The sequence below is a fragment of the Natator depressus genome, chromosome 15 (assembly GCF_965152275.1).
Source record: "Natator depressus isolate rNatDep1 chromosome 15, rNatDep2.hap1, whole genome shotgun sequence".
Lineage (NCBI taxonomy): Eukaryota > Metazoa > Chordata > Testudines > Cheloniidae > Natator > Natator depressus.
The window spans coordinates 470,811-541,699 of NC_134248.1; the positions used below are offsets into that span (position 1 = coordinate 470,811).

A 70,889-nucleotide genomic window follows, 5' to 3' on the forward strand; every position below is an offset into this window, starting at 1 on the left:
TGGGCGCAGACCCGCCCCCCACCTCGGAGGCCTGGAGCCACCGTCCCTCCCACAGGCGGGCTGCGTAGAGCACCACAATCTATAGGGACAGCCCTGCAGGTGCCCCTTTTAGGCCAAAAGGTAGGACCAGGAACTCATATAGTCCCAGAGGGATGATAAAAGTAGATTTCAGCCTGGCATCCGGATCCAAAGGTACTTGTCAGTAGCCCTTGGTGAGATCCATAATAGTGAGATAACAAGCCCCCCCTAACTTGTCTAGGAGCTCGTTAGGCCTAGGCATGGGGTAGGCATCAAACTTGGTGATGGCATTAAGCTTTTGGTAGGCCACACGAAACCGGATTGACCCGTCCTTCTTGGGGACCAACACCAAGAGAGAGGCCCAAGGACTGGAGGATGTCTGGACCACCCCTAAAGCCAGCATGTCCTTGACCTCTCTCTCCAGTTCCTGGGCTGTTTTCAGGACATTTCTGTCCTACCTTAATCTAGATGAGATGACTGTGCTGACTTCATTTTGGTCACCTAGGAATAAAACTCGGGTTCTATTTTCCTGCTGCTTGGAAACCCTGCTTATTAAACTGGATAACGCCATTGATCTAGTTACAGTGTAAAAGTGATATAGAGTTAAAACTAACATTAAGACTGATGCCCACTATACATGTAAAACTAAAAAGTGACTTTGTAAAAATGACATGGGTTTCCAACTCTACTGTTTCTCCATCAGGGTGGAGCACCTTGTGAGGAGTCTTCACACTAGCTCAAGGTCACAGACTCACGGCTATCCTATATTAGTTATTTTAAATAATATTTTTGATAATCTGACAATTTAAACAGTTATTTCTTTAAAAAACTCCCTTGTAAGTTATGTCATATCGAAAACAACTTTCTGGGTCACAAAAAAGAAAACGGAAAGATGAAATAGGATTAGCTGTACAAGCACAGAAGGGTTCTATACTTAAGTTTGTACATCATGAAAACAACGAAGTTGATCAAGATCATCAAGTAACTGCCGAAGAAAATTTTTATGCAGACGAAGCTCAAGAAATGCAACAACACATGAAACAATCATTTGAAACAGATGCAGATACAAAACAAGAAATTACAACAGTTGAAATTGTACTAGCATGGGATATGGATGCATGGCCGCAATCTTTAAACAACGAATTACGTGCCATTATACTTGAGAAAGGCCCTGTGAAAAGAAAAGGTCTTGAATATCCTAAAGACATTAGAGGTAGGAAATTCACAGAAAACAATTACTACAAAAGACTTTCTAATGGTGAAATTGTCAACAGATGGGGGCTTGTGTACTCTAAATGCAAGGATGCTGTATTTTATTTCCCATGCAAGATTTTCAACAGTTGCAATTTTAAGATAGCAGCCATGGGTATTAATAATTGGCAAAATCTTAGTCACACATTACTGCAACATGAAAAGGCACAACACCACATTGAAAGTATGCACAAATGGTGTAAGCTGAGTATAAGGTTAAAAAATCAGACAACTCTTGATGCCCAACACCAAAGATTGCTAGGGTCAGAGAAGCAGCATTGGTGTCGTGTTCTTGAATGTCTATTATCTATTGTTGAATAGCTATCAACAAACAATCTTGCTTTTAGAGGAAGCATTGAGAAATTATTCCAGCCCAAAAATGGCAATTTTGGGGGCCTTGTACAACTACTGGGAAAATTTGACAGAGTGATGAGTGAACATCTCCCAAGAGTAACTGAAAATGAAATACATGACCACTATTTAGAACCAAGAATTCAAAATGAACTCTGTCACGGAGTCACTGGGCAATGCTCCGGAACTACTCCATACGAAGCCAGGCAGGACTCTGGGGGAGCCTCATTTCTATGAGCAGACTGTCTCCAGGGCAAGAAGCTTACACAGCTTCGACTTTCCTGGGTCTGACCTCGAAGCATTCAGCATCCCCTTCTCACACTGTGCGCTTCCCATAGCAAGTCCGCACAGGCGAGGCTCCTGGGGAAGCCAGAGGGCCCTGCACCCCAATGCCACAGTCAGATGTGACTCTCAGCCAGCCAGTAAAACAGAAGGTTTATTAGATGACAGGAACACAGTCTAAAACAGAGCTTGTAGGTACAGGAAACAGGACCCCTCAGTCAGGTCCATCTTGGGGGCCAAGGAGCCCAGAGCCCCATCTGGGCCTCCCTCCATTTCCCCAGCCAGCTCCAAACTGAAACTCTCCCGCCCCTCCTCTGGCCTTTGTCTCTTTCCTGGGCCAGGAGGCCACCTGATCTCTTTGTTCTCCAACACCTTCAGTTGGCACCTTTGCAGAGGTGGGGCCCAGGCCATCATTTGCCAGGAGACAGGGTGTCGGCCATTCTCTGTGCAGCCACCATCACACTGGCCCTCTAGGGCTCTGCAACAATCACACACCCTTATCCCACCACCTCGATACTTAAGAAATGCCTAGGGGAAACTGAGGCACCCACACAGTATTCAGAGAGAACATTAAGAACATTCCCACTTCGTCACAAACTCATCATGCTAATGAGTGATAAAGTGAAAGACAAAATTGTTTCATTGGTTACTCTGGGGAAATATTTTTCCATGATTCTAGATTGCACTCTGGACATAAGTCATCAAGAACAGATGTTAGTAGTGAGATTTGTCGACATTAATGATTCAGATTACAGTTAGGGAATTGTTTATCACATTTTTAGAAGTAGAGGACACTACAGGTTTTGGACTTCTTCAAGCTCTCCTTGATGAACTAAAACGAATGGGATTGTCCGTAATGGCCATTAGAGGACAAGGCTATGATAATGGCGCCGTATGAGAGGATGCATTTCTGGCGTGCAAGCTAGATTGCTGGCATAAAATCCATGAACCTTTTTTGTTCCGTGTGCATGCCACAGCCTTAATTTGATTTTGTGTGATATGGCCAAGTCTTCTGTAGAAGCTACTTCTTTTTTTCCTTTGCTGCAACGCATTTATGTGCTCTTTTCAGCTTCCACTCGATGATGGCAAATATTCAAAGCACACGTCAATGGTATTACCGTTAAGCCTCTATCTGAGACATGCTGGGAAAGTGGAATAGAAAGTGCAAAAATGCTGAGCTATCAATCTGAGGAAGTTTACGAAGCACTGGTTACTATTTCAGAAGAAGCCAGAGATCCAAAAGCTAAAAGTGAAGCACAGTCATTGGCCTCTGAAATATCCAGCTTCAAGTTTCTAACATCTGTCGTAATCTGGTATGACATTCTAGTTAAAATCTCACGTGTAAGCAAAATAATGCAGAGTCCAATGATGCAGCTTGATTCAACACTTACCTTACTAAACAAAACACGAGACTTTTTCGTGAAATACAGAGAAAATGGATTCAAGAGAGCTTGCACAGGCACTCGGTGTAGAACCAAAATTTCCATGTCCAAACATGACACGAGTTTCAAGGAAAAAATGGCAAGCAGAATATGAAGGAGCAGATGAGCCCATAGAAGATCCAGAAAATAAATTTGAGGTTGAATTTTTTAATGTTGTGATGGATAAAGCAATATCTTCCATTGATGAAAGGTTTAATACCTTACGAGCACACCATGAACAGTTTGGATTTTTGTATGACACAACTAAATTCAATGAAATAGGAAAACAAGAGCAGCTAATGACAAAGTGCAAGAACCTAGAGAGCCTCCTGAAGCACAGTGATAGTTCTGATTTAAATGGACTTGAACTGTACGAAGAATTGAGTACATTGTCATCAATGGAGAAGGAGGACTTGTGGCACCTTAGAGACTAACGAATTTATTTGAGCATAAGCTTTCGTGAGCTACAGCTCACTTCATCGGATGCATTCAGTGGAAAATACAGTGAGGAGATTTATATACATAGAGAACATGAAACAATGGGTGTCACCATACACACTGTAACGAGAGTGATCAAGAGAGTGATTAAGGTGAGCTATTACCAGCAGGAGAGTGGGGGGAGGGGGGAGAAACTTTTTGTAGTGATAATCAAGGTGGGCCATTTCCAGCAGTTGACAAGAACGTCTGAGGAACAGTGGGGGGGGGGGGAATTAAACAAGGGGAAATAGTTTTACTTTGTGTAATGACGCATCCACTCCCAGTCTCTATTCAAGCCTAAGTTAATTGTATCCAATTTGAAAATTAATTCCAATTCAGCAGTCTCTCGTTGGAGTCTGTTTTTGAAGTTTTTTTGTTGAAGAATTGCCACTTTTAGGTCTGTAATCGAGTGACCAAAGAAATTGAAGTGTTCTCCAACTGGTTTTTGAATGTTATAATTCTTGACGTCTGATTTGTGTCCATTTATTCTTTTACATAGAGACTGTCCAGTTTGACCAGTGTACATGGCAGAGGGGCATTGCTGGCACATGATGGCATATATCACATTGGTGGATGTGCAGGTGAACGAGCCTCTGATAGTGTGGCTGATGTTATTAGGCCCTGTGATGGTGTCCCCTGAATAGATATGTGGACACAGTTGGCAATGGGCTTTGTTGCAAGGATAGGTTCCTGGGTTAGTGGTTCTGTTGTGTGGTTGCTAGTGAGTATTTGCTTCAGGTTGGGCGGCTGTCTGTAGGCAAGGACTGGCCTGTCTCCCAAGATCTGTGAGAGTGATGGGTCGTCCTTCAGGATAGGTTGTAGATCCTTGATGATGCGCTGGAGAGGTTTTAGTTGGGGGCTGAAGGTGATGGCTAGTGGCGTTCTGTTATTTTCTTTGTTGGGCCTGTCCTATAGTAGGTGACTTCTGGGAACTCTTCTGGCTCTGTCAATCTGTTTCTTCACTTCAGCAGCTGGGTATTGTAGTTGTAAGAATGCTTGATAGAGATCTTGTAGGTGTTTGTCTCTGTCTGAGGGGTTGGAGCAAATGCGGTTGTATCATAGAGCTTGGCTGTAGACAATGGATCGTGTGGTGTGGTCTGGGTGAAAGCTGGAGGCATGTAGGTAGGAATAGCAGTCAGTAGGTTTCCGGTATAGGGTGGTGTTTATGTGACCATCGCTTATTAGCACCATAGTGTCCAGGAAGTGGATCTCTTGTGTGGACTGGTCCAGGCTGAGGTTGATGGTGGGATGATGGGGCCTCTCCTTCTGCCCCTCCACCCCCACGAACATGATACAGTTCTGTGGTGTCCTAGAATCCTATTTTTGACATCTCCGACTCAAGGAATATTTCCAACACACCTCTGAACAACATACTAACCTACAGAGACCTTCCTACCAAGACTACAAAAAGAAGGATTCTGGGTGGACTCCTCCTGAAGGTTGAAACAACAGACTGGACTTCTACATAGAGTGCTTCCGCCGACGTGCACGGGCTGAAATTGTGGAAAAGCAGCATCACTTGCCCCATAACCTCAGCTGTGCAGAACACAATGCCATCCACATTCACTGTTGTAGCAGATGCCTGGATGGCATTGTTTAATGACCCAAGTGGTTTCAACGGTAGATTTACAAGAGAGAGAATAGCAATAGTCTTCTCTGAACATAGTAGCAAAAGGAATCCACCAGCCTCACTACTTAGATCCATCCCATCTTGGTAGATTCTTTCCAAAGCCAGTAATAATGGCTGGAGTAATTTTAAGACAACAGCCAAGGATCGCTCATGAGAAAGCCAGAGGGTTTTCCAGGTTGGACTAATTTGAACTTCAGTCCCAGCGTATCTTCTATATTTTCCAAGATATTCAGTCTTTTTGGACTCTTGCTGAAAAAAAAAATGAAGACATTAAATTTATAGCTTTATAAATTTATAGCGCTAGTTGGAGTAGATGGACTCTGCAGTGTGCAGAAGAGATTAGGGTTACACTTTTCTCTGAGCAAAGCTTGTACTCCACTATGTCTTCCAGAGAAGTTTGCAGCTCCATCAAATGCACAAGCAGCCATCTGTTTGGGGTCCCATTGACAAGCATTTAACTCTTCTAAGATGTGGGTTGTCTTAGATGCAGCCAATCTGTCTTCTATAACTTGAACATCTAGAAATGCATCTACTGGCCTACCACTGACATCAAGATAACGTACATGACTTAATACTTGATGACCATTTGCATTGGTGCATTCATCAGCCATGTGTGCAAATTTTTTGAATGTGGTGAGAGAGTTCTTCACTTTTTCAGCTGTTGAGTCTTTCACTGTTACACCAGTCAGTTGAGTTTCTTGCAGAAAGACAGTGAGCATTTGCTGGTCTTAGTGTTCAACTTCAGGATGAACAAGTGACAATGCACTTAACATTGGCCTCCAGTTTGCAGTGTGCGGTATCTCTTGCCTAAATAGAAAGTAGGATGCCACAGCCATGTTTGTTCACATGAACTGTGTTGTGTCTCCAGCGTTCTTAACAGCCTCATTAACACTCACCGGTGTTGTCCTTGGTCAGCAGAGACTCAGAGTTCAGAGCTGCTTTCACATGAGTTCACCTCCCAGGTGGGGGGCAAGAAGGCACCCTGCCTCATTCCTCCAGCTGCTCACTGTTCACTCTGGCCACTGTTGTTCGTTGTCATAGACTATCAGGGTTGGAAGGGACCTCAGTAGGTCATCTAGTCCAACCCCCTGCTCAAAGCAGGACCAATCCCCAAATCATAGAATCATAGAATATCAGGGTTGGAAGGGACCCCAGGAGGTCATCTAGTCCAACCCCCTGCTCGAAGCAGGACCAATTCCCAGTTAAATCATCCCAGCCAGGGCTTTGTCAAGCCTGACCTTAAAAACCTCTAAGGAAGGAGATTCTACCACCTCCCTAGGTAACGCATTCCAGTGTTTCACCACCCTCTTAGTGAAAAAGTTTTTCCTAATATCCAATCTAAACCTCCCCCATTGCAACTTGAGACCATTACTCCTCGTTCTGTCATCTGCTACCATTGAGAACAGTCTAGAGCCATCCTCTTTGGAACCCCCTTTCAGGTAGTTGAAAGCAGCTATCAAATCCCCCCTCATTCTTCTCTTCTGCAGACTAAACAATCCCAGCTCCCTCAGCCTCTCTTCATAAGTCATGTGCTCTAGACCCCTAATCATTTTTGTTGCCCTTCGCTGGACTCTCTCCAATTTATCCACATCCTTCTTGTAGTGTGGGGCCCAAAACTGGACACAGTACTCCAGATGAGGCCTCACCAGTGTCGAATAGAGGGGAACGATCACATCCCTCGATCTGCTCGCTATGCCCCTACTTATACATCCCAAAATGCCATTGGCCTTCTTGGCAACAAGGGCACACTGTTGACTCATATCCAGCTTCTCGTCCACTGTAACCCCTAGGTCCTTTTCCGCAGAACTGCTGCCTAGCCATTCGGTCCCTAGTCTGTAGCGGTGCATTGGATTCTTCCATCCTAAGTGCAGGACCCTGCACTTATCCTTATTGAACCTCATCAGATTTCTTTTGGCCCAATCCTCCAATTTGTCTAGGTCCTTCTGTATCCTATCCCTCCCCTCCAGCGTATCTACCACTCCTCCCAGTTTAATCCCTAAATGGCCCCCTCAGGGATTGAACTCACAACCCTCGGTTTAGCAGGCCAATGCTCAAACCACTGAGCTATCCCTCCCCCAACAGTTGTGCCACCGTTCACTCCATCGCTCTGTTGCCAATGGCCCTGCGCCATCACCTTCTGCTGCCACCTGCCACTGTGACCTCTGCGAGTTGGTCTTTTGAGGTTCCACCCAGCTCTCAGTGATTTCAACTGAGCTCTCAGTGGGGGAACCTCGGTGCTAGTGCAGACTGGGCCGTCTCTTCCACAGAAACAGTGTCCCACAGCAGGTCTAAGCGCTTAGACCTGATTCTCAGTGATTTCAGCTCTAGTGATCACTTAACAGAACAAAAGACTATCTATGGAGCCTAATCAGCTCTGTCTTTAAACAGTGAAGAGGGCTAGGTCTAATAGTACTTGTGACTCAGACAGACCATCAAGCAAAACACCTGTCCCCACCCTCTCTCTTGATGCCCTCAATCAGCAGAGGCAAAGTACAGTTCTACTGCCCTTTACTTATACAATAAGAATAACAACATTGCTTTACCCCCCGCATTCAAGTGATTTGTAACCCAACCCCAGCCAAAATCTATCACTCGGGCAACACAGCTCTGTTTGCTGGATACCTAGGTATATTAGATGTGAATGTAAATACAATCTTGTCGTGAAGCCTTTCCCCGCAGCCCCCAGCTCATCACTAGCTGTCAGGGAGAGCTCATTTAGACTTTGCTTACAAATCATAATTTGAAATTATTTGCTTGGCCAACATCAGCGAAATGAATGCACTGACATTGACATAAAAACAACAGCTGAATAAGGAAGCTAGTCTATGTTCATACTTTTCAAATCTATTATACTTTTTCAGATACACGTATTTTATCATACATTTAATATGCTTTTAAAGTGTGTATTAATGTTTCAATTTCAATTCAAATTTCCAAACTATCACTAAATTAGCAACACTGCATATAACTAGTTCACAAAACTGGGGTGGTGGTGGGGGGTTGGGGAAAGTCAGGGGGGACAAACACCCCCATAGGGGGGGTGTAAGGAAATCCTTGGTCTTAGGTTACATACATGCAGACAGCTGGATAGCCTCACCTGCCCTGAGGGCCTCAGCAAAAATTACACACCCAATTCCCACCACCGAAATATTAGTAAGGTACACAGGGAAACAGAGGTACACACAGCATTAGTATTAGACAGTAAGACTCACATGCAACATAACAAAGTGAATAAAACCCCACTTCGTAACACCCAGTATGGCCGTTCTTATCTTCTTAACTGATGGCATCTCAGGGGCCAGTTTGGGATGAACGAGGGGTGTCAGTCAAGTTCCTATTCAGCTGGTGGCCTTGACACAAAAGCCAACATCGCATTCGTTGGCCCCTTGGTGGAAGCCTCAGTTGGGAGGCCCTAGTATTGTACTGAGCAGGCCTTGGAGACCAAACTACCTTCGTTCTTTGAAGATGAGCCCTCCAGAAGGGGATTGAGGACTTATGTGAGGGACGCTTGCCCTGTGGATAAATAGGGGACTGTGGTTTTCAAAGCCAACAGGCTGGTTCCTGAATGAGCAGAGAAGGGACAGGAATGAGCAGTGCTGAGATGGTGACAGAACCCTCAGGCCTAGACTCTGTGGAAGGTCTGAGTGAACAAAACGCCACTGTTCTGTATCAACCCAGCCTAGCAGTGATGCATGAGCTCCAAGTGAGGCAGTTGGTAGCTGAGAGGGGATCTAATTTGGCACATGTGTTATGGGCATGATATTCAGCCCCTGGCTCTCCAACACTCTAGTGATTCTTCAACGTCTTGATATTACAGTGATGGGTATTTTCAAAATGCAGACAGACAGATCCAGGGCTGGAATCAGTAGAGCTGCATAGATCCACTGTGCACAGACCCCTTGCTGTGTTATATCACGGTCCAACCACTCCCAAGAACCCAGCACTTTATAAAATCACCTGTTATGGGAAGCTCCCACCCCCGCCCCCCGCTCTCCTACTGGTAATAGCTCAAGTTACCTGATCACTCTTGTTACAGTCTGTATGGTAACACCCATTGTTTCATGTTCTCTGTGTATATAAAATCTCCCCACTGTATTTTCCACTACATGCTTCTGATGAAGTGAGCTGTAGCTCACGAAAGCTTATGCTCAAATAAATTGGTTAGTCTCTAAGGTGCCACAAGTCCTCCTTTTCTTTTTGCGAATACAGACTAACATGGCTGCTACTCTGAAACCTGTCAAATGGGAGCTTGTGACCCCAATTAGCTTAGGAGATTACACCTGGAGGGTGTGTGAGACCCAGCTGGGGAAGAGCTAGGTCTTCATAAAGGAAGGTGATGTCAGGGAATTATGACGTGATTGGAATAACAGAGACTTGGTGGGATAACTCACATGACTCGAGTACTGTCATGGATGGTTATAAACTGTTCAGGAAGGACAGGCAGGGCAGAAAAGGTGGGGGAACTGCACTGTATGTAAGGGAGCAGTATGACTGCTCAGAGCTCCGGTATGAAACTGCAGAAAAACCTGAGTGTCTCTGGATTAAGTTTAGAAGTGTGAGCAACAAGAGTGATGTAGTGGTGGGAGTCTGCTATAGACCACCGGATCAGGGGGATGAGGTGGATGAGGCTTTCTTCCGGCAACTCGCAGAAGCTACTAGATCGCACGCCCTGGTTCTCATGGGTGACTTTAATTTTCCTGATATTTGCTGGGAGAGAAATACAGCGGTGCATAGACAATCCAGGAAGTTTTTGGAAAGCGTAGGGGACAATTTCCTGGTGCAAGTGCTAGACGAGCCAACTAGGGGGGGAGCTTTTCTTGACCTCCTGCTCACAAACAGGGAAGAATTAGTGGGGGAAGCAAAAGTGGATGGGAATCTGGGAGGCAGTGACCATGAGATGGTCGAGTTCAGGATCCTGACACAGGGAAGAAAGGTAAGCAGCAGGATACGGACCCTGGACTTCAGGAAAGCAGACTTTGACTCCCTCAGGGAGCGGATGGGTAAGATCCCCTGGGGGACTAACATGAAGGGGAAAGGAGTCCAGGAGAGCTGGCTGTATTTCAAGGAATCCCTGTTGAGGTTACAGGGACAAACCATCCCGATGAGTCGAAAGAATAGTAAACATGGCAGGCAACCAGCTTGGCTTAATGGTGAAATCCTAGCGGATCTTAAACATAAAAAAGAAGCTTACAAGAAGTGGAAGGTTGGACATATGACCAGGGAAGAGTATAAAAATATTGCTCGGGCATGTAGGAATGAAATCACGAGGGCCAAATCGCACCTGGAGCTGCAGCTAGCAAGAGATGTCAAGAGTAACAAGAAGGGTTTCTTCAGGTATGTTGGCAACAAGAAGAAAGCCAAGGAAAGTGTGGGCCCCTTACTGAATGAGGGAGCCAACCTAGTGACAGAGGATGTGGAAAAAGCTAATGTGCTCAATGCTTTTTTTGCCTCTGTCTTCACTAACAAGGACAGCTCCCAGACTGCTGCGCTGGGCATCGCAACATGGGGAGTAGATGGCCAGCCCTCTGTGGAGAAAGAGGTGGTCAGGGACTATTTAGAAAAGCTGGACGTGCACAAGTCCATGGGGCCGGACGAGTTGCATCCGAGAGTGCTAAAGGAATTGGCGGATGTGATTGCAGAGCCATTGGCCATTATCTTTGAAAACTCGTGGCGAACGGGGGAAGTCCCAGATGACTGGAAAAAGGCTAATGTAGTGCCAATCTTTAAAAAAGGGAAGAAGGAGGATCCTGGGAACTACAGGCCAGTCAGCCTCACCTCAGTCCCCGGAAAAATCATGGAGCAGGTCCTCAAGGAATCAATCCTGAAGCACTTAGACGAGAGTAAAGTGATCAGGAACAGTCAGCATGGATTCACCAAGGGAAGGTCATGCCTGACTAATCTAATCGCCTTCTATGATGAGATTACTGATTCTGTGGATGAAGGGAAAGCAGTGGATGTATTGTTTCTTGACTTTAGCAAAGCTTTTGACACGGTCTCCTACAGTATTCTTGTCAGCAAGTTAAAGAAGTATGGGCTGGATGAATGTACTATAAGGTGGGTAGAAAGTTGGCTAGATTGTCGGGCTCAACGGGTAGTGACCAATGGCTCCATGTCTAGTTGGCAGCCGGTGTCAAGTGGAGTGCCCCAGGGGTTGGTCCTGGGGCCGGTTTTGTTCAATATCTTCATAAATGATCTGGAGGATGGTGTGGATTGCACTCTCAGCAAATTTGCGGATGATACTAAACTGGGAGGAGTGGTAGATACGTTGGAGGGCAGAGATAGGATACAGAGGGACCTGGACAAATTGGAGGATTGGGCCAAAAGAAACCTGATGAGGTTCAATAAGGATAAATGCAGGGTCCTGCACTTAGGACGGAAGAACCCAATGCACCGCTACAGACTAGGGACCGAATGGCTAGGCAGCAGTTCTGAGGAAAAGGACCTAGGGGTTACAGTGGACGAGAAGCTGGATATGAGTCAGCAGTGTGCCCTTGTTGCCAAGAAGGCCAATGGCATTTTGGGATGTATAAGTAGGGGCATAGCGAGCAGATCGAGGGACGTGATCGTTCCCCTCTATTCGACATTGGTGAGGCCTCATCTGGAGTACTGTGTCCAGTTTTGGGCCCCACACTACAAGAAGGATGTGGATAAATTGGAGAGAGTCCAGCGAAGGGCAACAAAAATGATTAGGGGTCTGGAACACATGACTTATGAGGAGAGGCTGAGGGAACTGGGATTGTTTAGTCTGCAGAAGAGAAGAATGAGGGGGGATTTGATAGCTGCTTTCAACTACCTGAGAGGTGGTTCCAAAGAGGATGGTTCTAGACTATTCTCAGTGGTAGAAGATGACAGGACAAGGAGTAATGGTCTCAAGTTGCAGTGGGGGAGGTTTAGGTTGGATATTAGGAAAAACTTTTTCACTAGGAGGGTGGTGAAACACTGGAATGCGTTACCTAGGGAGGTGGTAGAATCTCCTTCCTTAGAAGTTTTTAAGGTCAGGCTTGACAAAGCCCTGGCTGGGATGATTTAATTGGGGATTGGTCCTGCTTTGAGCAGGGGGTTGGACTAGATGACCTCCTGAGGTCCCTTCCAACCCTGATATTCTATGATTCTATGAAGGGGCTCAGAGAATTGGGGGGAGAGACCCAGGAGTGGGGTCTGCCTGCAAAGCTCCAGGGAGAAAGCCCTGGGGGTTGCTGCTCTGGAAGAGGAACAGGGAGCTGAGGAGGACTGGGAGGGACTAAAAGCTCAAGCAAGAGGCAGGCAGAAGTGGCTTAAGCTGTATGTGGTTCTAGCTGGAGTTTCTGAGTTCTGCTGGGAAGCCTTGGGCTGGGACCCTGCTATGCTGAAAGAAGAGGGGGAGTGAAGAGGAGCCCAGCAGGAGTGGAAGATGTTCTGTGGTAATGGACATTGTTTATTTGGGACATTGTCAGCTCGTAAGAGGTGAGACTACATGACCTGCCCAGAGGATCAAGTCAGTAGAAGAACCAGACAACTGCAGGGCCATCAGAAGTGACTGAAGGCAAGGTCCTGCAATGCTGTGCCCAGCCACGAAGGGGTGTGCTGTTGAGTGAGTCCCTCTTCTTGCATCTCTCTCCGAGGGGTGATGTAGAAGGCTCAGCACTGCCTACCTGAGAGCACAGAGCAGCACTGGGAAATGACATTGCTGTGTTATTCCTCTCAACATCCACAGGATGAGGGGAGGGGTTAACATAATACTCTCTATTTTTAGACTGTTAAAATTTTAAGGATTTTATTCAAGTCCTGGCATGAATCTCATTGTCTCTAGGTGGCGCTGTTGGAACAGCAGCACAGATGTTTGTTCTCAAAAGTGAGCATCCGGGGGGGGGGGGGGGGGGGGGGCAACGCCGCCCAGTGTGAATCCCCTTTTCAGTTGCTTATAGCTCTGCCAGTATGATAATCAAGTTGGACCATTTCCAGCACAAATCCAGGCATTGGCACCCTGACAGCAGGATTGTCTGGCTATGTAGACTCCCTCCTCAGGCCCTACGCTACCAGCACTCCCAGCTACCTTCGAGACACCACTGACTTCCTGAGGAAACTACAATCCATCGGTGATCTTCCTGATAACACCATCCTGGCCACTATGGATGTAGAAGCCATCTACACCAACATTCCACACAAAGATGGACTACAAGCCGTCAGGAACAGTATCCCCGATAATGTCACGGCAAACCTGGCGGCTGAACTTTGTGACTTTGTCCTTACCCATAACTATTTCACATTTGGGGACAATGTATACCTTCAGATCAGCAGCACTGCTATGGGTACCCACATGGCCCCACAGGATGCCAACATTTTTATGGCTGACTTAGAACAACGCTTCCTCAGCTCTCGTCCCCTAATGCCCCTACTCTACCTTGCGCTACATTGATGACATCTTCATCATCTGGACCCATGGAAAAGAAGCCCTTGAGGAATTCCACCATGATTTTAACAATTTCCATCCCACCATCAACCTCAGCCTGGACCAGTCCACACAACAGATCCAATTCCGGGACACTACGGTGCTAATAAGCAATGGTCACATAAACACCACCCTGTACCGGAAACCTACTGACCGCTATCCTAACCTACATTCCTCCAGCTTCCATCCAGGATGCACCACACGATCCATTGTCTACAGCCAAGCTCTACGATACAACCGCATTTGCTCCAACCCCTCAGACAGAGACAAACACCTACAAGATCTCTATCAAGCATTCTTACAACTACAATACCCACCTGCAGAAGTGAAGAAACAGATTGATAGAGCCAGAAGAGTTCCCAGAAGTCACCTGCTACAGGACAGGCCTAACAAAGAAAATAACAGAACGCCTCTAGCCGTCACCTTCAGCCCCCAACTAAAACCCCTCCAACGCATTATTAAGGATCTACAACCTATCCTGAAGGATGACCCAACACTCTCACAAATCTTGGGAGACAGGCCAATCCTTGCCTACAGACAGCCCCCCAACCTGAAGCAAATACTCACCAGCAACCACATACCACACAACAGAACCACTAACCCAGGAACCTATCATTGCAACAAAGCCCGTTGCCAACTGTGCCCACATATCTATTCAGGGGACACCATCATAGGGTCTAACAACATCAGCCACACTATCAGAGGCTCGTTCACCGGCACATCCACCAATGTGATATATGCCATCATGTGCCAGCAATGCCCCTCTGCCATGTACATTGGTCAAACTGGACAGTCTCTACGTAAAAGAATAAATGGACACAAATCAGATGTCAAGAATTATAACATAAACCAGTCGGAGAACACTTCAATCTCTCTGGTCACGCGATTACAGACATGAAAGTTGCAATATTACAACAAAAAAACTTCAAAACCAGACTCCAGCCAGAGACTGCTGAATTGGAATTAATTTTCAAATTGGATACAATTAACTTAGGCTTGAATAGAGACTGGGAGTGGCTAAGTCATTATGCAAGGTAACCTATTTCCCCTTGTTTTTTCCTACCCCCCCCCCCCACGTTCTTGTTAAACCCTGGATTTGTGCTGGAAAAGGCCCACCTTGATTATCATACACATTGTAAGGAGAGTGATCACTTTAGATAAGCTATTACCAGCAGGAGAGTGAGGTGGTGGGAGAGAAAACCATTTGTAGTGGTAAACACCCATTTTTTCATGGTTTGTATGTATAAGAACATCTTCTGTATTTTCCACAGTATGCATCCGATGAAGTGAGCTGTAGCTCACGAAAGCTCATGCTCAAATAAATTGGTTAGTCTCTAACGTGCCACAAGTACTCCTTTTCTTAGTGGTAGGTGGATGGAAGAATTTTTCCATCTGCTGCCGCGCTCTAGCTGTGGCCCTGTGGCATGCCAGCTGTCGTGCAGCCCTGTGCATGCCACAGCCCCTAAAAGCAGCTAGAGCTGAGCAGAGCGCGCACGCATGAGCCCCCCAGAGCTGCCGAGCGTCCCCGTGCGTGAGCCCCCCAGAGGCGCCGAGAGTCCCCTCCCGTGAGCCCCCCAGAGGCGCCGAGAGTCCCCTCCCGTGAGCCCCCACAGCTGCCAAGTGTCCCCTCGCGTGAGCCCCCCACGGCCGCCGAGCGTCCCCCCGCAGGGCCTGTGCGAGACCGGACCGCACCGGGGCCCCGGATCATGCTCCCTCCAGCCCACGACGACAGCGGTGCGGAGGCCCTGGCCCTGGCCCGCCTGCTCTGGGCCGTGCTGGGGCTGGCGACCACCCTGAGAGCGGGGGGCCCATTGATCCGGTACCGCCCAGCTAGTGGAGGGGGAAGACACCTGATTTCAAAGCAGAGGGAACAAATGCTGGGTTGAGGGAGGGAAGGGAACAGACTGTGGTGAGGAGTCTGGGGAGAGCGGGACTGGCCGGGCTCGGGGATGGGGCCCGGGCCGTGGGGCTAGAGGAGCTGGGACTGGCCGGGCTCGGGGATGAGGCCCGGGCTGTGGGGCTAGAGGAGCTGGGACTGGCCGAGCTCGGGGATGGGACCTGGGCCGTGGGGCTGGAGGAGCCGGGACTGGCCGGGCTCGGGACCTGGGATATGGGGCTGGAGGAGCTGGGACTGGCCGGGCTCGGGGCCTGGGATACGGGGCTGGAGGAGCTGGGACTGGGACTGGCCGGGCTCGGGGCCTGGGATATGGGGCTGGAGGAGCTGGGACTGGCAGGGCTCGGGGCCTGGGATATGGGGCTGGAGAAGCTGGGACTGGCCGGGCTCGGGGATGGGGCCTGGGCCGTGGGGCTGGAGAAGCTGGGAGAGGCCGGGCTCGGGGCCCGGGCCGTGGGGCTGGAGGAGCTGGGACTGGCCGGGCTCGGGGCCTGGGATATGGGGCTGGAAGAGCTGGAGCTGGGACTGGCCGGGCTCGGGGCCTGGGATATGGGGCTGGAGGAGCTGGGACTGGCCGGGCTCGGGGATGGGGCCCAGGCCGTTGGGCTGGAGGAGCTGGGAGAGGCCGGGCTCGGGGCCTGGGCCGTGGGGCTGGAGGAGCTGGGACTGGCCGGGCTCGGGCCCGGGCCGTGGGGCTGGAGGAGCTGGGACTGGCCGGGCTCGGGCCCGGGCCGTGGGGCTGGAGGAGCTGGGACTGGCCGGGCTCGGGGATGGGGCCCGGACCGTGGGGCTGGAGGAGCTGGGACTGGCCAGGCTCGGGGCCTGGGATATGGGGCTGGAGGAGCTGGGACTGGCCGGGCTCGGGGCCTGGGATACGGGGCTGGAGGAGCTGGGACTGGGACTGGCCGGGCTCGGGGCCTGGGATATGGGGCTGGAGGAGCTGGGACTGGCAGGGCTCGGGGCCTGGGATATGGGGCTGGAGAAGCTGGGACTGGCCGGGCTCAGGGATGGGGCCTGGGCCGTGGGGCTGGAGAAGCTGGGAGAGGCCGGGCTCGGGGCCCGGGCCGTGGGGCTGGAGGAGCTGGGACTGGCCGGGCTCGGGGCCTGGGATATGGGGCTGGAAGAGCTGGAGCTGGGACTGGCCGGGCTCGGGGCCTGGGATATGGGGCTGGAGGAGCTGGGACTGGCCGGGCTCGGGGATGGGGCCCAGGCCGTTGGGCTGGAGGAGCTGGGAGAGGCCGGGCTCGGGGCCTGGGCCGTGGGGCTGGAGGAGCTGGGACTGGCCGGGCTCGGGGATGGGGCCCGGGCCGTGGGGCTGGAGGAGCTGGGACTGGCCGGGCTCGGGGATGGGGCCCGGACCGTGGGGCTGGAGGAGCTGGGACTGGCCAGGCTCGGGGCCTGGGATATGGGGTTGGAGAAGCCTGGAGAGGCCAGGCTCGGGGCCTGGGATATGGGGCTGGAGGAGCTGGGAGAGGCCGGGCTCGGGGATGGGGCCTGGGCCATGGGGCTGGAGGAGCTGGGACTGGCCGGACTCGGGGCCTGGGATATGAGGCTGGAGGAGCTGGGACTGGCCGGGCTCGGGGATGGGGGCCGGGCCATGGGGCTGGAGGAGCTGGGACTGGCCGGGCTCGGGGATGGGGCCCGGACCGTGGGGCTGGAGGAGCTGGGACTGGCCGGATTCGGGGCCTGGGATATGGGGCTGGAGGAGCTGGGACTGGCCGGGCTCTGGGCCTGGGATATGGGGCTGGAGGAGCTGGGACTGGCCGGGCTCGGGGCCTGGGATATGGGGCTGGAGGAGCTGGGACTGGCCGGGCTCGGGGCCTGGGATATGGGGCTGGAGAAGCCTGGAGAGGCCGGGCTCGGGGCCTGGGATATGGGGCTGGAGGAGCTGGGAGAGGCCGGGCTCGGGGCCTGGGATATGGGGCTGCAGGAGCTGGGAGAGACCGGGCTCGGGGCCTGGGATATGGGGCTGGAAGAGCTGGAGCTGGGACTGGCCGGGCTCGGGGCCTGGGATATGGGGCTGGAGGAGCTGGGACTGGCCGGGCTCGGGACCCGGGCCGTGGGGCTGGAGGAGCTGGGACTGGCCGGGCTCGGGGATGGGGCCCGGGCCGTGGGGCTGGAGGAGCTGGGACTGGCCGGGCTCGGGGCCCGGGCCGTGGGGCTGGAGGAGCTGGGAGAGGCCGGGCTCGGGGATGGGGCCCGGGCCGTGGGGCTGGAGGAGCTGGGAGAGGCCGGGCTCGGGGATGGGGCCCGGGCCGTGGGGCTGGAGGAGCTGGGAGAGGCCGGGCTCGGGGATGGGGCCCGGGCCGTGGGGCTAGAGGAGCTGGGAGAGGCCGGGCTCGGGGATGGGATATGGGGCTCGCGGAGGACCCGGGGACCTGGAGCGCCCTGGTCGAGGAGACAGCGGAGCTGACCGCTGCCCCTGCTGCCCGCCCAGGTTCGGGACACGAGTTTTCAGACGGTCTCTAATCTACCCCCCTCCAATCCCTCCTCTGCGGCCCCGCCCATCCCGAGCGTGGGGGACTTCCGGGCGGAAGAAAGCAGCCTGCCGAGAGTTCCGGCCCTGGCAGCCACGTGACGGGGAAACGCGGCGTGGAACGGTTGCGGGCCACCCCGGAAGCGATGCGCCTGATAGTGCGCATGCGCACATATTTTTCCAGCGGGGGGGCTGATGCAGCACTGCCCTTGCGCTAGCGCCCCTCCTCCCCATTGTAGTGACCCCCCCTTAAAGAGGCCCCCACTGAGGTTGTTTGGAGGGTTGCACGGAGCCCCTCCCCCCACAGCTCTGGGCCTGCGCGTGCGGGGCCGCGCTGGGTACTGAGCCCGCAGGCTGGCTTGGCAGGGCGGGGCAGTGCCGGGGGGAGGGGGCGCTGCGATGCGGGTGCTTGGATGGGGGCGGGGGCGCTGGCTGAGGGGGGTGAGGGGATGATGGGGGGGTTGAGGGGATGCTGGCTGTGGGGGGGTGAGGGGATGATGGGGGGTGGGGATGCGGGGATGATGGGGGGGTGAGGGGACGCTCTGGGAGGTGAGGGGATGATGGGGGGGCTGAGGGGACACTGGGTGAGGGGATGATGGGGGGGTGAGGGGATGCTGGCTGTGGGGGGTGAGGGGATGATGGGGGGGTGAGGGGACACTGGCTGTGGGGATGATGGGGGGGTGAGGGGATGCTGGCTGTGGGGGGGTGAGGGGATGATGGGGGGGTGAGGGGACACTGGCTGTGGGGATGATGGGGGGGTGAGGGGATGCTGGCTGTGGGGGGGTGAGGGGATGATGGGGGGTGAGAGGACACTGGCTGAGGGGTTGAGGGGATGATGGGGGGCGAGGGGACACTGGCTTAGGGGTGAGGGGATGCTGGCTGTGGGGGGGTGAGAGGATGATGGGGGGTGAGGGGATGCGGGAATGATGGGGGGGTGAGGGGACGATGGGACACTGGCTGAGGGGATGATGGGGGGGTGAGGGGACGCTCTGGGAGGTGAGGGGATGATGGGGGGGTGAGGGAACACTGGGTGAGGGGATGCTGGCTGTGGGGGGGTGAGGGGACACTGGCTTAGGGCTGAGGGGATGCTGGCTGTGGGGGGGTGAGAGGATGATGGGGGGTGAGGGGATGCGGGAATGATGGGGGGGTGAGGGGACGATGGGACACTGGCTGAGGGGGGTGAGGGGATGATGGGGGGGTGAGGGGACACTGGCTTAGGGGTGAGGGGATGCTGGCTGTGGGGGGGTGAGAGGATGCGGGAATGATGGGGGGGTGAGGGGGATGATGGGGGCGTGAGGGGATGCTGGCTGTGGGGGGGTGAGGGGACACTGGCTGAGGGGGGTGAGGGGATGATGGGGGTGTGAGGGGATGATGGGGGGGTGAGAGGACACTGGCTGAGGGGTTGAGGGGATGATGGGGGGGTGAGGGGATGCTGGCTGTGGGGGGGGCGGGGTGGGGGTGAGAAGATGCCATTGTGGGGGGGATGCTGGCTGTGGGGGGGTGAGAGGATGCGGGAATGATGGGATGATGGGGGGGTTGAGGGGATGCTGGCTGTGGGGGGGTGAGGGGATGATGGGGGCGTGAGGGGACACTGGCTGAGGGGGGTGAGGGGATGATGGGGGTGTGAGGGGATGCTGGCTGTGGGGGGGGCGGGGGGGGGTGAGATGCCATTGTGGGGGGGATGCTGGCTGTGGGGGGGTGAGAGGATGCGGGAATGATGGGGGGGTGAGAGGACACTGGCTGAGGGGTTGAGGGGATGCTGGCTGTGGGGGGGTGAGGGGATGCTGGCTGTGTGGGGGGCGGGGTGGGGGTGAGAAGATGCCATTGTGGGGGGGATGCTGGGTGTGGCGGGAAATCAGATGTTGCTGCAGTAGTAGCTGTTGCCAACCCCGAACATTCACAGTGAGGCTCCCTAAGCCATGAGATTGGCTTAAACCCCCATGATATTAAACCAACGTGGGGGTTCTCTTGCTGCAGGGAGAGAGGAAGGACTCTCAGCTGGTGTGAGCACAAGGGCCAGGGCTGAAGGCAGGGAGCACAGAAGTCTGGCCACCTTGATCATTTATGAACCCACACCCCCAAATGAACAGATGAGACAATGATCTGTTCAGCCATTTACTAATAAAGCCTGTGAACACCGAGAGATAGCACAAAATATATATTATTCCATCCTATAATTATCCGTTTTTATTTCAAACCATCTCACCTCCGATGTTTACCTTGGCACATGAGGATTTGAAAGGGCAGGTGGGCTGGGAGCTAGTGGCTGTGATGGAGGCTCCAGATGGCTCCATCTTTTTCCCTTTCCTATGTGAATTTACTCTCATTTTTCAGAGTAGCAGCCGTGTTAGTCTGTATCCACAAAAAGAAAAGGAGGACTTGTGGCACCTTAGAGACTAACCAATTTATTTGAGCATAAGCTTTCGTGAGCTACAGCTCACTTCATCGGATGCATACTGTGGAAAATACAGAAGATGTTCTTATACATACAAACCATGAAAAAATGGGTGTTTACCACTACAAAAGGTTTTCTCTCCCCCCACCCCACTCTCCTGCTGGTAATAGCTTATCTAAAGTGATCACTCTCCTTACAATGTGTATGATAATCAAGTTGGGCCATTTCCAGCACAAATCCAGGTTTGTAAGGAGAGTGATCACTTTAGATAAACTAAAAGAAAAGGAGTACTTGTGGCACCTTAGAGACTAACCAATTTATTTGAGCATGAGCTTTCGTGAGCTACAGCTCACTTCATCGAATGCATCCGATGAAGTGAGCTGTAGCTCACGAAAGCTCATGCTCAAATAAATTGGTTAGTCTCTAAGGTGCCACAAGTACTCCTTTTCTTTTTGCGAATACAGACTAACACGGCTGTTACTCTGAAACCTGCTGGTAATAGCTCAACTTACCTGATCACTCTCATTACAGTGTGTATGGTAACACCCATTGTTTCATGTTCTCTGTGTATATAAATCTCCCCACGGTATTTTCCACTGAATGCATCTGATGAAGTGAGCTGTAGTTCACGAAAGCTTATGCTCAAATAAATTGGTTAGTCTCTAAGGTGCCACAAGTCCTCCTTTTCTTTTTACTCTCATTTTGTAACCTTTCTAGCCTGGAGCTTCTGTAAAGGTTGCAGAGCCAGCAGCCTCCAGATGGCCTTGCCACCTGCTAACAATCATGCTATGCTCATCGTCCTGTAAACATCCCTTCTAAAGACACACAACCTACAGAGCTAGTCATTCCCTGGAAGAAGAGACCTGGTCCCCCTTTAAGACTAGAGTTCCTATTACCAGTGCAACCTATGTAAGGCACTGATGGGCCAACATAAGGTGGGCTGTATCACCCAGTATGGCCCACCTAGGATGGTCAGAGCCCAAGGCACAGATGGGGTGATACAGTCTAGGCTGCTTAGCCTCATAATGCCCACCCATCACATATTAACTTATTATTTTTCTCTACTGTCCATGATCCAAAGAATAAGAAGTGCCATATCTTTTCCAGCCAGCTGAGTGAGTGCTGCAGCCTTCCTTCAAAACTTGGGAGGAATTTGTCCTTCATGAAATCCACTGGTTCCCCCTCTATGGTCAGTGCTTTCCCATATTGACACCGTGCTTGGCTGTTCCAGAGATGTCCTCAAAAATCAGAGCTGCGCAGGGACTGTATCCCATCTTTGCTGTCTCTGGGATCTGCTGCACATACAATTTGCACTGGCTGTTTCTCTGTGTTCCAGAACACAGTGCAACCGCATGGGAGACTTCCACTTGCTTGTGGATGCTTGAGCCATCTTGGTTCCAATCTAGAGCTGGCTTTCTGATATGTCTTTGGCTCAGGCATTTCCACTTGCTCCATTTGCACCCTAATGCAGTGTACAGTCTGCAGTGTATACCTGCTCCTGGCCTCCCCCTGCATCTTTTTCCTACCCCACCCCCAGTGCCGCTCCCTTTCCCCTGTGGATGGGGATCAGGTCCCGCAAGCTGAGGGTTGGGAAGTCAGTGAAATGGGCAACAGCTGCATTCAGAACCAATGTCCTCATTGCACATAACTCTGGGCCAGCTGAGGGGTCAGGAATTCAGTGGCCCTGGATCACCCCACCATCTCTTGATGCTGACCTGGAAAATGAGATTCCTGAAAGCTTTGCTGGATGTGAGTCTCATGGGAACCTCCCCTCCTAGTGCCCCAGGATGGGCTGGAGGTGGCTTTACCATTGGCAGGGGCTAGGCTTCCTGCTGGGACTGCGGGAGTGAGAGGCCACCCATGAGTTTCCTTCCCACAGGGGGAAGATAGGTCAGGCCACCTTCTAAATGCCTGGGTCCTCCTTAAAGTGCGGTGACGTGTGTTTATGCCTCAGACCAGCCCTGGGGGCGGGGAGGGGGACATGAAAGGTGACATTGCCATCTCTGGGATTTGCTCTGTATTATTGATTTTAACATGAAGGGGAAGATACCCCAAACAAGCCCTTACATCCCACTTCCCCTCCCCCTATGTCTGTGCTTCCCTGGCCCTGCCCCTTCTCCCCACTGTGATTTGCTTTCTCAAGTTGCCCCACTCCCTTGTAGCTGATTGGTCTTTACGGATCCCTGCCCCTCTAGGGCACACTGGGCCATGGAGCCCAGTGCAAGCCTCACTACAGTGCTATGGGTAGCAATACCCCCTGGGACCGTGGAGCCTGGATCTCCTGGCCCCAGGGAAGCTCCAGCCCTTCGTAAGGTGTGAATGTTAATGAGCAAGGCAGTGAATTACACAAACAAGTGTTGGGGAAGTTTTCAGAGGGGTGGGGAAGAAGGGGCACCCTGCCCTCCTGAAAAGCTTTGCTGGCCTGGATGGCCAGGGCCCTGCCACCAACACCAGCTGCTACCACCCCAAGACTTCGGCTCTCAGCTGTTTCACCTCATTATGCTATAGGGGACATGCCAAGAAGTGCCCCTTTCCCACCCTGTTTTCAGCTCAGCCCAGGTGGAGGGCAAACCCACCGATAATAGAAGGGGTTTCCCTCCAGAACACCCCATGACCCTCCCACTAGCCCCAGGTGCTTAAAGCCTGGAGTTCAGATCAGGGACAGATTAACCTGGCAGATGCTGGCTAGATTGGCAGCCTGAACTGGTGCATGTCAGGGCACAGAGTGCTAGATCCCAGACCCTGGCCATGCTGATACTGACTCCCCAGCTCAGTTATGTTCATTCTAGGCAACTGCAAGGAAGAGATGGGAAACCTTCCACCCTGCAGTATCCATTCCCCTGCCTACAAACACCCCCTCTATGCCCCACGGCCAGCCCAGGGCGAGGGAATGCCCAAAAGAACACTCCAGAGAAGCTGCCTGATCGTTCTAATGGCAACTAGCAGAAGTTCTCTGGAGAATGGTTCCACTTTCAATTCCCCATGGGAGCCGGCTGGCTGGGTCTGGGAGAAGCCATGGGTTTGCTTATGAGAGAGAGCTGGGAGTGGGGCTGGTGATGGGGGTCAGACGACGAGGGGGCTCTAAGAGCCGTCACTTGTGGACATCGTTGAGGTCCAACTCATTCATGGTCTCCTCCAGTTGCTGGATCTGCTCCTCCGACTTCTTGTCTGGCAGCAGAACCTCCACTGTGTAGCTGACCTTCTTGGCATGGAGGTAGCTGTAGGTGTTGTCAAACCGCAGAACGTCTGGAGGAAGAGGGGAGAGAGGTTATTCCACATTCAGTGCGAAGGAGAGATCCATGGGCCCTGCCCCCAGCTGGACAGAACCAGACCTGTGAATGTGTGTAGTTGTTTTGCCCATTAGTGGCTGGAGGATACAGATCTGGGAGATATCAACTCCCCAGAAGAAGGTTGCATTAACACCCTGTTGGTAGTAAATATTCATAGAACAGTTTTTAAACTAAGGGCTGGGGGAAAGCCGACAGGTGTGGAGGAGCACATGGTTCGGCCGGAGGTATCCCTTAGGGGAGGATCTATTAATGGAGATTCTCTATGTCCTAGTAAGGAGGAGGGGATGGAATATGATAAAATATGGGTAGGAGCTGATGAGAAACAGTCAAATTAAAAAGATTCCTATTCAACTACATCATGTAATGGCAGACAGCTAAAAAGTGACACGTTTTTAAAGTGCTTATATACCAATGCTAGAAGTCTAAATAATGCGATGGATGAACTAGAGTTCCTCGTATCAAATGAGGATATTGATATAATAGGCACCACAGACACTTGGTGGAAAGAGGATAATCAATGGGACACAGTAATACCAGGGTACAAAATATACCGGAAGGACAGAACAGGTCATGCTGTGGGGGGAGTGGCATTATATGCGAAAGAAAGCGTAGAATCAAATGAAGTAAAAATCTTAAATGAACCAAACTGTACCATAGAATCTCTAATAGTAATTCCATGCTCTAATAATAAGAATATAGCAGTAGGGATAGACTACCGATTCCCTGACCTGTATGGTGATAGTGACTGGGACATGCTCAGGGAAATTAGAGAGGCTATAAAAATAAAAAAAATAATAATAGGAGATTTCAACTATCCCCATATTGACTGGGTCCATGTCGCCTCAGGACGGGATGCAGAGATAAAGTTTCTTGATGCCTTAAATGGCTGCTTCTTGGAGCAGCTAGTTCTGGAAACCACAAGAGGAGAGGCAATTCTTGATTTAGTCGTAAGTGGAGCACAGGATCCAGTCCAAGAGGTGACTATAGCTGGACCGCTTGGTAACAGTGATCATAAAATAATTGAATTTAACATCCCTGTGGCGGGGAAAACACCCCAGCAGCCCAACACTGTAGCATTTAATTTCAGAAAGGGGAAACTATACAAAAATGAGGAAGTTAGTTAAACAGAAATTAAAAAGGTACAGCACCAAAAGTGAAATTCCTGCAAGCTGCATGGAAACTTTTTAAAGAAACCATAATAGAGCTCAACTTAAATGTATACCCCAAATTAAAAAACTTAGTAAGAGAACCAAAAAAGAGCCACGGTGGCTGAACAACAAAGTAAAGGAAGCAGCGAGAGGCAAAAAGGCGTCCTTTAAAAAGGTTTCAGAGTAGCAGCCGTGTTAGTCTGTATTCGCAAAAAGAAAAGGAGTACTTGTGGCACCTTAGAGACTAATCAATTTACTTGAGCATAAGCTTATGCTCAAATAAATTGGTTAGTCTCTGAGGTGCCACAAATACTCCTATCCTTTAAAAAGTGGAAGTTAAATCCTAGTGAGGAAAATAGAAAGGAGCATAGACTCTGGCAAATGAAGAAGAAAATATAATTAGAAAGGTCAAAGAAGAATATGAAGAACAGCTAGCCAAAGACTCAAAAAGTAATAGCAAAATAAATTTTAAGTACATCAGAAGCAGGAAACCTGCTAAACAACCAGTGGGGCTGTGACGAAGTAGGGAGTGGGGAGGACTGACCTGGGGATTTTGCATGGGAGTTTTGCAGGTACTGTCTGCATTGGTAATGGGATATCAGGGTGTGACTTCACTTGAGGGACGATACCTGAGCATGTAACCTGAGCCCAGGAGGAGGATGGGGCCAGGTGACACCTTCTGCCCGGGGAAACTGGACAAAGGCTGGAGGAGGAGCCAGGGTGTGTGGCTGGAGGAGAGGCTGGAGGGGGTTTTTCAGTTTGGAGCTGGCTGGGGAAATGGAGGGAGGCCAGAACTGGGTCTGGCTCCCTACCCCCCAAGATGGACCTGACTGAGGGATCCTGTGGTCTGTACCTACAAGCTCTGTTTTGGACTGTGTTCCTGTCGTCTAATAAACCTGTTTTACTGGCTGGCTGAGAGTCAGGTGGAATCTCAGGAAGTGGGGAAGGTGCAGGGCCCTGTCACCCCCAAATTTCATGACAGGGGCCACTGGACAATCAAGATGCTAAAGGAGCACTCAAGGATGACAAGGCCATTGCAGAGAAACTAAATGAATTCTTTGCATTGGTCTTCATGGATGAGGATGTGAGGGAGATTCCCAAACCTGAGCCATTCTTTTTAGGTGACAAATCTGAGGAACTGTCCCAGATGGAGGTGTCATTAGAGGAGGTTTTGGAACAAATTGATGAACTAAACAGTAATAAGTCACCAGGACCAGATGGTATCACCCAAGAGTTCTGAAGGAACTCAAATGTGAAATTACAGAACTACTAAGTGTTATCTGTAACCTATCATTTAAATCAGCTCCTGTACCAAACGACTGAAGGATAGCTAATTTGATGCCAATTTTTAAAAAGGGATCCAGAGGTGATCCCGGCAATTACAGGCCGGTAAGCTTGACTTCAGTACTGGGAAAACTGATTGAAAGTATAGTAAAGAACAAAATTGTCAGACACATAGATGAACACAATTTGTTGAGGAAGAGTCAACAAGGTTTTTGTAAAGGGAAATCATGCCTCACCAATCTGCTAGAATTCTTTGATGGGACCAACAAGCATGTAGACAAGGGTGATCCAGTGACTATAGTGTACTTAGATTTTCAGAAAGCCTTTGACAAGGACCCTCACCAAAGGCTCTTAAGCAAAGTAAGCTGTCATGGGATAAGAGGGAAGGTCCTCACATGGATTGGTAACTGGTTAACAGATAGGAAACAAAGGGTAGGAATAAATGGTCAGTTCGCAGAATAGAGAGAGGTAAATAGTGGTGTCCCACAGGGGTCCTTACTGGGCCCAGTCCTATTCAACATATTCATAAATGATCTGGAAAAAGGGATAAACAGTGAGGTGGCAAAATTTGCAGATGACACAAAACTACTCAAGATAGTTAAGTCCCAGGCAGACTGCGAAGAGCTATAAAAGGATCTCTCAGAACTGGGTGACTGGGCAACAAAATGGCAGATGAAATTCAATGTTGATAAATGCAAAGTAATGCATATTGGAAAACATAATCCCAACTATACATATAAAATGATGGGGTCTAAGTTAGCTGTTACCACTCAAGAGACATCTTGGAGTCCTTGTGGATAGTTCTTTGAGAACATCCACTCAATGTGCAGCGGCAGCCAAAAAAGCCAACAGAATGTTGGGAATCATTAAGAAAGGGATAGATCATTGGACAGAAAATATTAGATTGCCTCTGTATAAATCCATGGTATGCCCACATCTTGAATACTGAGTGCAGATGTGGTCACCCACTTCAAAAAAAATATATGGGAATTGGAAAAGGTTCAGAAAAGGACAACAAAAATTATTAAGAGTATGGAATGGCTTCCATTTGAGGAGCGATTAATAAGACTGGGACTTTTCAGCTTGGAAAAGAGACGACTTGGGGGGGAAATAAAATCATGACTGGTATGGAGAAAGAAAATAAGGAAGTGTTATTTACTCCCTCTCATAACACAAGAACTAGGGGTCACCAAATGAAATTAATAGGCAGCAGATTTAAAACAAACAAAAGGAAGTATTTTTTTTTCCACACAACGCACAGTCAACCTGTGGAACTCCTTGACAGAAGATGTTGTGAAGACCAAGACTAGAACAGGATTCAAAAAAGAACTAGATAAGTTCATGAAGGATTTAAAAATAACTAAATAAGTTCAATGGCTATTCGCCAGTATAGACAGGGATGGTGTCCCAAGCCTCTGTTTGCCAGAAATTGGGAATGGATGATGGGATGGATCACTTGATTACCTGTTTTGTTCATTCCCTCTGGGGCACCTGGCATTGGCCAGTGTCGGAAGACAGGATACCTGGCTAGATGGACCTTTGGTCTGACCTAGTATGGCCGTTCTTATATTCTTATTTAAATGGCCACGTATTAAATAGTTCTATATAAAGAGATCAGATACAACTTTGCAGGAGTCTGACTGCTCCTTCTTTGCATTTAATTCAGCAGAATGGGTTCCCAGGGAGAGCCCAGGAAACTCCTCCTGGAAATCCTGCTGAGGTGCTAGTTTACAGAGTAATCCCAGCAAAGGCTACTTATCACCTGAAGGGGTTTCTGGTTGAACTGGCTGATTCTGTTACATGGGTAAGATCAGGCAAACTAATGAGCGAAGCGTTCTGTATCTGTGATGCAAGCTGATGTGGCCTTTAGAGTTATTCAGGCTTAAATAGATTCATTTTTCCCGCGTCATCCACCCATTCCCCAGCCCACATGAAGTGGTGTCAGTGACACCTTGGGCCAGAACAGGGCAGAAACTTGCTCTGAGGGTGGCATTTCCAGCTGGCAGATTAACCTGCAGCTGGAGGGAAGTTCAGAGATTGGCCCTGAAATTAGTGTCTCAGTTACCTGGGGAATTCTCTGTATTTTCTTTCCATAAATGCTGGCAGAGATGGTGCCCCTTAGGTCCCAACTCCTCCCCCCAGCAGATTCAGCATGATCTCTGCGGCCAACAGATGGGGAAGCTCCCAGCAGCAAAGGAGAGGCAGCCACTTACAGACACCGGCCACGGAACAGGTGAGGGAGCCGTCCTCGGGCACCAGGTGGGCATTGTAGCGTTGGTTTGGAAGCACCTCCGTCATCTCGCCAGCTCGCTGCCGCTCCCCGATTCTAGTCTTCAGATAGACCCCAAAGCCCACGTCGGCCCCTTCGGACATGAACTGCCACCTGACGGGATGAGGCCGTAGACACAGGGGGCTCCCATGACCCTTTCCCCTCATAACCACCCCACCCTAATACAATGAGGCTGGTCTAGACCGTGGTACCACCCCGCAGCCTGTGGAGCTGACCCAGACCTTGCCATCCATCCTCTCCTAATACAGTGGGGCTAACCCATGCTTCAGTAACTACCCCCACGCACACTCAGTGGGCTCACCCTGACCAGAGCGGCATGCCCAGTGTGTGTGACCCAGAACTCATTAACCTTAGATAGCTCATCTGACCCAAGCCTTGGTACCTTCCTACCCCACCTCCGTCTGTGTAGGTGGGCTGGCCCAGGTGGCTGGGGTGACCCATGTCTTGGCACTGCCCCCCGCCCCAATTCATCCTCACACAGCCCCTGTTATCTGCTTGCCCCAGGCTGGGCCCCTGTGTTGCTGGTAGCTCCGGGGACAGCTCTACACCAGCTCTCCCTACCTGAGGACGCAGCCTGGGAAGAGGATCTCATACTCCACCTGGTGGGAGGAGCCCCGGTTCACTACCACTACGTGCTCATACTGCTGCTTCAGCTGGTCCCGCACGTAGTACTTCTGGGGGATGTCACCGCCGTAGTTAATCTGGAACGAGCAAGAACCAGGCCCTGAGCCACGAGGGCATCGCCCCCCGGCATCACTCCCACCCTGGGATCACAGACACAAGATGACCAAGAGGACTCCTGCATTGGAGGCCAGAGGCCTCTCCCCTGCCACGTCTCCCACTGGGGCTCCCCAGCTGGTGGCTGCACTAGAAGAGCTGGGCTGTGGCTGGAAGAGCAGTGGCTGACACCCCAGCATGCAAGTGGGGGATGCTGGTGTTCAGGATGGGGTCACTATACCTTGGTCACACACTTGGGGTTCTGGTCTGGATCCCGGAGGGTTCCCCCGTACACCACAGGGATCTCCTCGGGGGCGATGTACTTCTGCAAGACCTCCTTCCAGTTTGCTGGCAGAAGAGAGAGGAGCACTGAGGTTACATCTGCAGGAGCCGCCCTCTGTGGCTAGAGAGCTGGAGTGGGAGTTAGGGGGACCCTCTCCTCTGCTGGGATCACAGGGCGGAAGGGAACACAGGTACCTACAGCACACTGAGATCCTTGGGATGGGGGAAACAGAACCAGAGAGGTGAGGGATGGAAAAGATCTGTTTGCGCTTCCAGTCCCTCCCCATGTCTTTCCACCCCAGCATGTGAGCGCTGGGAGTGGTGATGCCATGGAGCTGGGGTGGCACAGTTTCTGGCGTGATGGAGACTGGCTTGGCGCATAGCAGACCCACTCATTAGCCGTCCCCCGCCCCTTAGCCCAGACAAGGAGAGGAGGGGTGGAGACAAGTAACGCTCTCTGCGCTGCAGGGATCCTGCCAAGGAGCTGAGATAACCAAGGGAAATGGAACCAACGGCAGCCTTGTAGTTTGACCATGTCTGGCCAGCTGAGCTAAGAAGTGCAGGGAGCTCAGCACAGAGCACGCGGGGGTTAGGAGCCAAAGGGTGAGTCCCTGGCAGCCATCTCCAGTGCCCACGTGTGCCCGTAGCACAAGCATGACAATGCTCCCACAGCTGCTCTTAAGGGGGCATTTCTGTGTCAGTGACACACAGAACACACAGCACTAAAGGCCAGGACAGTGATGGCTGCCAAGCTTGTCCCTGCTCCAGAACAGGCCAGGCCTGACCCAAACGTTTGGCTCCACTCTCCGCCTCATGTCATCACGTTACAGCCTGGGTCCAGAGCCAGCCTGGGCTAGCAGGAATCGAACACCATCCTCATGGCCAATGGCTGGAGCAAGCTGGCAGCTCTCAGCCCAGCCCCGTCTGACACAGGTGTGCGTATAGTCCTGTGATAATGGGGACAGATCAGAGGCACTGGCCAAGGTGCCTTATTAACATAGGACGGTGTTACCCCACCAGTGCCTGGCTCTGGCTCTCTGTCACTGCCTGGACCCCTGCCTAACCCAGCCTGCCGGTTTAGAGAACACCACCCATCTCCTCACACTCCACTGGCTCCCTCGGGGGCAGTCTTAGCAGACAGGCTAATGACTGAATGGGCCATGGAGAGTGACCACCTGGCTCCCACTGGAGGGGCTACGCCTTCAGCTCGGAGGAGAAAGGCAGTGAGCTCTTAGGAGGAAGGTGCTGGAGTGGGACTGAGGAGAGCTAGCTTCAATTCCCAGCTCTTGGGCAAGTCACTGAGTTTCTCTGGCTCTCAGTGTCCCCCCACATGAAATAGGGCTGAGAATGCCCCACTTGGGTTTGGCTTGTCTGTTCAGACTGTAAGCTTTGGGCCGGGGCCCTGCTGGTCATTAAATAATAAGAGTGAAGCTCGAGGTGCATTGGCCACCGCTGTGGACTCCACTCCCTGTGGCTCTCAAGCCAGTGTCACAACATGAAATGCACTGTTTGGGTTGCCATCCGCTGATGCACACTGAATGGGGCTCAAATGAATGATGGCTTTTTGTTTCATAGAATCATAGAATATCAGAGTTGGAAGGGACCTCAGGAGGTCATCTAGTCCCCTGCTCAAAGCAGGACCAATCCCCAACTAAATCATCCCAGCCAGGGCTTTGTCAAGCCTGACCTTAAAAATATCTAAGGAAGGAGATTCCACCACCTCCCTAGGTAACGCATTCCAGTGTTTCACCACCCTCCTAGTGAAAAAGTTTTTCCTAATATCCAACCTAAACCTCCCCCACTGCAACTTGAGACCATTACTCCTTGTTCTGTCATCAGCTACCACTGAGAACAGTCTAGATCCATCCTCTTTGGAACCCCCTTTCAGGTAGTTGAAAGCAGCTATCAAATCCCCCCTCTTTCTTCTCTTCCACAGACTAAACAATCCCAGTTCCCTCAGCCTCTCCTCATAAGTCATGTGTTCCAGTCCCCTAATCATTTTTGTTGCCCTTCGCTGGACGTTTTCCAATTTTTCCACATCCTTCTTGTAGTGCGGGGCCCAAAACTGGACACAGTACTCCAGATGAGGCCTCACCAATGTCGAATAGAGGGGAACAATCACGTCCCTCGATCTGCTGGCAATGCCCCTACTCATACATCCCAAAATGCCATTGGCCTTCTTGGCAACAAGGGCACACCGTTGACTCATATCCAGCTTCTCGTCCACTGTAACCCCTAGGTCCTTTTCTGCAGAACTGCTGCCGAGCCATTCGGTCCCTAGTCTGTAGCGGTGCATTGGATTCTTCCGTCCTAAAGTGCAGGACTCTGCACTTGTCCTTGTTGAACCTCATCAGATTCCATTGCTCCCTGTGCAGGAAACGGCATCACCAGTGGCGTAAGCAGTGCCAGCCCGGGAAAAGGGTTTGTTAGCCCAGTGGCAGCACAGAGCCAGCTGGAGGAGCGGTCACACTGGGTTTTGTTTCAAGAAGAAAGCCAAGAAGTGAAGAAGGAAATACACAGGTCACAATATTAAGGTGCCCTGGCTCACCTAACTGTTTCCCTTTAATAGCAATGGACTAATGATCTCACATTTCTTTATCCTTTTAACACAAGGGTTCCAAGTAGGGCTGTCAATTAATCACAGTTAACTCACACGATTAATGCAAAAAAGTTCATGTGGATTAAAAAAAAAACCATGATTAATTGCAGTTTTAATCACTGTTAAATAGAATACCAATTGAAATTTATTAAATATTTTTGGATTTATTTTACATTTTCAAATATATTGATTTCAATTACAACACAGAATTCAAAGTGTACAGTGCTCACTTTATATTATTTTTTATTACAAATATTTGCACTGTAAAAATGATAAACAAAAGAAATAGTATTCACCTCATACAAGTACTGTAGTGCAATCTCTTTATTGTGAAAGCGCAACTTACAAATGTAGGGTTTTTTTGTTACATAACTGCACTCAAAAACAAAACAATGTAAAACTTTAGAGCCTACAAGTCCACTCAGTCCTACTTCTTGTGCAGCCAATTGCTAAGACAAACAAGTTTGTTTACATTTATGGGAGATAATGCTGCCCACTTCTTATTTACAATGTCACCTGAAAGTGAGAACCGGCATTCGCATGGCACTTTTGTAGCTGGCACTGCAAGGTATTTATGTGCCAGATATGCTAAACATTCGTATACCCCTTCATACTTCGGCCACCATTCCAGAGGACATGCTTCCATGCTGATGACGCCCATTAAAAAAATGTGTTAATTAAATTTATGACTGAACTCCTTGGGGGAGAATTGTATGTCTCCTGCTCTGTGTTTTACCCACATTCTGCACATATATTTCATGCTATAGCTGTCTCGGATGATGACCCAGCACATGTTGTTCATTTTAAGAACACTCTCACGGCAGATTTGACAAAACGCAAAGAAGGGACCAATGTGAGATTTCTAAAGATAGCGACAGCACTCGACCCAAGGTTTAAGAATCTGAAGTGCCTTCCAAAATCTGAGACGGATGAGGTGTGGAGCATGCTTTCAGAAGTCTTAAAAGAGCAACACTCCGATGCGGAAACTACAGAACTCGAACCACCAAAAAAGAAAATCAACCTTCTGCTTGTGGCATCTGACTCAGATGATGAAAATGAAGATGTGTCGGTCTGCACTGCTTTGGATTGTTATCGAGCAGAACCCGTCATCAGCATGGACGCATGTCCTCTGCAGTGGTGGTTGAAGCATGAAGGGACATGTGAATCTTTAGCGCATTTGGCATGTAAATATCTTGTGACGCCAGCTATAACAGTGCCATGAGAATGCCTGTTCTCACTTTCAGGTGACATTGTGAACAAGAAGCGGGCAGCATTATCTCCTGCAAATGTAACAAATGTGTTTGTCTGAGCGATTGGCTGAACAAGAAGTAGGACTGATTGGACTTGTAGGCTCTAAAGTTTTACATTGTTTTGTTTTTGAATGAAGTTATTTTTTGTACGTAATTCTACATTTGTAAGTTCAACTTTCATGATAAAGAGATTGCACTACACTGCTTGTATTAGGTGAATTGAAATATACTATTTCTTTTGTTTTTTACAGTGCAAATATTTGTAATAAATATAAAGTGAGCACTGTACACTTTGTGATTCTGTGTTGTAACTGAAATCAATATATTTAAAATGTGGAAAACATCCAAAAATATTTAAATAAATGGTATTCTATTATAATTTAAAAGCATGATTAATTGCGATTAATTTTTTTAATTGCTTGACAGCTCTAGTTCCAAGGGCTTTACAGACTATGTCCTGTACATCACTGCACCAGCCCCTGGGGAGGACAGCTGTTTATAATCATTCACAGCACCACTAGGCAGTCCTGCAGGACAGGTAGTGAAGGGGGCATGGGGGAGATTTAGGGAGACAGGGTGTAGCCCTGCAAACTGAAACTTGGCCAGGAGGGTGGATCAGTTTACAAAGACACCCGCAGGCAGTTAAAACACACCAGCTCGGTTTTACATTTCATCTGAAATATGGTACTTCCAGCAGTGCGCTGCCCCCTAGTGCCACGCAGGGGCAAGCACGGCCACCAAGACACCCGCCTGAGTCTTCCTGGGAGGTCTCCCATCCAGCGGCTGATCAGCCCCAGCCCCGCTGAGCCAGTGAGATGTACAAAGACGCTTTGAATGGGTTCATTTATCCTGCCCAGCATCATGATCATCATGAGGCCCTCCGTGCCCAAACAGAACAACGGTCTGTGAATGGTGGGACTGGGGCATCAAGTAGGCCACAGGAAGCAGAAGTCTGGTGATATCCCTGCACTGAGCAAGGGGGTTAGACTCGGGCTGGGCAGCAATTTCCCATTAGAAAAGGGGCTCTGGGACTGGGGGCCTGGTCATTTTGGGCCCATGAGCTAGGCTGGAAGCGGTGGTGCAAGGCAGGGAAAGAGGGCAGGGTCAAACTCACCTCCTAGGACGACAATCTTCTTGCGGGTGTCTTCGCTCAGGAAGTGCTTGATGAGGTTGTAGGCCACAGGGAAGAGCTTGGGAGCTGCAAGGATGGTACAGAGAGAACATAGCATCATGGGCAAGAAATCCTTCACACCATCCTCTCACCCTGGCCTTCCACCTCCAGCACCACCCCCTGCCAGGGATCTGCAATGCCTTCCTCACGCCTCTCACTGATCCCTGCCATGGAGTGCCAGTGCTGTACCAATGTGATAGAGGTGGGAGAACAACATACCACATGGCCAACAACATGGTGCATCTCTTGGGCTGACTGTGGTGTTTCCTACTGGGCCATGGGACAAACAACCATGCTTCCCCAGCTGGGTATCATAGAATCATGGAATATCAGGGTTGGAACCGAGGAGGTCATCTAGTCCAAGCCCCTGCTCAAAGCAGGGCCAATCCTCAACTAAATCATCCCAGCCAGGGCTCTGTAGCCCTGTACCCCAGGTGGCAAAGGTAGAGGGTCTGCACAGAGCACCCTCCAGACTAGGTGTTCTGTGTTTCTCTCCCTGGGGGGCAGAGACATGCATGCAGTATCTCCTGCAAATGCAAGTCTGCTGTCCCAGCTCACACATGTATATTCATGCATGTGCATGCATGTATGTGTGCGTGTGCATGCAACTGCACAGTTGGGCGGGGAGGGGAAGCATGCAAGTCTTGTCCTGCATTGCGGTTAAACCCACCTTTAATTACAAACAGGCGCTTCAGGGTCTCAGGATAGTTCTCCTCAAACATGGACAGAAGCTGTGAATCCAAAAGAGCTTGTCAGTCAGGGAGACAGAAACCTATCCCAAGCCCTCCCTGCCTCCAGCCAACCCTAGTACCTCATGTCTGGGACCTTGCCTCAGCCCCCACCAGCAGCCCTGGGCTGTAGTAGCAAACAGCTGTGCAGGAGGAGACGGAACCGGAACCAGACCCACACCCCTCCCCAGAGCCAGATCAGAAACCTGCACAAAGCTTGCAATGATTTCAGATAAGAGACAGCCCTTCCCCGTCTCTTCCTTCCCCTCCAGGGCTTCTGCACCAAGGGAGAGGTGTTCTGGTTATTTTAAACCCCAGTGACCCTCTCGTCCCCCAATCTGAATCTCCCCCCGCCCATGCCAGAAACAGAGAGCAACAGAAATCAAAGAGCAAAGGCCAGTCATAAATACAAAGAAAGGACCGACAAGCAATTCAAATCCCAGCTCCTCAGGAAAGAGGGGTCAGTCTAGGACATAAACTCACTAGCTCTACTGTCATGGGGGGAGAGAGGGGGAGAAAAGAGGCCAGTGCACCTTTGACTGGCCAGTTGACCCCTCCCTGTCCCCAGCTGGGCTTAAGAGAGGGCACCTGGGCCCTAGAGGGGAGGGGACTGGGAGAATTGGCCAGCTGGCTGGGAAGCAGCAGGTAGAAAGAGCTGTGTGGAACAACACTGCTAGCGAGAACTGGCCACAGCTCAGGGCCCCTGAGGCATTTAAGGCTCAGGCAGTTGCTCCTTGGCAAATGGGGAAGATCCAGCTTATCTGGGGAAGTCGAGCCTGGGCTCAAGAGGGTTGGTGGGGGAGGGTCGATCTCCCCTGGCAGGGAGGCCTGGGGAGCGGGACACTGGGGAGCTCTCTTGGGGACACCTGATGGGGGCTGTGGAGACTGGCCACTCTCAAGTGGATGGCCTGGAGAGCGGGGCCTTGCATTGGGCGTGAAAGGACCTGGGAACAATGTGCTGCTATGGAGTGGGTGGGTGGATGGAGGTGATTCCCCTGGAGTGGGGAATGGAGAAACCACAGTACCTTTATGTTTACTGTGCACGCTGGAGAATGGCTTTAGGGGAACTACTGCACTGGTGTATGTGAGCAAGCTATACCCAGAGGTGGGCTTGGTAGTGCACATTGAGAGACAATATTCCTTTCAGGGATACTCAAAGGGAAACTGAGGCTAGGCGTGCCTGTTGTGTCACAACCTGCCCGTGAAGGGTTCCCACGGCAGGTCACCAGATGACCATAGGGGAAAGCATCTCTCACGATTTCTACAGCAATCTCATGGTTTTGGGGCCCCGACATGATTTTTCAAATGGTGGGGGGTTGGCCAGTATTGAAGGATAAAACAGAATCATTCCAAACCAGCTATGCTGGAAGACACTGTCAGTATGGCCAACCAGTCAAGAGTGAGATCTCCCAAAATCACGAGATTGGCTTGAAATTCATGAGATTTAAAAAAATAACTTGGAATTATTTGTATTTGCTTTCTGTGTTTCTTTGAGCCTTTAGGGTTCAGGTTTTTGAGGTTTTTTTCCGCTGCCATAAGGGCCAGAAACTATTATTTTGGTAAATGAGAGCTGAGATTCTCACATATTCTCAAGACTCCAGGAGCTGGGGCTTTAAGAAAAACCACCAAAGACTACAAGAAACACAATAAAACTGTGAGAGTTGGCAACACTGGAAAACTACCCAAACTCCATGGATTTTGTAGGAACAAGAGAAGCAACCAAAGTCAGCCTTAAGCACCTCAAATCTAGAAGATTGGAGAGCCAAGGTAAGACATCAAACACTCCACTGAACGCATCCAGAAAGCCCTTCTAAAACTATCCAGTCCAACCTTCCAATCCAGACACTTATCCAAGATGTAGGTGTGTGCGCACTGCAATCAGGAGGTGTAATTGCAGCATGTATAGCATACCCAAGCTAGGTTTGATCTAGGTAGATCAAAGCTAGTTTGCCCAGGTCCCCAGGGTACACACTGGAGCAGCTGCCAGCTTCGCTGCTATTGCTACTCGAGCTAAATCAAAGCTACGTCTGCATATGCTGCAATCGCACCTGCTGACTGCAGTGCAGCCATATCCTCTCTCAGCTGGGCTAGTTAACCTGATAACCAAAAGAAAGGCCCTCAGCGCAAACATCTACTGCGGTATCTGTGATCCTGTCATATCCTCAGTAAGAGAATAATACTCAGTCTGGCCAACGCCAGTGTAATCCATGAAAGTCCAGCTGGATTCCTTCCCGAGAAAGGAACCACCAACCACATCTTTTAGCCTGTAGACGCTCGTTAACAAAGAGGGGAAGATCTATTTGCCTGCTTCATAGACCTGAGGACTATGAAAATCACCATGAAGTGGACTTGGCAGGGGGAAGCATATGATCTGAGGAAACCCATGCACCAAACCATTCTGCAGGATGGAGAATAAGCAATATGTAAACAGAGACCCCCCTCCCCCAACCCCTACCTCCTCACCTCTCCGTACGCCTCCACGGCTGGCTTCCAGAGATGCTTCAGGCCCAGCCCCTCGCAGTCATAGATCATCATGACCGTCTCAACCCTCTTCCCCAGCTGCAAGAGAACAGAGCAAGAGGATTCAGACGGACGCCATTCTGGCCGTCTGCAGGGTAACGTCCCAGGGAAACACACTGCCATCTTCAATCAAGACTCTGTTTTACTGTGTGATGGGTGGTTTTCTCCTATTCGCTTCCTGCTTGGGCCCTGGGGCATAGTGCCTTCCTGCGTGACCCCCTGCATGACCTGTCATCCTGGCAGAGTGGTGTACGTGGCTCAGCAGGGGATGCTCTCCCGTCCCAGCGCGGGCCCCAATGCTCCAGCGTGGTGACGGGGCACTGCAGGAGACCCTGTCCTTCAGGTGGCCATCTGAGTTTCCAGAGCTGTTCCAACAGTGCTGGGCTGTTAACACCCGAAGTCCTGAGCATATTCCAACACAGGCAGGTAACGTATATTCTGCCTCCCTGAATTCCACCCACTGTTTCAACTGGACACTGTTTTCTTCTTCACTACCTGCTCTGAGATGTTCTGCAGTGTTGCTGTGTGCTGTTAAACAGCTGCTCTCTTCCATCCCAGAGGTGGCTACATTTCAGTGGTGGGCAAAGTGACCCTGGTACAGAGAGCCTGTAATGCATTTCAGTTACTAGGATCCTAGCCCAAGTCCGAATGCAGGTTTCTCCTGAGCCCTACTCCAGTTTAGGACCCTAGATCTCAAGACAGAAAGCCCCCGGCCGCTCCTACAGGCTCCTTCCTGCCCTGGGCTCCCCAGGCCCAGATGACAATGATTCTTGGAGGCAGTGAGGTCTCACCTTCTGGGTCTGCTTGTTACACTCCTGCAGCAGCATCTCGCAGTCACGGTACTTGTTTTTGAGCAGATCTTGTTTGGAGGCTGATAAGAGGATGCCTTTGGCATCGAGGGGCCCAATGATCTCGTACCAGATGGGGCAGCCATCCTGGTCATACCCACACATCCCCCCAGACATGTACTTCTGAATCACCTGCACAGAAGAGACACAGGCCTTAGATGCCCTCCACTAAGCACAGCTGTTCACAGGCCACACCAAGAACAGGTGCGGAAATCCAGCCCTGAAAACAGGAGGGAGAGGGCAAATGGGGACTCACCTCCGGGGGGTGCCAGTTGATGATGTTGTCAGCATCCATGTGCTTCCGAACCTCAAGGTACTGTTAAAACAAACCAGAGGGGAGTGGTTGAGAATGGGGGGGAAACAGTCTGGGTCACTTTCAAGCAGGGACAGGGACAGGAAATACAGCAATCTGGTACGTCTTCCACCCTCCTCCGATAAACACTGACATTGTGGAACAAAACTCAGCAAGGCTGGGAGTGACGTATGGATTACACAGCTGCAGCATCGGGAAAGATCCTACATGTAAGTGACAGCTTCTGCCCAAGAGGGACTCAGGACTGGAATTGGGGCAGGAGCAGGGGGCTGCACATATGACCAGGGAAGAGTATAAAAATATTGCTCGGGCATGTAGGAAAGATATCAGGAGGGCCAAATCGCACCTGGAGCTGCAGCTAGCAAGAGATGTCAAGAGTAACAAGAAGGGTTTCTTCAGGTATGTTGGCAACAAGAAGAAAGCCAAGGAAAGTGTGGGCCCCTTACTGAATGAGGGAGGCAACCTAGTGACAGAGGATGTGGAAAAAGCTAATGTACTAAATGCTTTTTTTGCCTCTGTTTTCACTAACAAGGTCAGCTCCCAGACTGCTGCGCTGGCATCACAGAATGGGGAAGAGATGGCCAGCCCTCTGTGGAGATAGAGGTGGTTAGGGACTATTTAGAAAAGCTGGACGTGCACAAGTCCATGGGGCCGGACGAGTTACATCCGAGAGTGCTGAAGGAATTGGCGGCTGTGATTGCAGAGCCCTTGGCCATTATCTTTGAAAACTCGTGGCGAACGGGGGAAGTCCCGGATGACTGGAAAAAGGCTAATGTAGTGCCAATCTTTAAAAAAGGGAAGAAGGAGGATCCTGGGAACTACAGGCCAGTCAGCCTCACCTCAGTCCCTGGAAAAATCATGGAGCAGGTCCTCAAAGAATCAATCCTGAAGCACTTACATGAGAGGAAAGTGATCAGGAACAGTCAGCATGGATTCACCAAGGGAAGGTCATGCCTGACTAATCTAATCGCCTTTTATGATGAGATTACTGGTTCTGTGGATGAAGGGAAAGCAGTGGATGTATTGTTTCTTGACTTTAGCAAAGCTTTTGACACGGTCTCCCACAGTATTCTTGTCAGCAAGTTAAGGAAGTATGGGCTAGATGAATGCACTATAAGGTGGGTAGAAAGCTGGCTAGATTGTCGGGCTCAACGGGTAGTGATCAATGGCTCCATGTCTAGTTGGCAGCCGGTGTCAAGTGGAGTGCCCCAGGGGTCGGTCCTGGGGCCGGTTTTGTTCAATATCTTCATAAATGATCTGGAGGATGGTGTGGATTGCACTCTCAGCAAATTTGCAGATGATACTAAACTGGGAGGAGTGGTAGATACGCTGGAGGGGAGGGATAGGATACAGAAGGACCTAGACAAATTGGAGGATTGGGCCAAAAGAAATCTGATGAGGTTCAATAAGGATAAGTGCAGGGTCCTGCACTTAGGACGGAAGAACCCAATGCACCGCTACAGACTAGGGGCCGAATGGCTAGGCAGCAGTTCTGCGGAAAAGGACCTAGGGGTGACAGTGGACGAGAAGCTGGATATGAGTCAACAGTGTGCCCTTGTTGCCAAGAAGGCCAATGGCATTTTGGGATGTATAAGTAGGGGCATAGCCAGCAGATCGAGGGATGTGATCGTTCCCCTCTATTCGACACTGGTGAGGCCTCATCTGGAGTACTGTGTCCAGTTTTGGGCCCCACACTACAGGAGGGATGTGGATAAATTGGAGAGAGTCCAGCGAAGGGCAACAAAAATGATTAGGGGTCTAGAGCACATGACTTATGAAGAGAGGCTGGGGGAGCTGGGATTGTTTAGTCTGCAGAAGAGAAGAATGAGGGGGGATTTGATAGCTGCTTTCAACTACCTGAAAGGGGGTTCCAAAGAGGATGGCTCTAGACTGTTCTCAATGGTAGCAGATGACAGAACGAGGAGTAATGGTCTCAAGTTGCAATGGGGGAGGTTTAGATTGGATATTAGGAAAAACTTTTTCACTAAGAGGGTGGTGAAACACTGGAATGCGTTACCTAGGGAGGTGGTAGAATCTCCTTCCTTAGAGGTTTTTAAGGTCACGCTTGACAAAGCCCTGGCTGGGATGATTTAACTGGGAATTGGTCCTGCTTCAAGCAGGGGGTTGGACTAGATGACCTTCTGGGGTCCCTTCCAACCCTGATATTCTATGATTCTATGATTCTATGATCAGGACTGTGGGGCATCAGCAGAGCTGGGTGTGTGTGTGGAGGGTAAGGCTGGAGCAGCAGGCTGGGTTGAAGTGCACCCTCTGCACTGTGCTGGGGACTCAGGGCTGGAATAGCAGGTGGTCATAGAATCATAGAATATCAGGGTTGGAAGGGACCCCAGAAGGTCATCTAGTCCAACCCCCTGCTTGAAGCAGGACCAATTCCCAGTTAAATCATCCCAGCCAGGGCTTTGTCAAGCCTGACCTTAAAAACCTCTAAGGAAGGAGATTCTACCACCTCCCTAGGTAACGCATTCCAGTGTTTCACCACCCTCTTAGTGAAAAAGTTTTTCCTAATATCCAATCTAAACCTCCCCCATTGCAACTTGAGACCATTACTCCTCGTTCTGTCATCTGCTACCATTGAGAACAGTCTAGAGCCATCCTCTTTGGAACCCCCTTTCAGGTAGTTGAAAGCAGCTATCAAATCCCCCCTCATTCTTCTCTTCTGCAGACTAAACAATCCCAGCTCCCTCAGCCTCTCTTCATAAGTCATGTGCTCTAGACCCCTAATCATTTTTGTTGCCCTTCGCTGGACTCTCTCCAATTTATCCACATCCTTCTTGTAGTGTGGGGCCCAAAACTGGACACAGTACTCCAGATGAGGCCTCACCAGTGTCGAATAGAGGGGAACGATCACGTCCCTCGATCTGCTCGCTATGCCCCTACTTATACATCCCAAAATGCCATTGGCCTTCTTGGCAACAAGGGCACACTGTTGACTCATATCCAGCTTCTCGTCCACTGTCACCCCTAGGTCCTTTTCCGCAGAACTGCTGCCTAGCCATTCGGTCCCTAGTCTGTAGCGGTGCATTGGATTCTTCCATCCTAAGTGCAGGACTCTGCACTTATCCTTATTGAACCTCATCAGATTTCTTTTGGCCCAATCCTCCAATTTGTCTAGGTCCTTCTGTATCCTATCCCTCCCCTCCAGCGTATCTACCACTCCTCCCAGTTTAGTATCATCTGCAAATTTGCTGAGAGTGCAATCCACACCATCCTCCAGATCATTTATGAAGATATTGAACAAAACCGGCCCCAGGACCGACCCCTGGGGCACTCCACTTGACACCGGCTGCCAACTAGACATGGAGCCATTGATCACTACCCGTTGAGCCCGACAATCTAGCCAGCTTTCTACCCACCTTATAGTGCATTCATCCAGCCCATACTTCCTTAACTTGCTGACAAGAATACTGTGGGAGACCGTGTCAAAAGCTTTGCTAAAGTCAAGAAACAATACATCCACTGCTTTCCCTTCATCCACAGAACCAGTAATCTCATCATAAAAGGCGATTAGATTAGTCAGGCATGACCTTCCCTTGGTGAATCCATGCTGACTGTTCCTGATCACTTTCCTCTCATGTAAGTGCTTCAGGATTGATTCTTTGAGGACCTGCTCCATGATTTTTCCGGGGACTGAGGTGAGGCTGACTGGCCTGTAGTTCCCAGGATCCTCCTTCTTCCCTTTTTTAAAGATTGGCACTACATTAGCCTTTTTCCAGTCATCCGGGACTTCCCCCGTTCGCCACGAGTTTTCAAAGATAATGGCCAAGGGCTCTGCAATCACAGCCGCCAATTCCTTCAGCACTCTCGGATGTAACTCGTCTGGCCCCATGGACTTGTGCACGTCCAGCTTTTCTAAATAGTCCCTAACCACCTCTATCTCCACAGAGGGCTGGCCATCTCTTCCCCATTCTGTGATGCCCAGCGCAGCAGTCTGGGAGCTGACCTTGTTAGTGAAAACAGAGGCAAAAAAAGCATTGAGTACATTAGCTTTTTCCACATCCTCTGTCACTAGGTTGCCTCCCTCATTCAGTAAGGGGCCCACACTTTCCTTGGCTTTCTTCTTGTTGCCAACATACCTGAAGAAACCCTTCTTGTTACTCTTGACATCTCTTGCTAGCTGCAGCTCCAGGTGCGATTTGGCCCTCCTGATATCTTTCCTACATGCCCGAGCAATATTTTTATACTCTTCCCTGGTCATATGTCCAACCTTCCACTTCTTGTAAGCTTCTTTTTTATGTTTAAGATCCGCTAGGATTTCACCATTAAGCCAAGCTGGACACCTGCCATATTTACTATTCTTTCGACTCATCGGGATGGTTTGTCCCTGTAACCTCAACAGGGATTCCTTGAAATACAGCCAGCTCTCCTGGACTCCCTTCCCCTTCATGTTAGTCCCCCAGGGGATCCTGGCCATCTGTTCCCTGAGGGAGTCGAAGTCTGCTTTCCTGAAGTCCAGGGTCCGTATCCTGCTGCTTACCTTTCTTCCCTGCATCAGGATCCTGAACTCAACCAACTCATGGTCACTGCCTCCCAGATTCCCATCCACTTTTGCTTCCCCCACTAATTCTACCCGGTTTGTGAGCAGCAGGTCAAGAAAAGCACCCCCCCTAGTTGGCTCCCCTAGCACTTGCGCCAGGAAATTGTCCCCTATGCTTTCCAAAAACTTCCTGGATTGTCTATGCACCGCTGTATTGCTCTCCCAGCAGATATCAGGAAAATTAAAGTCACCCATGAGAATCAGGGCATGCGATCTAGTAGCTTCCGTGAGTTGCCGGAAGAAAGCCTCATCCACCTCATCCCCCTGGTCCGGTGGTCTATAGCAGACTCCCACCACTACATCACTCTTGTTGCACACACTTCTAAACTTAATCCAGAGACACTCAGGTTTTTCCACAGTTTCGTACCGGAGCTCTGAGCAGTCATACTGCTCCCTTAGATACAGTGCTACTCCCTTCTGGCCTTAAATCCCATGTGACTCTGTGACAAGAAGAGGTGTACTGGGGTGAGGGGGTGGGGCAGCAGGAAGTGAGGAAGAGAGGGAAGGAATGTATATCTATAATGTATATCTATAAATATAAGATAAGAGCAATCAATTAAATAAATACTTCAAAGACTTCTGGTGTGAGCAGGACTCTGTGGAACCAGAGGCTGGGAGTGCCCGCCATGTAGCTAGGGGGCCTGGACAGGTTTATGAATGGCTGCACACGTGGGATCATGGGCTTGGATCCTGTTGGAATCAGCATGTGTGTACAGAGGGGTGGGCAGTGGAGGGGCACAGGGCTTGGGGACTGTTTTTGTTCTCTCCCCCACCCCCTCTTTGGGACGTAGAAACCCCAGGAACGGGGGTTGGGAGGCTCTCTTACCTTGCGGACCATGGCCTCGGATTTCTGCAGGTCAAAACATCGAGCTGCAACAGAACGGGGAGGTTATGCTCATGGCCAGGCCCATTCTGTTATTACCCATCTGAAAAGCTTGCCCCAAGGAGTTCCTGATGGTGAACGATGCCAGCAGGGCAGCACTGGAGGCTGGAGCACAGCGCCAGCAAGGTACAGGAGTAGCAGGGAAAAATCAGCCCCCGAATTGTTCCTGGCCCCTCAACCAGAGGGACTGAACTCCTGGGATCAGTCCACGTGACCCATTCAGTCCATGGCTTCTCAGCTGAGCTGCCACTATTGGAGCAAATAGCACCAGCTAGGGTGGCAATTTGTTTTATGTGGATATCTGCCTGCTGCAAACTGGGCTGAGACCCACCAACTCATTGCGCACAAGCCACCTGCCTGCCATCAGATGCTGATGAGTTCCAATCCCCACCACCACTACCTGGGCTGCATCCAAACCAAAGACCTACAAGAGAAAAGCTCCTTCCCATTATCATTCTGCAGCCAGTGATGCCAGCAGGGAGTTGTGCAGAAGTCACTGACTGCTGGACAGTTCTGCTGAGGTTGCACAGGATGGAATAGACTCCAGCTCCCTCTCCCTCAGCTGAGTTAGCTCCGCAGAGCTAGCAGGAACCAACAGGTGGCCATGCTTTCCAGTCATGGAAGCCAGGAGCTCTGAGTCTGATACATGCAGGGAGCAGCAAGGGGCCTGGATTAGGATGGCATGCCCCTTTAAGAGCTAGAGGCCTGGGACCAGCCAACCTTAGTTACCAAGTAGACACACCTGAGCAGAAACCAGGCGATTCCCCTATAAGATACTCCTGGGGAAATTCTGCACCACTGCATATGCACAGAATTTATGTCCCCCACAGATTTCTTTGCTTCCCTGCAGAAAAATGACTTTCTGCCAGGGAAGCTGTGATGGAGTAGGGAATATTAACCTGGTAATGTTGCATGGGAGTTTTACTAGTTTACTGTCTTCTGCTAACACAGGGCGTGCCTCTGTTTCCCTGCGGTACTGCACCAATACTAGATGGTGACGGGAAATAGGGGTGTGACTTCACTGAGGGATGATCTTGATGGCCAGCACTGGTGGCTGCCCTTCGTAACCTGAGCCCAGGAGCGGGTTGGGGCCAGGTGACACCTTCTACCTGGGAAACTGGACAAAGGCTGGGAGTGTGGCTAGGTGAGGCAGCAGGAAGGGGTTTCAGTTTGGAGCTGGCTGGGGAGATGGGGGGAGGCCCAGAACCTGGGTCTGGGCTCCCCACCCCCCAAGAGGGATCTGACTGAGGACCCCCCCTGCAGAGTCCCTTTGCAGCCAGAAGCCCCCAACAATCCCCTGTACCTACAAGCTATGTTTTCTGTACCTACATGCTCTGTTTTAGGCTGTGTTCCCGTCGTCTAATAACCCTTCTGTTTTACTGGCTGGCTGAGAGTCCTGGTGAATTGCAGGAAGTGGGGTGTGCAGGGCCCTGACTGCCCTACACTCCGTGACAGAGGCAAAGGGAAGCCACAAGAGCAGTCATGCGACTCTCCTCAGCAGTATGTGTCGGGTGCCCAGGGCAGCCGGCAGAGAGGTAAATCACTGCGGGGCAGGAGGTGGGACTGGGGAAGACCTGGCTGGTGCCTCCTACCCTGCGCTGGGCTGGGCAGGACAGAATTTCCTCTTCCCCTGCACAGACTTCCTCTTCCCCTGTATCAGACCCACCCCCAGATTTCTCCCCTGGCTGTAGGAAGCTCTGCAAACTGCCCCCCCCCCCCACCAACACACACCCACGTGCGCTTCCTGTATCTATTGCTCCTCAGCTGCAGGGGGGGGATCCCTGAACAGGGAGCTGCTAACCCATCCACCCAACCCCTGTGCATCCAGACCCCCTCGTACCCAGACCCTCCCACTGAGCCTCACCTCTCTGCACTCAGAACCACCCCCCGATGAGCCCCACTCACCCTGCACCACCCCAACAACCCACCCATACCCCCACCCTACCAAGCCCCACTCCCCCAGCATCAGGACCCCCACACTGAGCTCCCTACACCCAAACCCCCCTGCTGAGCTCTATCCCTCCTAGACACCCTTCCTGCTGAGCCCCAATTACCTTCACTTGGACCCCCCTGCAGAGTCCCTTTGCACCCAGAAGCCCTCAACAATCCTCTGTGCATCCAGATCCCCCCTGCACCCGAATCCCCCACTGAGCCGCCTGCACCCAGATTGCCCTACACAGAACCCTCTCTATCCACACCTGGATTCCCCCACATTAAGGCCCTCCACACTTGGCGCCTGGCCTTGCTGTGCCTGCCTGCCCACACCTCGTGAACCTGGCACAGAGGGGCAAGGCCCTGGAGTGGTTTCTGGGACAGGCCCAGTCCTTGCACTGTGTCAGGGTTGGGTGCAGCCTCGGTGCTGAGTCCGTGTCCCGGAGGCAAGCTGCACAGTGATCTCCCACCTCTATGCAGCCAGTGGCCTGTGCTCCCCAATGCCATGCTGGAGCCCCCTCTCCCCCCACCCCCAGCTAGCAGGCTCCGCTCCTTAGGAGGAGAAGCTGGAGCGTAACCCCAGTGTTAGGATATAGATATTCAGGCCTGTCGGTAAAGGCCTGTACTCTAAGAATTTAGATGTATTCTTATCACTTGGCTAGTTATAGAGGTACAAAAGAGAGAATCAAAATCACTGTCTGCCGGTGTAAGGTCCTTCTCTTACTGTGACAGTCTGAGGCCCTGTTCTTAGGCTAAGGCCTTTGGCTAAGCAGCAGAGGCAGCCATAAGCTGGGAAGCGACCGGTCACCTCCTCACATTCCAACCTAGTCACATTGAAATAAGGTGCCATTGGGCTGTTAGGATACAATCCTGTCCTGATAATGTCTATCGCCTCCAGAGAAAGGGAAGTGCCTAGAAGCTGTAAAAAGAACTTAGTTTGATAGCATCCTGTCTGGCAAGAACTCACTTATCAATAGACACAGCTGGGAAACCCTTATGTCTTTATAGATGTAGTTGTGAAATCCTCACTTCTGTATTGTTTTGTCATTATAGTTCCCACTTTGCTATAGTTTATTTGCATGGTCTCTGTCTGGTTCTGTGATTGTTCCTGTCTGCTGTATAATTAATTTTGCTGAGTGTAAACTAATTAAGGTGGTGGGATATAATTGGTTAAATAATCATGTTACAATATGTTAGGATTGGTTAGTTAAATTTCAGTAAAATGATAGGTATAGCTAAGCAGAACTCAAATTTTATTATATAGTCTGCAGTCAATCAGGAAGTAAGGGGGGGAATGGAAACAGGGAATGGGTGTGGGGAAATTGGAATAATGTTTTGCTAAGGGGGGGAAAATGGGAACAGGGACACCGGCAAGGCTCTGTGGTGTCAGAGCTGGGAAGGGGGACACTAAGGAAGGAAACTGGAATCATGGTTGCTGGAAGTTCACCCCAATAAACATCAAATTGTTTGCACCTTTGGACTTTGGGTATTGTTGCTCTCTGTTCATGTGAGAAGGACCAGGGAAGTAAGTGCATGAAGGAATAAGCCCCCTAACACCCAGGCTCAAGGGAAGGAGACTGGCCTGTGGTGCAGGAGTGCACAGATCAAAGGCTTTGCAACACCCCTCCCCCCTTAATAGCTCCATTTATGATCTCTCTTTGAAGGGCTGCTAGGGCTTAAATCCCCTGGGTTCTGTGCCAGGGCAGCTTTACCTCACTTCTACAGGCGAGAGGGTGAACAGCGAGCTCCTTTTATCACAGAAAGCTCTGTCTCTTTCCCTTTCTCCAATCGCAGTGCTTATCTGCTTTGTAAAGTCCAACAGGCAGAGCCTTCTTGGTAGCTTGTCAAGTGGGGGAATCTGCCCTAAGAAAAAGCACTGCAGCTATCTCCCAAGCCCTGCCGTGTTTGCTGGGGCAGTGTCCCCAACTGTCTGGACTTTATCCCTGAGCTCATGAGAGTCGGTGTCTTGTCGGCAAGTCCCAGCCTCCGGAGTCGAGTGATTAGGTGAGAATCACACCTAAGTAAGGTTTCAGAGTAGCAGCCGTGTTAGTCTGTATTTGCAAAAAGAAAAGGAGGACTTGTGGCACCTTAGAGACGAACCAATTTATTTGAGCATAAGCTTTCGTGAGCTACAGCTCACTTCATCGGATGCATTCAGTGGAAAATACAGTAAGTTTCTGGCCCTTGGGTTTGTGGAGAATAGCCCGACACTCAGACCCTAACGTCCTCTAAAGGCTCTGAAAGCAGACGGCAAAGCAAAAGAAGCAGAAAGTTGATTGGATGCAGGGGTGGTGCAGATGTGTTGGTCCTGCCGACGTGTTGGACACTGGAGAGTCAAAGGGGATGAGGTAATATCTTTTGTTAGACCAGCATCTGTTGGTGGGAGAGACACACTTTTGAGCTTGCACAGAGGAAGAGCTGTGTGGAAGCCTGAAAGCTTGTCCCTCACCAAAAGACATTGATCCAGTGAGATATTACCTCAGCCACCTAGTCGCTCAGAAAGCTTATGAAGTCTAGTGATTTTGAAGGCAATTGTGTTTTTTAATTTAATATTTGTTTAACACATGGGGTTAGCACCACTGCTGTAGGGTACGGAACCAGTACTGCAGAATACTTGGCTTTGTAGAAACATGTGTTAAGACCCAACCTCATACGTGGATCCACCCAAAAGGACCATTATGTGACAGCCGCCATCTTGACCAGCCCACAGGTGGCCTCCTGAGCGAAGAGCATGAGCTGCTGCAGCTTGAGCAAAAGAGCCTCAGCCCCCTAGCTGGGTCTATATCAGACTCAGATCAGCTGCAGGTCTGGCAGAGGAGGGGGCCCTCACACACACTCACCAGCTTGCATCTAAGGTTACTGCCCCAGTCATGCACTCTTCTCCCCCCCCCACACCCCATGGCAGCAGATGGATTTGAACCCATGACCTCTGGCATAGGAAGCAGGAGTCCTAAGCCAGCTGGCCTACTCTGGTGTCTGAGTGGATCCCAGAGACTGCAGGGGAAGGAGTTCCCTTTGCTATAATGCTGGTCCCAACACTGAGGTTTGTAAAAAGCCCTGTATTTTAATGACAGAACAATGTAAATTTGGGGCTAAGCGGCCTGGGCCCATGCTGTCCAGCTGGGTGCTAACAGAGCCGACCCTCCATCCATAAACTAAAAGTAGCCCACTGCTTGGACGGACTGATCCCCCCCAGCCCCTCCTGCTCTCAGTGCTGGGGGTACTCCACACCCCCTTAAACCAGAGCAGTGATCTCAGGGCCTTGTGGGTGTGTTTAGGGTCCTGGCTTCATGGGGCCAAGTAGAAAGATCCTGATCTTGGAGGGCCTCTCTTTGGGGCCTGCTACAGTGAGAGCCTGGGAGGTCAGAGACTATGGGGGAGATATGCAAAGGTAGGAAGGGTGGATGGGCACCCGTAGCCCTCTGTGCTTTTAGAAGCCTCCCCCTAGCACAGAGGCCAAGCAGACAGGACCCACAGAGCCCCTTGTACTGGGACTTGCCCTGGATCTGGCATTGCCTGGCCTCTGCGCAGGGGGATAGAAATCTCCCAGGTCAGGGCTGGACAAGACTCTGAATTTTGGACTTTCCAAAACAGATAGCGGGAGAAAGTGGGAAGAAGGGAGTTCTCTGTGATAATAGAGCTCACAGTTCACTGCCCCACCTCCCCGCCAAGATAAGGCCCCTTATCCGGCCTGCGATATCGGCCTGATCTGTACCAACCCACCCAGATTCCTGCAGATGGCACGGAGCCATCCAGAATGCGCCTGCAGGGGAGGGGAGGGCCAGGGAAATAAAAGCTCCTTGACAGGACAGGGCCATCTTCGCTCTGCAGAGAGATGTGCACCCTGGCAGCCAAGGCCCTACTCTTCTCCCACAGGGGCAGGCCCTTTCCCTGCCTCCCCATATGGATGCGCTCCCTGCCCGTTTGTTACTCAAAGGCAAAGATGCCATGGCTGCCACTGGGATGTTGTTCGTCTTTCTTCCCTGCTTGGCTGTAACTGTGGGGTGTCCCACTGGTGCCCCCAGCTGGAAATCAGACCTGGGGATCCCTCCAGGACTCAGGCCCCATGTGAGAGGAGCAGCAGGGCTGGAAACACTCAGGCCTGGGTGCTCAGGAAGCCACGTGTCCCCACAAGCCAAGTCAGCCCATTCATGCCCCAGACAGAGCAGGCTGGCTCTGCCACGGCCAGGGCCCAGACCTCTCGCGGAGCTGAGCTCTTAGCCCTTTCCCCTCTGGGTTCCCTGCTGCAGGGCTGGCTCGGGCCACAGCTAATGCAACCAAGAAACGCGACTAGCTCCCTGTGCCTGCTCACAGGGATTGTGTGTAACCCAAAACCGCAGCTGCCCCAGACAAAAGAGCAGCTTCTCCCTCCTCTGATCCAGTTCCCACACCTGAACCATCTTCCACTGCACCCAGACGACATTCCAGGGCTGCTTGGAGCCTGGGGTCTGAATCCTACAGCAAAAGCTCATGAGTGCCCCTGTGGTGCTAAGGGATTTCCCCTTCCCCCTCCTCCCCGGGGCTCAGCAGGGGCATTCCCCCCCTCCCCGCCATTCCCTCCTCTTGTGCCCAAGGAGGCATTTCCCCCCTTCCCTGCTCAGTGGTGACACGCCCCACTCCCTCTACGGGACAAACCGAAAACACCCCAGGCCCGTCCATTTTCTTGTCCATTTTCTTCCTGTCTCACAGGAGCGGGAACAACAAGAAAGCTCTAGGAGTGGCTCAGTGCCTGCGGCTGATCTTGGCTCAAGGGGCTGGGGGGCAGCTAGGGCTAGCTTGGCTCCACACCGCATCTCCCCCCTCCCTCCAGCCCCCATTACCTCTGAGCCAGCGCAAGAGGAAGTAGTCGTCCTGATGGGGAAGGTAGGGCAGCACATCCTGGAGGTTCTCGCGGAACTGCAGAGAGAAGAGGAGCAGGGACAACATCATGGGCACTTCCCAGTGCAGGACCAGCAAAGCTGGAGGCACCAACTGGGCACTGCAGGGTTCGCAAGCTCAGTGCAGAGGCCAGGACTTCTCACTCAGCCCCCATGACCCGCCCGTTCATCCCCAGGTGCTGGGCCCTGGGACTCCCAAGGTTGATCCCACGACTAGACTTTAGTCAAGGCAGGGGCAAGGAGAAGGTAGACTCTCAAGGGGCACGGTTGCATGCAGCTGCCCAGGAAGTGCCCAGCTGCCACGCCACAGACAGCCCCATGCCTGCCCTGCCATCTGGCCAAGGCCTCTCACATGCCTGACCTGCTTCCCTCGGCCACCAAGACCAAAGGGCAAAGCGACTGCTGAGCATGTCTACAGCAGGACTTGTCTCCTGCATGGGCCTTGTGCTCCTGGAGCTGGGGGCTACAGAACAGCAAAAGGCCTGAGCCCGATGTTTGGGCCCCAACTGGAGATGCCCAGACTGCAGTGACTTCCGGGGGGGTGGGAGGTGGGGTGTCTCTCCCTTTCTGCCATTGCTTATGCCGCAGGCAGGGCTGGCTGCAGGCACTGAAGGAGTACTGGGGAGCGGAGGCAGGGAGCTGTCTAATAAGGAGCTCTTCAGCATGGCAACATACCCTGGCCCCTAGAGATCAGGGCTCCAGGGAAGACGCTGTAGAGTGGAAGAGACCCATTAGGTCCCATCTAGTCCAGCTCTCTGGGCTGGAGACAGAGTTGTTCTCTGTCCAGTCTAGCTGCAGGGTCCCATGGGAGACACTCCCACCACCTCCCCGGCAGGCCTGTCCACAGCCCCGGAGATCTTGCTGGCAGGGTGTTTCCCTGCTGCTCCTTTCCAAGGCGTCACTCCAAGGGGGCATTCTTCTCCTTCCACCCCACCCCACGCAGCAGCCTATGCAGTACAACTGCCTGTGTGGCTGACGTCCTTCAGACAACCAGCATCCCCCTCCTGCCCCCCAAGTTAATATTTCAGTCCTGTGACCCACACCCACCCCTGAGGTCCTGTGCACTGGGCATCAGGCTGGGGCTCCAGTTGCTTTCAGCTTGGGTCTCTTGTTCGCAAGGGCATTTCAGTGCTTTCATCGATCACGCTCAGCACACAGCTCTGGTTTTCATGCTGCCACTGCCAGATCAAGGCCTTAGTCCTGATCGTCAAAGCCATGAGCCAGCGAGGAGCCAGCTCCATCAAGGACCGTTCCCCAGCAATCGCTCGTGCCAGAAGGGTCACGGCACTTGGGCAGCACAAGGGGGTTGTTACTGCTCCTGGGAATAGCCCTTGCATAAGGGGACTCCCCGGCCAGCACAAGAGATGTGGCAGGCAAAGGGGGCTTGGCCTCAGCCCTGGGGCTCTTGTAATTTAAACTGGGGGCTGCCCAGGCCCAGACTGTCCTGGGAGTAGGGGCAGACAAAAGGCAGTTCAAAGGCACAAGCAGGAAGCGAGCAAAGAAGAAGCAGGGCCACTGGACACTCAGCCCGCTGCGCTCCTTAGGAAGTGCTGGCACAGAGCCCAGGCCCCAGGCAGGGGCGAGATGGGGTCTGGTCTGGCTGTGGAACCAAGCTCTCCATGAGATGAGCCTAACCCAGGGTCTGACCGTTCATGGGGGAGTGTAAGGGATGAAGCCTTCCTGCCCTAGCCAGACTGCCAGTCACCACAACACTCCCCCATCCAGAGCAACGCTTCCCCAAACCGCCCCAGGAAGAGCTTCCTGGAGGGGCCAAAGACACCATGAAGTCTACTGGGGACCTCCCTACACCTGGCCAGCTAACCAGCGCAACTCTGGACACGGCTGTGAGGGGAGCCAGGTGGGGTGGTGGAGCACGTCTACTGCCTTGCAGTGCTGGGCGCAGGGCAGCACATCCCACCCCGCGAGAGGGGATGCTTGTCATGCTCAACAAGGCTCCTTCTGGCCAAGTGAGGAACAGCATAGCTGAGCTGGAAGGGAAATGGGGGTCAGTGCTACAGGGTAGCCCTGATCTCAGTCTCCCAAAAGGGGAGGCATTAAAGCAATCTTTAGGGGTCTAAAGAGGTCTCTAGGGTTCCTGAAGGGAACCTTCAGGTGCTGGCATAGGGCACAAAGACACGTGGATGGCGGCATGTGGGCAATTTGTGTAGGAGGCAGCATTCCTCTCCTTGGGTTGGCAGTCCTCTTCTGAATCACAGAGCTGACTCCTGTCCGCTATATGGAGAAGAAGGGCTTAGTGGCTGGGAATCGCTATGCATGCACCCCCGGCAGGCTGCTGTGCCGTACAACATTGCCCCCAGCTTGAGAGGCAGCAGGGGAGCCCCAGCAGGCGCCTTGGTCGATGGCAAACCCAACACGGGGGTGCAAAGGGCAGGGGAGGAATCAGTCCCAAATAACAGATATGTGAGTTAAGCCTGAGCCTGCAGATCAGCTGATCCCCCCCCTTTCCCACGACACACACCGGGGTCAGCCACAGCCGCACCAGGGCAATGAATAGCATAAATCTCAGAGGGGCACAGCACTCTAGGTCCTTCCCTTCACTTCTTAATGGGGCTGGTTAGATTATTGTGGTCTGAAATTAGGTGTAATTAAATCCGAGATTAATTCCTTTGCCTTGAGAACAGCACCCCGGAGGAGGATTGCGAAGGGAGGATAGGATGAAAGCCCATCAGTAGCTCCAGGAAACGGGAGAGGAGAATTTCTAAAGATCTGTTGTCAATTAGTGCTGTGCCCAATCTCTGATTCCTTGAACCAAAGATATTGCACAAAAGAGATTTCAGTTACGTGCAACTATGCATCAGATCAGACCCTCTGCAGAGAATATAACACTTCTCAGTTTGCAAAACTTCCCCGACCTTCCTAGTGCTAAAATCCATCTCTCTCTAATTCTACTATCCATCTAAAATACCCCCTCCATCCTCACTGATCTCATCCCAGTCTGCCTCTTATAATATAAAGGCAAGAGGACCTCCCAAGACATTAAAAGGCAATACAGCTAAAACTGATAGGAGGAAACACTTAAAATGTCTAATTTATCTCTGGAGCTCGCTGCCACAAGACATGGGTGAGGTAAAGAGTTTGATAGGGTTTTGAAAAAAGAATAAGGTGTTTATAGTGATGATCAGAAAGAATAAAAATGTGTAAAGGAGATCAACCTTCCTGCTCCAAGATGTAACCGCACACCCATAAATCTGTGGCGAGAAACGGCCCCCAAATGGGCTTGTTATTCTTAAGGTCCACATTTTCGAGACTGTCCCTGATTTTGGGTGTCTGACTTGAGACATGATTTTCCAAGTGCTGAGCACCCCCAGCCTCATTTGAAACCAAGGGAGCTTCAGGCCCCCAGCATCCCTGGAAATTTGGCCTCAGATCTCTCAGCGCCTACAGTCTGGGAGGGAACTTTGGAAAATGTGGCATTATTGTCCCTTATGGAAGGGTTTTGATACCTGCCTCTGAAGTACCTAGTGCTGGCCACTAGTTCAGTGTCCTGGCTCTAGCAGAGGTTCCTTGGGTCTGTTCCAGGCGGGCAACTCCTCCGTCCTGCTACAGCCCGAGTCAAAAAGGCAGAGGAGTCTCCAAATTGCCCCTGATTTACGACACATGGCAGGTTCCAGCTTCACCTCAAAGGGAGAGACTTGGACATCCCCAGCCTGTCTTTTGGGGTCTTGGTTTGTTTGAAGTTTGTGTCTACACGTTTAAAATCAAATGTAAGCAGTAGCACAAGGTGTTGGCTTGACAACCCTGCAGGCCCTACGTTTAGCCACAGAAGAGGTCAAACAGCCAGCAACAGGATAAATTGCCCCCTTAGAATCATAGAATATCAGGGTTGGAAGGGACCTCTGGAGGACATCTAGTCCAACCCCCTGCCCAGAGCAGGACCAATCCCAACTAAATCATCCCAGCCAGGGCTTTGTCAAGCCTGACCTTAAAAACTTCTATGGAAGGGGATTCCACCACCTCCCTAGGTAACACATTCCAGTGTTTCATCACCCTCCTAGTGAAAAAGTTTTTCCTAATATCCAACCTAAATCTCCCCCACTGCAACTTGAGACCATTACTCCTTGTCCTGTCATCTGCTATCACTGAGAATAGTCCAGATCCATCCTCTTTGGATCCACCTTTCAGGTAGTTAAAAGCAGCTATCAAATCCCCCCTCATTCTTCTCTTCCGTGGACCAAACAATCCCAATTCCCTCAGCCTCTCCTCATAAGTCATGTGTTCCAGACCCCTAATCATTTTTGTTGCCCTACGCTGGACTCTCTCCAATTTCTCCACATCCTTCTTGTAGCGTGGGGCCCAAAACTGGACACAGTACTGCAGAGGAGGCCTCACCAATGTCGAATAGAGGGGAACGATCATGTCCCTCGATCTGCTGGCAATGCCCCTACTTATACACCCCAAAATGCCATTGGCCTTCTTGGCAACAAGGGCACACTGTTGACTCATATTGAACTTCTCGTCCACTGTCACCCCTAGGTCCTTTTCTGCAGAACTGCTGCCGAGCCATTCGGTCCCTAGTCTGTAGTAGTGCATTGGATTCTTCCGTCCTAAGTGCAGGACTCTGCGCTTGTCCTTGTTGAACCTCATCAGATTTCTTTTGGCCCAATCCTCCAATTTGTCTAGGTCCCTCTGTATCCTATCCCTACCCTCCAGCGTATCTACCTCTCCTCCCAGTTTCCTCCCCTTCCCCCTCACTACTATGCAAATGTGCCAGGAATTCACCTCTTGGTGTGAGGGAGGGTTCAGTCTCTTGGCCAGGCACAGACATGCCAAACCCACAAAAAAAACCTGCCAAAATTGGGCTTATTTTTGGCTTAATTGGCTTGTGAGTTGCTTGTTGACTAGTAGCTTGTTGCTTCTTTTTTTTTTGATCAGCTCCCAGGAAGCAGGGGCAAGGGTGGGAGAGTCAGGGTTGCACAGCCGGCCCACCACTGTCCCCGACTGCACGCCATGGGGATCTAGTCACATAGAGTGTTGGGGTTCTTAGGGATTGGCTTTTTGGGGGCTTGTTTTGAAATGGGATTAGCTTGATTTTTGGCTTATTGTGAAAGTCAGGGTGGTTATTTACCGCATGAAAGTTGGCAACTATGGCCAGGCAGTCCTTCATACCTCTGCTGAGGCTGAATCATTCTGGGTTTCATGTGGACACTTGTCCACCGATGCATTTCACAGGGGGCCCTGCGCGGCTGTCAGACAACAGTGGCTCTCAGTTGTTAATGAGCTGGGATCTTGGGACCCATGTTCCATGATCCTTTAAAGGAAGATACACGTCATTGTTTGGAATGATGCAACAGATCATCAAAACCAACTGAACTGCATCCAGAAATAAATCAGTGTGCAATCGGATTCTCCCCTGCCCTGCCCCTCGTGAGATCACTGACACCTGTGCAAAAGGGCGGGGGGGGGGGGGGGGGGGGTGAAATGCTGCCCAGCAACTTTGCACAGGAGTCAATGGCCGCGCAAGAATCAGGCTCCCGAGTCTAACACCAGAAACCTTTCCTATGCCAGCCATCATAGCCCTGTGAAATCTGTGGAGCTGAGACTTCCTCTGATGAATGCAGATTTCAATGGGGAAGGCAGCCCTCTTTGAATGCTGTTTCAGGGTGACTTTCAGGTGATCTTTAGGGGAGCTATGAATGGAGTTCTGCACTAAGTTACTGTCACTTGGATTTGTTTACTTTCTAGACAGATAGGAGGACCTGCTCGTGTACATGATGATTAGCTGCAATCCTTCCCTCACTCCCACACAAACACACCACAGAGAGCTCCTGGGATGTCCCACTCTTAACCCATGGCCTCCCTCTCCCTTGAATGCCAGGAAGTGGGGTGAGGGAGAGGTTTCCCTGCCAGCCAGCATCCCTCACTTTCTTTTTATTTTAACTTGAAAGTTCCATTGAAACTGACAGGAGGAGTCATGAAAACCAGCTGAGAAGAATGCAAAATAGAACTGTTGATAGCACACGGCACTTCTAGGGCTGCCAAGGTTCCCCAAGCACTAATGAATACCCTCCAGAGAAGTAGGAAATAGAACTGTCCCTATTTTAGAGCTGGGGAAACTGAGGCACAAAGGTTAAGTTACTTGCCATAGTCCATGCAGGTAGAGCTAGGAACAGACTCCAAATCTCCCAAGACCCACTTGCACACCTTACCTACAAGGTTATTCTTTATCCCTTAGAGGAACAGGTTTAAATCCCTATAGCACACGCGCTCTTCAAATGCAGTGGGGGCTGGTTCTCCACCGCCTTGTGCCATCATATGCCCAGAGCATGTAAAAGTGGTACTTCCCGCTCATGCTGCACACCTGGCTCAAGGCAGTGGGGTCTACAGGAAGGGGGCGCAGAGGAGCACATTGGGGGTGGTTTCAGAGTAACAGCCGTGTTAGTCTGTATTCGTAAAAAGAAAAAAGAAAAGGAGTACTTGTGGCACCTTAGAGACTAACCAGTTTATTTGAGCATGAGCTTTCGTGAGCTACAGCTCACTTCATCGGATGCATAGCATATTGTGGAAACTGCAGAAGACATTATATACACACAGAGACCATGAAACAAAACTTCCTCCCACCCCACTGTCCTGCTCGTAACAGCTTATCTAAAGTGATCATCAAGGGAGGGCCATTTCCAGCACAAATCCAGGTTTTCTCACCCTTCCCCCCGCCCCCCCCAACAGACACACATACAAACTCACTCTCCTGCTGGTAATAGCCCATCCCTCTTTGAAACCTCTCTTTATAATGCGCATGATAATCAAGGTGGGTCATTTCGGCAGTTTGCCTTCATGCACAAATCCCTGCCCCTACCTGCCTGTACATACACTGAAGTAGGTGCTATACAACAAAGCCACGTTTTGCTCCCCCAGACTGACAAACGCCCACTCAAAGCTGACAGCTCTTCCCTCTGAACACACTGGGGAAGAGGTTTTCCCAGCCCAGCTGAGCAAACTCCCTTGCTCCATACAGGGAGCTCCGAGCCAGTGGTTGCCACCAGCAATGCTCACACTTCCCAGGTATTTGTAATACTGGTGCGGGGTTGGATGTAAGTATGGATCCAACAATGCTGGATAGCAGAACAGGGGCCTTTTCCTTTAACATCCCCCTCAGCCCTCTCTCCCCTTCCTAAGGTCAGTACAGATGGGTCTGAGTTAGCATCAAAGGAAGAGCAGTTTCATAAAAGGCCCCCACAGGTGCATGTTGGGACAGAGACTAGGAAAGAGCAAGTGTGTGCAGAAGGGCAAGGGAAAGACAGATGGGGAGCAGGGATGAAAGGCTCACAGGAGGCAGGAAAGGCTCACGGTTTACAAGGAGAGGAACAGAGAGGGGGCAAAGAAGCAACCATGTGAGTTAAGCCACTTCTTCCCGTCTGGCCTTGCAAGAGGCACTGTGACACGGGGAAGGAGCATAGGCTGTGGAGGGGCTCAGAGCTACTCCAGTCCAAACCTTTCTCTCCAGGAGCTGCAGGGAACAAGACCTTAGGCTTCACTGTGCAAAGGCCCAGGTACCCCTGTCCAGGGAGGAATTGGCACTGCAGGAACGGTGGGGGCTGTGGGGAAGCTCCCAGGCTCTGCATGAAGGAGGCGCCCTGGGGAACAGGGGTGGTGGTGCCTTGTGCAGCGAGGACCCCGCCGCTGTGCGCTCTCATTCAGAAGCTGCTTAAGGAACAATTGCTGAGTAATCAGCCTGCGGCCGTGAGCCTTTTCCACCAGACACAGGCCATGAATACTCCCACGTGTCCAGTCCCCTCTGCTAGCCGCCAGGCAACCATGTGCCCCAGCGGCGGTGCCAGCTCCGTCACCTAGGGCCCAGCAGCGTCCCCGTCCCTACTCCTGGCACATCTCAGGGTACGGAGGGTGGGGGGGGGTCCTGTTCCTAGTCACCCCGAGAGCTTCCTCTGCCCCTTCTGCACAGTCTGGAGGGAGCTTATCAGAGGCTCGGCAGCCCCCAGCAACCCAGCACGATCGCGCTCCCACGCGTGGGTTCCTCTGCCAGGGCTTCCTGTGCTAATCACAGCTGGGGCTGCCACTCACTCCCACAGAGCCTCCTGTGCGAGTCAGCTCCTGAGTCCCCCCGGGGCTGGGTGCTGAGGAGCGGGAGGGTCCTGCGGAAAGCTGGGCGCAGGGAGATCCGAAGTCTCGCTTACGGCCTGCGGCTGAGGTCAGGCAAACAGCCTCGGGGCAGAGAGGCGCTTTCCCCAGTCCCTGGCGCCGCTCGAAGACCCCAGCTCCTGTCTCGGTGCTTGTACAGCGCCCAGCACCGGGATCCCCGCATCCCGAAGGCGCGGCGCCCGCGGAGAAGACGAACACCGCCCCGCGGGAGGAAGCGACCGGCGTTGGCGAAGATCTCACCTTGGCTAACGCCTCCGCCTGCGCGGGGCTCAGGTCTCCCACCCGGCCGCTCATGGCCCCGCCGGCGCCGATCCGCGGCTGCAGCCTCCTGCGCCCGGGCAGCCCGGTCCCGAGTGGATCCTCCTGCGCCAGGCTGCAAACCCCACCCCTTAAAGGGGCCGCTCCCCGCGGCCCGGCGGGCCTCGGGCGCGCCGGGAGCGCGGAGGCGGCCGGGCAGCGTAGCCGCAGTGCTGGGCAGAGGCGTTGGGCAGGCAGCAGCCTCCCCCGTGCGTGGCTGGCACGGTCGGGTAAGTCCCCTGCCCCTTGGCGACCTGTGATAATAGACGTAACTTTTGTGCCTCTGGCCTTGGACTCTTGCTCTGTTGCCCCGTTTGCCCTCTCGGTCTCTAACTCTGCCCTGCCTGGGCACAGCTGCTGCCAGAAGCTTTGATGATCCCTGCAGGAGTGTGTTTGCACTGAGAAGAGGTGGCAGATTCTGATGCCAAGTTTTTGTTCTGTTCCTTTGGATCAAAATTATGAATTCACCCGGAGATCCCCCAGTGTCTGCGCCACCAACACACAGGACATGCCCCACTCCCCAGACACAGCTGCCTTTGAAAACCTTTGTCCCAGGCCAGAGTTCTCCCCCTCCCCTTTGTCGTTTTTATTTTGCAGACACACTGTTCCCTTGCAGTCTCCAGTCAAAGAACGCACGGAATCGGAGGTCTCTCAGCAGCCCCTGAGCAGTGCTGAGCACCCACAGCTCCTACTGACTCCAGGCCAGGTTCCTTCAGGGTCTGGCACTAGGGTCCTGACCCTTGGTTGGCGGCTGAGCTAAAGTCCGTGCAGCTTAGAGGAGGGGGAGAAGAGAAAAGCAGCCCTATGCCACCTTCCTGCCTGAGTCTGAGGCCCTCCAGGGAGCAGGCCAGCCTCTGGCACAAGCTAGAGCAACCAGGGGGCTGCTCTAACTTGTGCTTAGCTGCAGTGGTACCCAAAGCCCCATTCCAGCAGCCAAGAAGAGTGCAGAGGGCACTTCCACCATTGTAGGTTGTGATTGCTCTCTATGGCAGGAGCTGTCTTCTTTGTTATTGCTCTGTACAGCACCTGACACAATGGGGTTCCTTGACTGGGGTTTCCAGGCGCTACAAATAGTTAAAAATATCAGAACACCCTCTCCCACAGTTATGCCCTGTGCTGGAAGCTGCAAGCTCTGAGCCATTCATCTGGCTCTGCAGTAGTCAGGCCAGGGGTGACTGGCTATGCAGCTTCTTTACTCCTGCAGAACTGGGGTACGTGGGCTACAGTGAAGGCCAGAATCAGGGTCTAGGTCCTTCTGTAGCTATCAAGCAGCTTCTAGACTCGGGCCCCAAGTGCTAGAGAGGCCATTTCCAGGCCCCGGGGAGCAGGGTTGGGGTGTCCATGGCAGAGACACCAGAACTGCATCTAGCCTGGCAATCATCAAAAATTCCTGCACCATTGAGCTAGAGCCGGCGCAGCTGCCCAATGGACAAACTAATGTGGACTGAACCCAGGTGTTTTAGCCCCATGGTATCTAACCTGGTACCGGCTTTTATTGTTTGTATTGCAGTAGCACCTAGAAACCCTTATCATAGACCAGACCCCCATTATGCTAGGCCTGGTGCAGCTCCTTCCATAGTCTTCTCCCACCTTTAGCTTCTTACCTGCTGCCCCCACACCCAGATGCGTGGAACAGATTCCCACTTCAGAGCAACCCCTCCCTTCCCCCACTTCAAATCTTGCCTGGAAGCCCTGCTTCACCCAGGAATGCTTCAGATGTTGATGTTTGTGCTAATAACCTCCCCACGGCCTCCTGTCCCCGAACAGCTGTCTCCTGTCAGGTCTTGGCGTGTCTCATCTGTGTTTGTCTGATCTCTCCTAGCTCCCAGTTTACCTTCGGCCACAAGCAGGGTTGTTATCAGTTCAAGGGTGGCACTTAATGGCTTACAGGAGGTGAGGGTATCACAGCACTATCAAAAGTATTAATATTTATAAGGGAGCAGAGAACTAAGATCCCCGCTTCCTGGGTTCAATTCCCAGTGACTCACAGAGTCACTGTGTAACCTGGAGCATGTCACTTAGAATCCAGGCCTTGGTTTCCCTATTCATTTCTAGTATGGGAGGCTCATGGTAGAGCTGGTCGAAAAGTGCAAAAACATTTCTGCAGATGTTTTTTCAAAACACGTGGCACTTTCCATTTTAATTTTTTTCTGACCTCTTGATGAGTGGGATCGAGAGGCTCAGCTGCAGTGCTGGCTGGAGTTGGGGTGGCCAAGGCCATGGCTGAGGGGTGTTTAGCTAGAGCAGGGGGTGAGGGTCCCAGTTTGGAGGGCCCAGATGGAGTGGGATAAGTGGCGCATTAACCCTCATCCTAACCTAACCCTAATGTGATTCCCTTACCCCGTATCCAGAAAAAGCCCTGTTCCCCAGCCACAGGCCTCAGAGGTCACCGCCTGTACCCAGAGTGACCCTGCCCCCTCCCCAGGCCTCTGTGAGCTCACTGCTACGCCCCTGTACCCAGAGTGACCCTGCCCCCCTCCCCAGGCCTCTGTGAGCTCACTGCTACACCAGGGAGCAGGATCGGGGCGTGGGGGCTGGCCTCGCTCTGCCCAGCACTGCTGTCAGGGTGGCAGGAGCACCAGGCAGGTGGTGCGGGGCAGGGCCCCGGGCCGGACCCCACTCCCCGGCTGGACTCTATTTCCGGGGAAGCTACTCTGTTACCCTTACTCGGCCCAGCGGCTCTAACAGGAGCTGATGCTGTTAATGGATACTTGCCCCTGCCATGTGACCGGGGCATGGGCTACAAGCAAGTTCGGTGCCCAAATCCCACTGGGTTCCCCTTCAGAAGAGCTACTGCATCCACCCCGCGGCTCTACGTCCCAGCCACCCCGAAGATCCATCCTATGGCAGGAGCACATGGCGATTAACCAATGCCAAGGAGGAGAATAGCTCTGAGAACGCCCAGAATGCGGCTGCCAGGTCCTGTGTTGGCAACAGTGCACAGCCACTGACAATGGGAAACAGCAGCAGCAAATCCAGGCCCCACATGGTGCATCAGCCTCAACGGCCAAACAGGCCCCTGCAGACAGATGAGAGAAGCAGCCATGCCATTGGGAAGCCATGGAGGTTCAGAGATGGGAACTGTTTTCCAATGTCCCATCAAGAGGCTGCTCAGTCTTCTCATCTGTCAGGGGATGTAGTCACCTCTTGTGTGTGTTTGCAGCTGTGGGGCTAGGCTGAGGTTAGGATTTAGTTGCATTTGATTTAAAAAAAGAAAACAAAGCTGGAACTGTAGCCATTGGCATGAGTGGATAGTTCCCCTGACCTGGAACAGGTCCCACCTCCTAGGTCTGCTCCTTAGTAATAGGAAAGGGCAAATCTGACAGAGACGTCTGAACTGGCTGGAAGGGAAACAGATCCAACCTCCTGCAAAAGAGGCACTTCGGCGCTGCAGCTACTTGGTTCTCCCAAATGTAAAGGGCCACACCCAGAAAGGCATTCTGGGAAAAAGAGTGGACCTAAGAGAGCGAGCCAACAGTGAGGTGCTAGCAGGAACCAGGGAGCTCTCCCCCACCCTGAACTCCTCATTTCTGGCCCCAGGGCCTGCACCCCCAGCCGGAGCCCTCACCTCCTCCCACATCCCAACCCCAAATTTCGTGAGCATTCATGGCCCACCATACAGTTTCCATACCCAGATGTGGCCCTCAGGCCAAAAAGTTTGCCCACCCCTGACGTAGACAGACCTGGCTTCTTCATGCCTATGTCTCAGACTGGTTCCCCCCTCTCTTAACAGGGTTCCCTTTTAAACAGCTATAGCCCTTTTGTTCTTCTGTGTTCCCAAGCTCTGGCCCTTCTGATCCTGCAGGCTCTGCAGCAGGTTGAACCAGACTCCTCCGAGCCACTGGCCCTGCCACTGTTCCTTACCACCCCTCATGTATTTGCCAAGGGGGTGCCTCATCTTGAGCCAGTCTTTCCCTTCCCCCTTGTTTTTCCTTACAGCCTCCTATAAAACGACACCAATACGTTCCTGCAGTGACATCCCAGGAGCCAGCCCAACATACTGTATGCATCAGTTATTAGAGAGCAGCTCCAGTTCTGCCACAGTCTCATCCGCGAAGTGGCGAGAATCACGCTGCATGGAGGCTGGAAGGTGCCGTGGGATGGGCTCGCTGCAGGCCCTGAGCTGGCAGCGTGAGCTGGGATTAGGAGGTTTGGGGAAGGCCTTCCACATGTACTGATGTGGCTTGGGTTAGGGTGTAGCCTCACAGCTTATTGCACCTGGCCCACCCAGGGATGTTATGCAGGTGCCCAGGCAATGCCCACACAGTGTTAATCAAGATGGGGAGAAACTCTTACTGGACCAGCGAGGAAACCAATTGTGGGATCAGGGACCCAGCTCTTTCCCTGGTGCCTGTGGTGAGGAGGTAGGGAGAGGCCGTGTCTAGATACAGGTCAAGGGCTGGCTGTTTCTGGCCCATCCCTCAGCCTGGGCACACTCGCAGAGTTGCCAGGTGTCTGGTTTTCAACCGGAACACCTGGTAGAAAAGGGACCCTAGCGGCTCCGGTCAGCACTATTGACTGGGCTGTTAAAAGTCCAGTTGGTGGTGCAGCGGGGTTGGCAAGCTCCCTGCTCGGCCCCACACGGTTTCCAGGAAGCAGCTGACACCCTCCAGCTCCTAGGTGGAAGGGCAGCCATGGGGGTTCCGTGTGCTGCCCCCGCCCCGAGCACCAGCTCCGCAGCTCCCATTGGCCAGGAACTGCGGCCAATGGGAACTGCGGGGGTGACACCTGTGCGTGGGGGCAGTACACGGACCCACCTGGCCGCCCCTCCACCTAGGAGCCACAGGGACATGTTGCCACTTCCCCAGAGCCCACACCCTCAACTCCCTCCTACACCTCAACCCCCACCCCATCCCAGAGCCCCCTCTTGCACCCTGAATCCCTCATTTCTGGCCCCACCCTGGAGTCCGCACCCCCAGCCCAGAGCCTGTAACCTCTCCTGCACCCCAACCCTCTGCCCCAACCCAGAGCCCCCTCCCACACTCCAAAACCCTGGCCCCCCCCCGGGAGCCCCCTCCTGCACCCCAAAATCCTCATCCCTGGCCCCACCCCGGAGCCCAGACCCCCAGTTGAGGCCCACACCCCCTCCTGCACCCCAAACCCCTGCCCCAGCCCGGTGAAAATGAACGAGTCAGCAAGGGTGAGGGAGAGTGAGCGACAGAGGGAGGGGGCGGGGCCTCAGAGAAGGGGTGGTGCGGGGCAGGTCTCTGGGCAGGGGATGGCGAAAGGGTATTCAATTTTCTGCACTTAGAAAGTTGGGAATCCTACATGCTGGGCGCTCCATCGCTCGTGGGCAGGGCACTGGCGGGGTGACTGTGAGCAGCGGCGTGTGCTGGCTCCTGCAGAGTGTGCTGTCAATAACCAAATCACAGACGTGGCCCTGGCCCCGCTCGTGTCCCTGAGGCTGGGCTCCTCCTTGGCCTCTTCCCCGTGAGTCTTCTAGGCTGAGCGTCTGCGCGCTGCCCCCATAGAGTGCAGCACAGGGGCAGAGGGTCAAACCAACTTCACGCCACATTTGTGCCTTTGGATTATGAGCTGGCTGGGGGCTGGCAGGGTCCTTGGTGTAGATGAGCAGCTGCAGAAGTGCCCCGATTTACAGTCACTTCCTGATGGCTCCCTAGGAACCCCCTCAGGGGCACACTATGGCCCTCACCCCTCATGCCCTCAGTACATCCAGGGGAATTCTGCCCCAGCCTCTCATCACACAGGTCTGGCCCTCTATGCTGCTGGCGTGGCTATGGGGTCCCCTGGCTTACTCTGGGTGTGGAGCGCCAGCCTCAGGACAGGCCCAGAGTGATGTGAACTGGAGCTGTGCTGCCAGATAGTATTGGAAGGCATTTGGGAGAGCTAGCTCCCTCCGGTTGGGCAGCTGCCGAGTTTGCAGGCGCAGCCTGGCTTTGTCTCTTCTGTTCACCTGCGGACATGGAGAAACATAGCAGAGGATTAATGGAGTGAAAATTTTCTGTGTCTCCAGCCCAGACACGGATAAATCCCCTATAAAATTCCATCTGAGCTTTGCCTCCATCAGGAGAATTGAGTGCTTTGGCCCAAATTCTGTCTCTCTGTTCCTGCACTTGGCTAAGGGATGAAGGAGGAGGAGAGGCAAAGGACCAGCTTGCACCTCCTGAATGCTCCATTCAACCAGAGGTCTTCCCAGCCCGCAGTGCACAGTATCTTAGGGCTTGGCTACACTTGCGAGTTACAGCGCAATAAAGGAGCCCCGGGCGCCCTAGCTCACTACCCGTCCACACAGACAAGGCACGTAGAGCGCTCGGACTCCGTGTTTAGAGCGCTCCTGGTAATCCACCTCGGCGATGACGGAGTGACGGAATGCTGCGCCCCCGCTGGAGCACTGCAGCGCCAGTGTGGACGCCCTGGTCTGTTAGTGCGCTCGGATTGGCCTCCAGACGTGTTCCACAATGCCTGTGCTAGCCACTCTGGTCATCACTTTGAACTCTACTGGCCTGCCCTCAGGTGACCACCTGTCAGACCCACCCTTTAAATTCTCTGTGAATTTTGAAAATCCCCTTCCTGTTTGCTCAGCCAGGCGTGGAGTGCTCTCAGCGCATCTTTCCAGGTGACCATGCCTCCACACGCCAGACGATCCCCAGTAAGGAGCAACGGCGAGGTGCTGGACCTCATCAGTGTTTGGGGGGAGGAAGCTGTCCAGTCCCAGCTGCGCTCCAGCTGTAGGAATTACAATACGTTTGGGCAGATATCAAGGGACATGATGAAAAGGGGCCATGACCGGGACGCACTGCAGCGCAGGGTTAAAGTGAAGGAGCGGCGAGATGCCTACCGCAAAGCCCGCGAGGCAAACCGCTGCTCCGGTGCTGCCCCTGCGACCTGCTGTTTCTACAAACAGCCGGACGCGATACTTGGGGCCAACCCCACCTCCACTCTGAAGACCACCATGGACACTTCAGAGCCCAGTTCAACAAGGCAGGAGGAGGAGGAAAGTGGGAGCGAGGGTGCTGAGGCGGAGGAAGACACCCCGGAATCCCTAGATGCATGCAGCCAAAAGCTGTTCTCAAGCCAGGAGGAGGGTCACAGCGGTCAGTGCCTGGGGAAGGACAAACACCAGAGGAGGTGCCCGGTAAGCGGCTTTTATTTTGGGAAGGAAGTTATTCGGTGCAGGCTCTTGGAGTGAGGAGGGTTAGGGCCGCATGCAGAATAAGATGCGGAATAAGGCATTGATGTGCTCTCTCACATCGCGGTAATCGGCCTCAGTGATCTCTTCAAAGGTCTCATCCAGAGCTTGGGCAATGCGCTTGTGCAGGTTTCTCGGGAGAGCCACTGTGGTCCTGTCCCAGTCAGGCTAACATGTCCGCACCACCGTGCCGTGAGGGGCGGGGGAACCATTGCTGCACACAGGCAAGCTGCATATGGGCCAGGGCGGAATCCGCATAGCAGCAGAAGACCCTCCCTTGCTTCCCAGGTCACCCTCAGCAGCGAGATCTCTTCCAGGACGAACTCCTGTGGAAAATGTGGGGACAGTGTTCAGTATAGGGCCCCCCTGCCACTGTTGGCTCTCCCTAAGGCACAGAAACCCAGAGGACAGTACGGCTGTGAAACAATCAGTCATGCTTGATCCTGTGCTTACTCACCATTTTGGGGCTCCTGTGGGTTATGTGCTCTCGCTTTGGGATCGGCAAATTATGCTATTGTGTAGACTGTGCTTGCCCTTAACTAGGGGGGAATCACTGCTGTGTCTGATGTGAACAATGCTGCCTCTGTTAAGTGTTGCATTTTGCCTTTACAGATGCAACCTTGAGATCTCAGCCATCCATGTTATCACCGGCCGAAAGACTCCAAAGAATCAGAAAGAGGCCATGTAGAAGCAAGGAAGACATGTTACATGAAGTAATGCAGCATTCAAGTAATGAAAATCAAAAAGTGCAGGAGTGGTGGGACAGCAAAAGGAGGATCCGCCAGCAGAATGAGGAGCGCCGGCACAAAAGCACGGTGCTCTGGCAGCAAAGCACGGAGCAGCTGATAAGCATAATGGAGCGTCAAGTGGACTCGATCCAGGCGCTCGTAGCCATGCAGGCGGAGCACTACCGTGCCCGACCCCTCCTACAGCCCATGTCCCAAAACTCTTTCCCTTGTGCCCCCATGTCACCTCCAACCCACTTTCCCTGACATCCGGGTTCTTACCGCCACCAGCTGCCTCCAACACCTGGAGCTTCACCACTCAGCCCTGAAAACTACGACCCTTACCCACTGCGCTCAGCCCCCCTCAACATGCCTTATAGCCATCCTGAAGTGCAGCACTCATTGCACAGCACTCCAGACAGGAAGGCTGAGTGTGATAACGACATACACAAATCTGTGATTGGACCCCCCACGCCACCCCCTTGCCCTCTCTGTTTCCCAAGCAGTTGTGTTTCTTTTCAATAAATGAATTTTATTTTCAATACTTGGATTTTTTGGCTTTGAAAACATTCTTTATTATTGCATAAAGTAAAAGATACCTTAGCCCAGGAAAGAAACAGGCACCGCAAGTCAGCGCAGCAAACACAGATTCCTACTAACATTGGAACCACTGCACTTCACTCCCGTGCAGGGCACCAGACACTACTGGTGGTTTTCAGCCTCAAATTGCTCCCTCAAGGCATCCCTAATCCTTGCAGCCCCGCGCTGGGCCCCTCTAATAGCCCTGCTCTCTGGCTGTTCAAATTCAGCTTCCAGGTGTTGAACCTCCAAGGTCCAAGCCTGAGTGAATCTTTCACCCTTCCCTTCACAAATGTTATGGAGGGTACAGCATGCGGATATAACCGCGGGATGCTGTCATCGGCCAGGTCCAGCTTCCCATACAGAGAGCGCCAGCAGCCCTTTAAAGCACACTCCACAGTCATTCTGCACTGGCTCAGCCTGTTGTTGAACCACTCCTTGCTGCTGTCAAGGCTCCCTGTGTAGGGTTTCATGAGCCATGGCATTAAAGGGTAAGCAGGGTCTCCAAGGATCACAATGGGCATTTCGACTTCCCCTACGGTGATCTTCTGGTCTGGGAAGAAAGTCCCGGCTTGCAGCTTCCTGAACAGGGCAGTGTTCCAAAAGATGCTCCAATCATGCACCTTTCCGGGCCAGCCTGCGTTAATGTCAATGAAACGCCCACGGTGACCCACAAGCGCCTGGAGAACCATAGAGAAATACCCCTTCCGATTAACGTACTTGGAAGCTAGGTGGTCTGGTGACAGAATTGGAATATGCGTCCCATCTCTCGCCCCTCCGCAGTTAGGTAAACCTATTTGTGCAAAGCCAGCCACAATGTCGTGCACGTTACCTGGAGTCTCGGTTCTTCTGAGCAGGATGCGATTAATGGCCCCGCAGACTTGCATCAACATGATTCCAGCGGTCGACTTTCCCACTCCAAACTGGTTAGCGACTGATCGGTAGCAGTCTGAAGTTGCCAGCTTCCAGACTGCAATAGCTACCGGCTTCTCCACCGTCAGGGCAGCTCTCAATCTCGTGTCCTTGTGCCGCAGGGTGGGGGCGAGCTCCTCACACCGCCCCACGAAAGTGGCTTTCCTCATCCGAAAGTTCTGCAGCCGCTGCTCGTCATTCCAGACGTGCCTGACGATGTGATCCCACCACTCAGTGCTTGTTTCCCGAGCCCAAAAGCGGCGTTCCCCAGTGGTGAGCATGTCCGTGAATGCCACAAGCAAACTCGTGTCATATGCGTTACTCGAGTCGATATCATTGGCGGAGCCCTCACTGTCACTTTGGATCATAAGGAGTAACTCGACTGCCAAACGTGACGTGCTGGCGAGACTCGTCAGCAGACTCCTCAGCAGTTCGGGCTCCATTCCCGCAGAGCGAAAGGGAAGACAGAGCGCGCAGTACAAAAACCATTGAAAGATGGCGCCAAATGTGGACGGAAGCACAGGGATTGCTGGGATACAAACCGATGCATCATGGGGTGTTGGGACAGGACCCAGAATGCCCTGCACCCCCTCCCCTTCCCACAAGCCACAGCGCCGGAATGGGAAGAGGTGCTCTGTGGGATAGCTGCCCATAATGCACTGCTCCCAATGTGGCTGCAAGTGCTGCAAATGTGGCCACGCCAGTGGGCTTGTTCCAGTCAGTGTGGACAGACGGCAGCGCTTTCCCTACTGCGCTCTCCGAAGGCGGGTTTAACTCAAAGCTCTCTACATCTGCAAGTGTAGCCATGCCATTAGAGTGACCTCGAAGGTGCCTTAATCAATGTTCTGTCTGCAATGGTTCCTTATGAGTCATTCACCAAGCAAGGAAGCTGCATTCCCGTGTGCTATGCCCGTGCCCCCTTCATCCCTGGGCCACATCCTGTCCAAGAATCTAGATTGGGGGGCCAAAACAGAACCATTTTAATAGCTCTCTCCCAGCCAGAGAAACCATTTACACCAGGGCAGTTCTACAGGGCAGTTCCACCCCCATTAGTGGAAAAGAGATTTGGACCCAATGGCTGTAAAGTTATCTGGGTGTGAAATTGCTGTTGAGTCCAAGGGGAACAAATCCGAGTTAGATTCCAGTTTACCTTCAGCCATAGGTGGGGTTGTCATCAGTTCAAGGGTGGTGGGTAATGGACATGCTGGACTGGAGCCTTACAGTAGGTGAGGGTATCACAGCAAAGAGGAAGGAGAAGGTCACATAGTCCATACCTGCAATGCAGTATTGACTAATGGTGTCACAGCATAGGGCATAATGGGCACCCCTGCTTATAGAGTCAAATAAAACGGAATTTTGCTGGTTCTTTTTTACAACACCCTGTAGGAGCAGCACCCAGAAGTGTAACCAACTGGATAAATCGATTCCTACATTGTAGCCACTCCAGAATTCAGAACAAATGGAACCTTCTGCTCAATTAAATGTTGTGCCTGATTCCGTTGAGGGAGTGTTCGCTGTCCCAAGGGGTGGGGGAGCATTTGGAAGAGGAATGCAAGGATGAGCCTGGAGTGGAACCAAGACAGATGAGTCCTCTTGAATGGTTGCTATAGTTACAGCGCTATCGATTGGCCAGAGTCTCTGCTGGAGTTTTACATAAGGCCAGAATGGACCATGATGATCATCTAGTCTGGCCTCTTGCTCAGCACAGGCCAGAGACCTTCCCCAAGCAATTCCTGCATCAAGCTCAGAATATCTAGCTGAGCTAAAACAGATCTTTTAGAAAGACATCTGGTCTTGATTT

General features: G+C 52.0%; 1 protein-coding gene across 4 annotated transcripts; it reads right to left on the reverse strand.

Moving 5' to 3' along the window:
• Positions 1-21,049: 21,049 nt before the first annotated feature.
• Positions 21,050-59,808, reverse strand: SEC14L2 (SEC14 like lipid binding 2). 4 transcript variants are annotated; one of them, XM_074973182.1, is made up of 12 exons: positions 59,666-59,808; positions 51,254-51,329; positions 44,445-44,488; positions 39,007-39,066; positions 38,694-38,882; positions 37,846-37,941; positions 35,325-35,385; positions 34,598-34,681; positions 29,594-29,700; positions 29,197-29,336; positions 28,559-28,728; positions 21,050-23,869 (listed from the first exon to the last, which is right to left on the reverse strand). In XM_074973182.1, the coding sequence occupies exons 1-12, from the start codon at positions 59,717-59,719 to the stop codon at positions 23,715-23,717; spliced, it is 1,236 nt and encodes a 411-aa protein (XP_074829283.1). In that variant the 5' UTR covers positions 59,720-59,808; the 3' UTR covers positions 21,050-23,714. The 4 variants fall into 4 exon arrangements, with proteins under 4 accessions (XP_074829283.1, XP_074829286.1, XP_074829285.1 ...); XM_074973185.1 differs by lacking the exon at positions 59,666-59,808 and adding an exon at positions 56,438-56,580; XM_074973184.1 differs by lacking the exon at positions 44,445-44,488 and having other exon boundaries at positions 59,666-59,789.
• Positions 59,809-70,889: the final 11,081 nt, after the last annotated feature.

Excerpts from the sequence above, each read along its gene's own strand:
- SEC14L2 (XM_074973182.1), bottom strand. The coding sequence starts at position 59,719 with ATGAGCGGCCGGGTGGGAGACCTGAGCCCCGCGCAGGCGGAGGCGTTA. Across the intron at positions 37,942-38,693 it reads GTAACAAGCAGACCCAGAAG|CTGGGGAAGAGGGTTGAGAC; the intron begins GTGAGACCTCAC and ends GTTCTCTTGCAG. Across the intron at positions 28,729-29,196 it reads TTCCCAGGCTGCGTCCTCAG|GTGGCAGTTCATGTCCGAAG; the intron begins GTAGGGAGAGCT and ends TCATCCCGTCAG.